The 72089-nt window shown below is 41.7% G+C and overlaps 1 long non-coding RNA gene and 1 other non-coding gene across 2 annotated transcripts; both read left to right on the top strand.

Moving 5' to 3' along the window:
- The first annotated feature begins 11869 nt into the window (after positions 1 to 11869).
- Positions 11870 to 46534, top strand: LOC131819864 (uncharacterized). The gene is made up of 3 exons (XR_009349358.1): positions 11870 to 11957; positions 37523 to 37597; positions 46399 to 46534. It is a non-coding gene; the product is annotated as an uncharacterized LOC131819864 (long non-coding RNA).
- A 12035-nt stretch (positions 46535 to 58569) lies between these two features.
- Positions 58570 to 58676, top strand: LOC131820182 (U6 spliceosomal RNA). Its single transcript, XR_009349501.1, has one exon. It is a non-coding gene; the product is annotated as a U6 spliceosomal RNA (small nuclear RNA).
- The last annotated feature ends 13413 nt before the right edge of the window (positions 58677 to 72089 follow it).

The following is a 72089-nucleotide window of genomic DNA, read 5'->3' as shown; positions in this document are numbered from 1 at the left end:
GCTTACCCTCAGAAATATAAATAGATTACATGTTTAGCCCGGTAACTGGACACTGATATAGAATTATTCACTGGCTGATTCCTAGATCAGAAACCACAAAAAATTTTTCTTTTTTATGGAAGTATGGCTGTTACAATAGTCTCACCTGTACCACATACTGATTGACTTAACTACTCTATACGTTACAGCTCTAGATGTAACATTTTAATAAAACAACAATATCTTTGATGGTATCATGGAAATGTAAGTGCCTTGTGCACTTTTCTTAATGTGTATAATCACCTAAACATCATAGTAAGTAAATCAAGGCCATTGTCAAGCTTCCGTCAAGGAGATTCCTTAAATAGAGGGATTTCCCATTGCTCTCAGGATGACAACCTCTGAGTTACAGGTTCCATTAGTTGGCCACACACATTTGGAGCCTTGTGGACTTTCTGACAGCTGAGCAGCATATCTCTGTTTCAAGTACTGTGATCCCTGTTCTTACTGCAAGAGTGACAGTTGTCACTTTTTCTGTGACCCCTGTCTTTAGGAAAGTGTCTGACTCAGAAAGTCGAGTCAGCACCCCCCAAAGGTATTTTTCAGGAGAACCCCCTCAAAGATGATCACCTGAGATACTGTCAAGAAAAAAAAAAAAACTGAAATTCTAAGCAACATCCATAATAAGTCTTTTTATGTTGATAAGGAAAGATTTTCCCCTAAATACCAGATAGGCTCCATGAAAGTGAGATCTTTACCTATTTTGTTCACCGTGTCACCAGTCCCTAGAAGAGCGCCTAAGACATCACTCAAGATTAGGTTGCTTTGAATGAATCAAATGAATGAATGAACTGTGTAGACTCTGATAGTGAGGTAGTTTATGGTCCTTAGTCAAGAGATGGGATTTGTGTTGGCATTTCAAGAATGGGAGGTGCCGAAGAGAAAATTGAGAAGCTAAATGTGAAAATATGCAATTTACTGACTGGAGTAGTTCTGAATACATTTCAAATATAATTAAACTATGGCTGTGGGTGTATATGCGTTTTCATAATTTTCCCTTGAAAAGGTGAGGCATACAGATGTCATCTCCAGTGAATTATCCTTGTCCGTATACAGACAGAATCACCAAAAAAAAAAAAAAAAAAAAAAAAAAAGAAAGGCAATCTGACAGTCCTCAGCCCATCCACTCCAGGATTGTGACTCTTTCTTCCCCATATTCTTTCTGACATCCTGGACTTTCAGGTTGACCTCTCCCATCTTGGGTCCCACTCTCATTAGCTGTAGAAGTCATGCGATGTTTGTGATGTGAGGGTGGCAATACTCTCTGACCTTTGGTTACAATATGTCTTTGAAAGCCAGTGTTTATCCTGCTTTTACAGCATTTCTCCATTTGAACTGGCCACCTTTTAAGTGGTCATTAGCCACATGTGGCTACTAGCCATGGGACTTGGACAGCAGAGGTGTGGAAATTCCGCACATTCTTCCACTCAAAGGATATTGTGAGTTATGCTACATCTTTTTTTTAAGTGTCTTTTTTAGATATTTAAATTCAATTAGCCATTAGATAGTACATCATTGGTTTCAGAGAATTTAGTAACTCATCAGTTGTGGATAACCCTTGGTGCTCATCACATCACGTGTCCTCCTTAATGCCTATCACCCAGTTACTCCATGTCTCCCACTCCCCTCCCGCCCCAGCAACTCTCAGTTTGTTTCCTATAGTTAAAGGTGCCTCATGGTTTGTCTCCCTTTCTGATAACTCCCATTCAGATTTCCCTTCCTTCCCTCTGATCCTCTGTACTACATCTTAATCTCAACAGTCAAGCAGTGATAGTAATTCAGTCTTGGAGTCATGCATATTCTAAATCTGATGAAGTGGATTCCTATACTGCCTTTGTCTCTGCTAGAGCACTTACATTTGTTATATTATTGCTGCTGTGTTCATGTTTCTCGTTCACTGAATGTCTGATAAAAGAATTAGTAAAATGTGTGACTGCAGAAAATACAATGGTCATGGATGATGAAGATTTTCTCCTTGACCAGACTGGAGTCAAGTTCCTCTGAGTCCTCTTTCTGTCCAGCCTTGACCTCAGGCTCCGCCCACTTAGCCCAGTTTTAGCAAGAAATCTGCTTAGTCAATTTTTCAGCAATCTCCTATCCTACTCTTCATATCTGATCAAATTCCTTATCTCTCACCCCTGGTATCTTACCACTCTTTTTTTTTTTTTTTTAAGATTTATTTATTTTGACAGAGAGAGAGCCTGAGCAGGGGGAATAGCAGAGGGAGAGAGAGAACCAGACTCCCCACTGAGCAGCAAGCCCAATGCCAGGCTTGATTCTGGGATCAGATCATGACCTAAGCCAAAGCCAGAGATTTAACCAACTAAGCCACCCAGGTGCTTCAGTATCTATAATGCTTAATATCTGATCAAATCCCTTATTCCCAGGGCACCTGGTTGGTGCAGCTGGTTGAACGTTTGACTCTTGGTTTCTGCTCTGGTCATGATCTCACGGTCCTGAGATTAAGCCTCACCTCAGGCTCTATGCTCAGTGAAGAGTCTGATTAAAATTCTCTTTCCCTCTCCCTCTACCCCTACCCCTGCTCCCTCTCTCTAAAATATATTAATAAGTCTTTTAAAAAATTCCTTATCCCCTGATCTCAATAGTTTATGACCCTAGCCTTTCTTCAACAATATTACTGTCCAGATGGTTTAGCCAGAATCCCTTCATCCTTACCCTTGATGTTCCATCTTAATTTTACATTCAGTGACCCCCACCATGCTCTTTAGCTGTAAATCTCCATTTGTCTGAGCTGAGCCAGATTTCTCTCCCATACTATAAAATAAAATCCCATCGTAGTAGCATCCCTTGAATAAAATCTTCCTTACTGTCTTTAATGGGTGTCACAAATTTTTTTTTTCTTTAACAGTCAGGAGGGTGCTAATGGAGTACCACGACAAAAGGCCTAACTTCCTATAATGGACATTTCCTTGGTTTACCTGACAAATACTCTTTCTCTCTTCTAAGGAAAATTTCCAGTTCTCAGTATAACTGCCAACTGGCCCAGGGGTGGACAAGTGAGTCAGATGAGACCAAAATGAAAATTCTGTTGAGACACTGGACCTTGAGGATTCAAGCCAAGGACAAAAAAGTGTTGGTACTCCATTATTCTGATGGTCCATTAACTCTTGCTTTTTTGATTCCTGTGTCTATCACTGCCCCTGCCTTTTTGAAGATAATGACCATTCATCTGAGTACACGGTTCACAGAATCCCTTTGCAGTGGCCCATGCGGGCCAAGGTAGTAGAGCATAATAGATCTCTGTAAGTTTTTAAAAAATGTCTTTGTCCCTGTTGCCCATGGCCATTAAAGACAAAAGGTCGGGGGTAGGGGGATACTGGAAAAGGTGAAGTTCTAGTTACTCACTGATTTTTTGATTGGTAGAGAGAAAGCAACACCTACATACAGGGCCAGTGGGTGAGTGGAGGAAACATCTTTGGCTCTAGGAGGAATGGGGGAAGGAGAAATATTAATATTCTTTGTCTTTGGAACTGCCCCTGAAGACTTCCCCACACAGGAAAATGACCTAGCGTGACTCTCCTAAACTTCGGCAAGCCCCTTAAATTTAACTGACATCTAGATCTGATACTCCCTGCTGGATAACTCTGATCATTATTTGATTGTTATTTATTTTATTTTAAAATTATTTTTAAAGAAAATTTTAATCTAAATACAATTAATTAACATATAATACTAGTTTCAGACATACAGGTTAGTGATTCATCAGTCTTTTATAACACCCAGTGCTCACTGTATCACATGCCTTCCTTAATGTCCATCACCCAGTTACCCCATCCACCCATCCCCCTCCCCTCCAAGAACCCTCAGTTTGTTTACTGTGATTAAGAGTCTCTTCTGAGGGGTACCTGGCTGGCTCAGTGGGATAAAGCCTCTGCCTTCAACTCAGGTTATGATCTCAGGGTCCTGGGATCGAGCCCCACATCAGGCTCTCTGCTCCCTGGGGAGTCTGCATCCTCCTCTCTCTCTCTTCCTGCCTCTCTGCCTACTTGTGATCTCTGTTTGTCAAATAAGTAAATAAAAATCTTTTTTTTTTTTTAAAGTCTCTTCTGGTTTGTCTCCCTCTTTGACTTCATCTTGTTTTATTTTTTTCCTTTACTCCCCTATGATTCTGTTTTGTTTCTTAAACTCCACATATGAGTGAGATCATATGATAATTGTCTTTCTCTGACTGACTTATTTCGCTTGGCATAATACCCTCTACTTTCATCCCTGTCGTTGCAAATTATTGCCATTTATTTTAACTCGACAGAGAAGGCCACTAGAAACAGCAGGTGATGGCCCCAGCTCCTGTCCCTCCATGCAGAACATCTGTCAACACCTGTGGACATCTTTTCCTCCCCCCATTCCTATGAACCGTTGCTCAGTTGTTACATGGCATGGACAAATGTTGTTGGCTGGTGGCATGGACACACTGGACAAGCTTGGCCTTCGGTAAAACAAAGACTTGATTCAATTACTCAAACTGAAACAGGAATGCTTGGATGAACAAGCCTGCCAGGAAGTCCCACCGGAGGTACTCAACCTGTGCCCCTTCCCTCTTTGGACCAAGAACCTGAACTTGAGAGATGAATGGCTTATCCAAGGTTATGGCAAGGTTACACAGAGCTGAAAGTAGACACAGGTGTACATGCCTATTGATCAAGGCTGGCTGTGAAATCGAACTGCCTCAAATCTTGATTCTTTTTGCCACTTCTTATTCTCTGACCCTGATTTTCATAGTTTAGGATGTAGGAATAATAAAAATATCAGCTAATGGGGTATCCTGACATTTTGATGTTTTAGTTCTTGTCAGACATTTACCATAATGCTTAGCACATGGATATGTGTGTGCACACACATGCACATGCTTGATACTCAAAAAATTGTTCCCTGACATTAACTTTATCAGTGCACTTTGCATCCACCACCAATTGGTTGTTTTGTCACAAACTGATTAAAGCAGAACTGTCAAGTGAGGAACTTCAAAGCCAAAGCATTAAGTGCTTTGAAAAACCAGCACCTGGGAGGATTTGTCTCAGCATCTGTGATTAGACTTTGGGGACACAGTTCACCCCTTCATGAAGCAGACATTCAGAACTTTCTCCGAAGGGCTAATGCCTAATCTTCCAAAGACCAGCAAGAACAAGCTTATGGTCCGTTAAAATCAGATTTTTAAAAGATTTTTATTTATTTATTTGAGAGAGAGAGAGAGAGTGAGAGAGAGAGCATGAGAGGGGAGAAGGTCAGAGGGAGAAGCGGACTCCCCATGAAGCTGGGAGCCTGATGCAGTCCTTGATCCTGGGACTCCAGAATCAAAATCAGATTGATTGACTCAATATAGTCAGGGAGGACATTCCTCAGGAGTCACAGAATGCTGGTTGCCATGAGGGAAGAGTCTTTTACAAAGTCTGGGCTCTCACAGAAGGAGTCTGAAGCACGTGAATGGAAAGCAGAGGTCAGTTCTGGATTAGAAGCTCTTTCTGAGGGGAAATGAGTAGAAGCAGGGATTAACCAGGACTTGGGCTCTGCCTTATTCAGCTCAAGTTGCTGCAACAAATGATGACAGACTGGGTGGCTGAAACAGCAAAACATGTACTATTCCTTGCAGTTCTAGAGACTGAGAAGTCCAAAAGCAAGATCCTGGGAGATCTGATATCTAGCAAGAGACTGCTTCATTATCTATAGATGCCCATATTTCTGTTGTAGCCTTGCATGGATGACAGCTGGCAGAACAATCTCTCAGGTCTTTTCTCAGAAGTGCTTTTATCTCATTCACAAGTGTTCCAATCTCATGACCTCATCACCTCTCAAAGCCCATACCTCCTGATGGCACTCCTTGAGGGTCAGGGCTTCAACATCTGAATTGGGACAAGACACACACATTCAGTCCATTAGCAAGTGTTGTCATGAGGACAGCGTAGCTTATCAACTGGGTATCCCCAGGAATCCATGGGACTAGCAAAGCAGAATCTGGGGGCGTCACTGGTAGGAAAGCAGGAGTTCCCCAAGAGACAGTCCTCATAGCATTTTACAGAGACAGCATGACCCTTGAGAAACAATAGTTTCCGTGACCCATACACCAGCCTTTATCTATGCCTGTCCTCCCTGCTGGATTCACAGCAAGCCTACTTCTTTCTTTTCCAGTACAAATGGATTTCCACTCTCTGAATCCTGATGAATTTTTGCTCTTTTGTGGTTAGTATGTTGCCCCTCAGGATTCTGAATGTCTGGATTTGCAATCATGGAAACTGCCAAAGGTCTAGGGACCTGCGTGGCAGAACCCGGCCTCTACCACTATTGCCCAAGGTAGGAACTCTGGTCCCTTGAGCGTCCTGTGCTGCTGTCAAAGGTCTGTGTGCATTGGCTTATTGTTTTTTTTTTTTAATGTAATTGCTTATACGTGGGTTTGATCATGCTCAAGTGGCCTTTCTGTGGAAATAGTGGCCAAGCTACACCTAGAAGTCACTGAAGAAAGTTCTAAGAACTCCCGGTTGGTATGAGGCTAGAGAGAGAGAGAGAGAAAGAGAGAAAGGAAATCTGCCTCTCTGCATTTTGCAAGTCCCTGCGCAAAATCTGTTGGCTGTGCACTCCTCACACGGAGATTCCAGGCAGGGAGGCCCTCCTGAGCCTCATCTCCCTGAGTTCCTCCTCCAGGAGCAATCCCTAGTTTGAGACCAGGGTTAGGGAAGGAAGAGCAGCAAAGCAGGGTCCAGAAGGAAGGACTGCCACAGACCATGGAGCACCAGAGGGCCAGGCTGGTACCTTCTCCATGTTGGGGTACAAATGGGCTCAGCTCAGCAGGTACAGGGGTGCCCTTGGCCCCTCTGGTGGGCTTTGCAGTGCCCCAAACTCAGGAAGAAAAAAGGCTGGCTCAGGTGACTTATTTTTGACTGGGGAGGAGCTGACAGCAATGGAAATAAACAAGTAGGGAATGATGTTGGAAAGTTGGAGGGTTTGTCCTTTATATCTCAGCTTTCTCTCCTATCTTCCCTTGCTCTGTAGTGTGTTCTCAAAGAAGATTTTGGCATGATATTCCTGTTCACTGATTTACTCCTGAGCTGTGTCTTTTCTGCTGTTCAGCTCATCTGGTGAATTCTTTTACTGTAAAAAGTATCTTGCCCTTGCAAGGGCAAGGGCAAGACCTGAGAAATCCCAGAGATTTCAGCTTGCCACCGGCTATTTGGAATGCTGGAAAGGATTCAGAGTAGGGGAAATCGTCTTGAACATCTGAGACCACCCCCACATTCAGCGGTCCCCTGGACACAAACCCAGACCTTGATACTGATCCTGAACCATGCTCTCAACTCAGACCCCTGTGATCCTCGCCACAGTGCTTTCAGATCAGTGCAGCCATGCCCATAGGCACAAACTCTTAAGCCTAGATTCTGTCCTGAGAGGTCTGTCCCCGACGGCCTGGCTCCAAAGCCTCAGAGATTGAAGACAGTAGGAACACCATAGGACTCACCCTGCCACCCTGAAAGGAACCATGCCATTTGGAACCCCAGAAAGGATTCAGAGGAACTGAAATCTGCATTCCTACCTCTGGACACCCCCATATTCAGCAGGCCCCTGGATGCAAACCTGGAGCTTGACACTCACCCTGAACAAATCCCTCGACTGCCCCCTCCCCCAGAAAGATGGACAGAGTGCTGGCAGATCGGGCCTGCCATGTGGTGGGCCCTAACCATAACCTTTGGTTTGGTTCTCAGGATTCTGACCCCTAAGGCCTTGCAGTAGGTGCCCTACAATTTGGGGACACCTGGGCAATCCCAGAGGACTCAGCCTGCCGCCCAGAAGGAAACTGTGCCATTTGGAACTCCGGAAAGGATTCAGAGGAGCAGAAATCTGCATGCCCAGCTGAGGACACACCCACACAGAGCTGACTCCTGGACACAAAGCCAGAGCCAGACACCCTCACGTACACTGTCAACTCAGCCACCCAGACAGCTCTCCATGGGGTCTTCAGGTTAGTCCTGCCATGTCCCTGGTCCCTAACACTAACCCTTGGATGGGTTCTGTAATGATCTCCTCATTTCAGGTTATGTGGTGGTTCTGCAGGACATTGTCCTGGTGTGGGATCAAACACACTGAAGCATCCCGTGTGAAGTGGCAAACGTGGTAAAGAAATGACGGCTGGGGAATCTGAGTGTGGAGACAGCACGTATTTGTGCTGCTATAACAAGCTGACTGCACTTTGAAATCACCGCAGAGGAAATGACTCTTCCAAACATCCATGTTAGCACGACGACACGGAAGCAGGGAGAACATCAGACTTTGGGATGGAGGCCAAGCCCTCCCAGATCCAGGTCACCCAACATGGAGAGGACACATGTTAGCAAGAGACTCATGGGAGGATTAAATAATGGACCCCTGTATCTCAGGTGCAGTAGAAGCAGTGGACTTGGAATTTCAGTTTTCCACAACCTTCCACCACAAGCTGGTTAGAACTGTGCAAAAGCAGGAAGGGAAGCGCCAGTAAAGTGGACGGGGGATGCCAGAAGGGGAGGCTGGAAGGGGGCGCCTGGTGCTCAGTGCCCATTACAGACCCCACATTGCAATCCCCCACAGGAGAGACTCACCAATTCCAGGCCCCACAGGGGAAGCCGGAGGTTCATCTCCTGACTTTTTGTAGGAGCTTTGCAGCTCAGCTGGTGAGAATTCTCCATCACTCTGCCTTTCTCCAGGGGACTTTCCTTCAAGCACCCTTCCCAACTTCTTCCTCCTCCATGAAATAATGTTCCTCTCCTTTGTTTCTCGCACTTGCCTGTGATGGGACCGTAGCTTGCTCAGCCCAGACTGCCATTCTCTGCTCTTCCCAAATAAACCCATGCTGCTGGTCAAATAACTGGCAGATGGAGTTTAAGGCAAATCGAACTAATACATTCAAGAACTTGCAAGGAAAAAAATCAATATGCACAAATTAGTGGCACTCCTACGTGCTCAGAAGGAACCATCAGAAAGAGACTACGGAGAACGATCTCATTTACACCTGCATCCAAGGCAGCAAGATACCCGGGAGGCCCCTGAACCAAGAAGGTGACAGACCTGTCCTCTGACAGCCCTGCAACAATGACGACAGACAGGGAGGGGGACACACGGAGATGGGGAGGCACTGTGCTCAGGGAAGAACCCACACTGGGAAAATACCTACTCTCCCCAAAACCGTCTACAGAGTCCTCACTCTGGCTCCTGAATTTCGGGACTCGGCACAAGCCTGGAGTGGGTGTGGACACGGGAAGGACCCCGCAGGGCTGAGGTGGGGGGAGCACAAGCACCGAAGCAGGCGGACGCTCCCTGACTGCAGACCATCTGAGGAGCCCCAGGAACCGAATCCGCGAGCACACAAACACAGACAAGGACCGAGGAGCACCCGAGCCCAGAAAGGGGGGACCCCACAGCCCCGCGCACAGCACAGCAGGAGGCCACGTCTCCTCACACAAAACGACGGAAGCCCCAGTGTCTACACAGGGCGCCCTTCCTCTGTGGGGTCCTGAGACCACGAACCCCTTGACAGTCCACTCAGGCGGCTTCTCCTCACCTCCTCCAGAGTCCTTAGGAGGTCGGACTGCTGCCAGTGTGGGCGCGTCCTCCACAACGGGTCCGGTCAGTGTGGCTGCAGAGCCACACCCTCCTCAGCTTGTCCTGTCAGGGTGGGAGGCGCCCCACATTCTCCAGAAGTCTCCACAGTGGGTCCTGAAGAGGCGGGGCTCCGGGGCTCCGAACCCAGCTGTGGCTGCGCAGCCTGGGCTCAGGGCGGGAGCTGCGGTCTGGCGCCCTCTGCAGGCGGTGGAAGGCAGTGCAGGACTGTGGGAGCTCACCCTTCAGTGGAAGGTCCTGCTCCCTCCCGGGGTCCAGCTGACGCCATTTCATTCCGGAAATTCAAGCTGCATGGAGCCCAATACCCCCCAACTTCCCCCCAAATAGCTAAGGAACAATGAATTGGAAACAATGTGGAATTACAACAGTCCTTGACCCAAAGAGTGGCACTGAACATGGCCCTGATGCAGACCCACACTCTGACCTCAACTTGGTCTCAAGCCTGGACCCTACCCTAATCCAAGACCCTAACCCTAGCCCCCAACCCAAACAATGTTCACAAGAATCAAAAGGTAGAAACTGCAAATATCCATCAATGGCAAGTGCATAAGCAAAGTGTGGTGAAGGGTTTGAATTTGGGTTCAGGTTCAGGTTTTAGTCAGAGTTCTAGATCAGGCTTTGGGTTTAGTGTTAGGGTGAGGATTTAGAGTGAAGGACAAGGGAACAGAGTTATAGTTTAGGGCTTTAAGTTTATGATTTAGGCTTTAAGACTCAGGGCTTAGGGGATAAAGTTCAAGGTCAAATTTGGGGTTTGGCTTCATGCTGAGATTTGGGTTCAGGGTTCATGACTTGGAGGTCTGGTTTAGGGTTTGGGTTCGTGGTTCAGGGCTTGGATCCAGGGCTCAGGTACAGGCTTTGGGTTCCATTTCAGGTTTGGGATTCAGGGTTCTAGTTTGGGCTTTAAGGTCAGCTTAGGTTTCAGCGTTGTTAGGGGTTAAGGTTAGGTTTAGGGATGACACATTTTCTTCAGTTGTCATCATGGACAAAAAAATTCTATATGGAGTTTCTAAGTCAGAAATGTATTTCATCTGGGGGCGCCTGGGTGGCTCCGCGTGTTAAGCCTCTGCCTTGGGCTCAGGTCATGATCTCAGGGTCCTGGGATCCAGCCCTTCATCAGGCTCTCTGCTTGGCGGGGAGCCTGCTTCCCCATCTTTCTCTCTGCCTGCCTCTCTGCCTACTTGTGATCTCTGTCTGTCAAATAAATAGAATTAGTAAAAGCTATTATATGATCTTTTACAAACCATTTCCTATCTTTGCATTCTCATGTGCCAAGACAGACACGGATTATTTAAAACCCTGAAGAGAGTGCTCTTGCATTTCAATTGCCTGTAACCTTCGTGTAATAGATTTATGATTGATGATAGATTTATAGTTAAAATATAACTATTTTACATATTTACTCTCAGTAAACGATTTCAACCTATGCTCATTTAAGTAACTTGGTGCATAATCCCTTTTCTATTAAACCATAATGCAAGGACCAATGCCGCGTTTCCGAGAGAACCCCAAGCTATTTTTCTAGAATGGCCGTATGCCTATATATCACGGTGTCCTGTTTTCACTCCCTTTGTGGAGCACCTACCCTGGAGGTCATGTAATAACCCATGACCAAAAAAAACAAACAAAAAACCCAAACATCCAGGTCGAAGTGCCATCCCTGCATGGAGAAGAGGAGACTGCTCAGACAGATCCCGGGCAGGCATCTCAGCCCAGGCCTGTGCTGGGGAAGCTGGTTCCTGGCTTTGGGCGCAATCTGGAAGCCAGCAAACTGACCCAAGAGTGCAGCTGGCGTTTAGGACTGATGATCTTTTTGCAGCCAGGCCGCGCGAGGACACCTGCTCAGGGAGCCAGGCTAGGAGGCTGCCCAGAGTGGGCGCTGGCAATGCTCGCAGCCCGCCTGGGCTTTGCCCTGCACCCCAGCCAGGGCCCGGGCCTCAGGCGGGAGGGGGGCGGGGGCGGCGCAGAGAGGGGCTTTGCTAATTTCCAAAGCGGGAAGTGAGCTCGCGGAGGACTCAGGAGGGAGGGGGGCGGGGGCGGGGCGGGAGCGGCCCGGAGAAGGGGCTTTGCTAATTCCTGAGGGGGGAAGTGAGCTCGAGGAGGATGCAGAGGAGAGTCCGGGAGGAGGTGGAGGGGCTGGCGGAGGAGGGGCGCGCAGCGCCAGGGTGCTGTGCTGCGGCCCAGTCGGGACTGCAGGACCTACAGTACTCGCCGCCCTTGCGCTCCCGTGCTCCAGCCTAGCCTCCGAGGCCGCGCTGTCCTGTTCCCGCTGCCTGCTGCCCCTCCCCGCCCCATATCTTCTCCGGAGGACCCTCTGCTCACAGGTAAAGTGATACCGCACCGCGCCCTCACCTGGAGCAGAAAACCCGGGCCACGAGCACGAGCGGGGTGGGTGGGTGTCGGGGCCCAGCCTCCCGCGAACCCCAGGGCACCGGGAACACCCCGGACGCCTCCCTGCACCCCGTCCGCCAGGGGTCTGGCCGGGGACAGCGCTGCACGAAGTAACCCCCACCCCCCCGCCAGTGGGCGGGCTAGCCCCCATCGTTTGGCAGGAGCATGTCAGAGCCTCCTGCCATTCCCAGGGCACCCAGAACCCAGAGAGTGAGGCCTTGGGTGCTTTCTGGCGACAGATTCAAGGCAATTCTTCGACTTTGGGACTTCAGAGTTTACATAGTTTTCATTTGTGATTATTATTTTTGTGTGGGGGCCATAGCTTTTCTTTTGACCTATGGTTGTTTTCACTCCCGGTTCTGAAGAAGCCCCTAAATCCTAACCCTGTTGAGGACTCTGAAAGCTCTCAGAGCAGCAGTGCTGGGGGACAGTGTGGACACATGGTTTGGTTCTCCTCTGGCCTGATTCTGTGGCAGCCCCGCCTCTGTCCTCCTCAGACTTCAGAGCAATATCTGAACAAGTGGAGAAGGGACCAGGGGGTCAGGAAGGTGGCCACCAAGGAGTGATTCTCTGGAGGGTGGCTGAGCTAGCAAGTGAGCATGTTAGTCCAGCTCTGCCTGCAGTCGGGATGGAGGGGAACAGGGGCCAGGGAAGGGGAGGAGGAGCAGAGAGCAGGGACAAAGGGACCAAAGAGGAGATTCAGATGAAGGGAAGTAATGGGGAGGAAAGAGAAGAAACTCTAGAAGACAGGCATGTAGAAAGGAAAAGGGATGAAGTGGGCATTGGGAAAGGGCACCACCAGGGAAGGAGAGAGGGGAAGGGAAGAGGGAGGAAGAGAGGAAAGGGGAAAGGGAGAAGGGAGGAGTCAGCATGCCAGGGCTCCCCCTGCATCTGGAGAAGAGGTGGCTGGTCCAGCTTGTCAAACAGGGTGCTCACTCTTTGGTCCCAGTTTCTGCTCCCAGTGCTACTGGGCTTTGCAAGGAAGGCAGGCTGTCCCCTGGGACCTACTGGAGCCCACTGGAGCCCACAGGAGGGTGGGAGAGGTAAGATGCCACCGGGTCCTGTCCTGAGCTGCTCCCAGCCACCAGCCTCACCACATGGTGCAAGAGGGACCCCAGAACAAAGGAAGGACACAGGCCCGCATGTCCTCCGGTGGCCCTGGGCACTTAGCTCATTGCAGTGAACCACACCGCCTCCTCAACCCAGGCTTTCAAAGCCTCCTTCTTCATTCCTGGATTTCATGTCTGTAGGAACATGAGCAAGATCTAACTCATCTCCGACAGACAATTCTGACTCACCCCGTGTCAGATTTTTATGAGTGGCTGTGATAGAGTAAGATAGCAATGCTCCAACAAACGGACTGTTTCCTCCCACTTGACCTCAACAGTCTTATACATTTTCTTAGCGAAAACATCTTGTCTCCTTCCATTAAGCTCATAACGTGGTCTAATAGTATACATGTGCCTTCGTTAGATGCGAAGCGATACAGAGGTCCTTTTTTTTTTTTTTTAATTTTACAAGGTAAAGTCAGTGAACATATCCAACTTGACGAATACGTCTCTAAAATGTCAATCCAGGCAAAGATTTTTCTGCCTACAGTTTGGAGCCTACGTGGTGACGTTTTTAAAATGCTTTCAGTCCCTCAGTGAGGCTCTTAGAAGCTAGCCAGGGCTTACTACGTGCCAGGCACTGTGTCAGGTGTTGGAGCTAAAGGGAAGGAGAGCTTGGAGGCTGGCTGGGGAGGGACATCCATGACACAACCACAGCTAGAAACGGAGGCCAGTGCTAGAAAAGAGAGAGCAGGCTGCATGGAGAGTGTGTACCATGGGGCTTGTGAGCTCAGGAATAACTGGGAGTAACTGGAGTGGGGAGATAGGGGAGAGGAAGAGGGTATTCCCATCAATGGGAATCACCTGTGCTTGGAGGCAGGCGCCATGAGGGGTCTCCACAGGAAGAGGGAGGCAGTGTGGTTGAAGGGCAGAGAGATGGGGCAGAACAGGCATCAGTCAGTTGGAGGGCTATGAAGAAACTGATGCGAGGATTATGGGTGCCTTTGGAGGACTGGGAATTTGTTAGAAGATCAGTGCAGATTTCTATGGAGACAAATGCCAGGAACTGATAGGTCTTTGAAAGGTCACTCTGGCTGCCTTTTGGCAAAGGGGTTGGTAAAAGGCACTTGCAGGTGTGAACACACCAGGTGGGAGGTGAGTGCAGGAAATCAGGTGAGGGAGCATGGGAACTTGGTCCGGGGGTATATAAGGGAGAATAGCCTTTAAGGAGTTCCACAAATTGGCACCAGCTGTGGCTTCATTACAGAGCTGGAAGGTGGAGGTGGGTGTGCCCTGGAGGTTACAGAAATTACATGAGAAAGGGACGTCTTTTTAGATCTTTTTTGCAACTAGAGGAACTCTCACCTTATTGATAGAATTCCAGAGTGGGAACCGATGGACATGAGGACATCTTTGAAATGTCTGAATATGTTCTTCAACATCTTTGCAAGTGACGAGGAGACCTTGACCTTAGGAGGCCTCGGCCCTCTTTGTAGCCAAAAAGATTTCACCTACAGATGTGGGTTCTCCCTTTTAAAGTCAAGGAGACAGCCCTTCCAAAGGACACCTCCTATCATTTTACCTTCTCATCATAACTCACGTGCTGGGATCTCCAAGACCCTCTGTTCCAGGTTGTGAGTATCCACTTTGGCCGGGCTGGTCTTGCCACCACAGGAAATCTAGAGCCTGTAGTGCTATTAATAACATCATCTAAGACTGTATTTGCTGCCCTCATGGCCTCTTCCCACCATGACTCACTGAAGCTTTTTACACATTGTATCCATTAACCTATAGTTCCCAAAACTCATCTTCTCTAGTGCCATTAATTTTTAGGGGGCCAGGCAAACCTTAAACTTGTCCCCCTTAATTGGATCCCTGTGCCCCCACAATCTCTGAATGCCTTTCACCATGATCCTTGAATGAGATCTGAGACCACTGCTGGTACCTAACACTTCTTGGCACCTTGTTTGTTCGGTTCTTGGAAGAGGAGGTGGCTATGGAGGTGAGTGGGGATGGGAGTGGGAGGATTTCTCCCTTCACTTCTCTTTTTGTTTTTTCAAATAATGGGTTTTGAGGGGGAGGGAAAGGTTAACCAGACCATTTATTTTCCATCTCCCATCCATAAAATGTTTACCACTCCCCACTGGAAGAATTTAGATCTTTCGTTTGAATCTCCAGGAAAATCTCCCAAACCCAGACCACCACCATGTGGATTCAGCCATCTTCTGATTCACCTCCAGATTGTCTCCTCCTAACTGCTCAAGCCACAGGTTAAGGGCGAAATGTTCAATGCCCAAGCAATATAGTGGGGATCACGTTTATCTAAGCAATTGCATGCTGCTCTGTATCTGCATACAGGGGGTCTCTCCCAAGCCTTTCCAACCTCAGCAAAACAAGACAAAGCCCCAGCGATCTGTGGTATATATCATTCATTCATTCCTGGGTTCAACACTCATGGCGGATCCCCACCAAGACAGTGGGAGAGCAAGGACTGGAGAAATCCTGGAAGCTGAAGTCTGAGGAGGATTTCAAATTCAAGTCAGAGATGAAAGAAACATCTGGACTAGGTCCTCAGGTACATGCAGTATTCTGAACTGAGGCTAGAACCAGAGACCATTCTAAAGAAAGGCCTCTACAGGTGGGCTCTCACAGGTGGGCTCCGACTCAGTTTCGTGTATATTCTTTCATGAAATAGCTCTTCGGGTCAACATGCAGAAGAAAACCATTTAATAAAACTGACAATGAGGAGAGGAAAGGGAAGCCAGAAGGCTTGTGAATGGGGAGAGAGGAAGAGCCAGGGCAGAAGACCAAGAATCCCTCCCTGCCCTCCTTGCTGCCAGGGAGGTCTGAGGGTCTAGTTTCCACCTGGGATCCCAAGTCCAGAACAAAAGCAGCGGGGCCAAGGCTGGGGAGGGAAGGTGGTCCTCAGCACGCGGGAGTGGGGGTGCCCAACGATGGGGGCTAGTGCGCCCGCTGGTGGGGGGCACCTCGCAAGGCACTGTCCCCAGCCCGACCCCATGCGGACCCGGGTTCGGCCCAGCGTCCGGGGTGGTCCCGGTGCCCTGGGGTTCCTGGGAGGCTGGGCCTAGACAACCCCCCTCCCCGCCCCCAGGTCGCGTCCCCAGCTTTCTGCTCCTGGTGAGGGCGCGGCGCGGTGTAACTTTACCTGTGCGCAGAGGGTGGTTCGGAGAAGCCTTGGGGCGGGAAGGGGCAGCAGGCAGCAGGAGCGGGACTGCAGGGCCTCACGCAGGAGCCCACGGACGGCGAGTCCGGTGGGTCCTGCAGTCCCGACTGGGCCGCAGCACAGCACCGCGGCGCTGCGTGCCTTTCCTCCGCCAGCCGCTCCACCTCCTCCCAGACTCTCCGCCACATCCTCCGAGAGCTTACTTCCCGCTTTGGCAATTAGCAACGTCCCTTCTCCCGCCGCCCTCGACCCGCCCCCGCCCCCATCCCTCCTGAGTCCTCCCCGAGCTCACTACCCGCTTTGGCAATTAGCAAAGCCCCTTCTCTGCGCCGCCCCCGCCCCCCTCCCTCCTGAGGCCGGCCCGGGCTGGGGCGCGGGACCGAAGCCCTGGGGGGCTGCAAGCGTGGCCAGCGCCGGCTCTGGGCAGACTCCTAGCCTGGCTCCCTGAGCGGGTGTCCGCCCATGGCCTGGCTGCGAAAAGGTCATCAGTCCTGTTAACCCTGGCTGCACTCTCCAGTCAGTTTGCTGGCTTCCTGATTGCGCCCAAAGCCAGCAACCAGCTTCCCCAGCACAGGCCTGGGCTGAGATGCCTGCCCAGGATCTGTTGAGCAGTCTACTCATCTCCAGGCAGGGATGGCACTTCGACCTGGATGTTTGGGCTTTTTGATTGTTTTTTGGTCATTGGTTATTACATGACCTCCAGGGTAGGTGCTCCACAAAGGGAGTGAAAACAGGACGCCTGATATATAGGCATACGGCCATTCTAGAAAAATAGCTTGGGGTTCTCTCAAAAACGCGGCATTGGTCCTTGCACTATGGTTTAATAGAAAAGGGATTATGCACCAAGTTACTTACGTGAGCATAGGTTAAAATATTGTTCATCTCCTACAACAAATGGGGGTATGCTCTTTAGTAAACTAATTCAAGTCAATTAGAGACATTGTCTTCAAGGGATAACATCATAGAGACTAGAATCAGAATCATACTTTTGGGATCAGAATCATACTTTTGGGAAAATTGGGCCCAGGTTTTTTGTTTTGTTTTATGATTTTATTTATTTATTTGACAGACAGAGACCACAAGTAGGCAGAGAGGCAGAGAGAGAGGGGGAAGCAGGCTCCCTGCTGAACACAGAGCCTGATGCAGAGCTCGATCCCAGGACCCTGAGATCATGGCCTGAGCCGAAGGCAGAGGCTTAACCCACTGAGCTACCCAGGCGCCCCTGGGCCCAGGTTTTGATGGCTTCTTTCCTCAATCTTATAAAACCTATTTGAACTCTACTGGATGCCAGAACTGCTTAAAAATATTTGGTCCCTTGTAATTTTAACCTTCCAGTATTCAATGCACCTGATCCATGTAATATCCTATAGTATTTTTGTCAAATGAAGACTCTCAAAGTGTGTTTCTTGGGAGACACTTTTCAATTGGTTGCTTACATTTCTGCATTTATTATTTGTTCTAGACCATCCTTTGAAGATGGTTGTATTGAATAGACTTGGAAGACAGAAATAGTATCTTTTTTTTTTTAACTTAACCTGTTGTGTTTGCAAATATTATCTGCCTCTGTTTTGATTCTTTTTGTGGGAACTGAGGCTCAGAACTGATATATAACTCCCACCCCTACACACACACACACACACACACACACACAAACACACACACACACACACACACACACACACAAATACTGTTAATATTCTGGCTACCTCTATTGCTGTGAATAATAAACTATATTATTTCTGAACCATGAGTCTGCGTCTTCTATCAACACCCAAGAAACCACGGCAGACTCATACACCAGCTTTCAAATAAGGGAAAATAATCTCAGATGCTTTATATTTTTTGATAGTGTTACCTACTTCTGAACATATGACTGAACACATATAAAGCTGGAGCCATGACCATTTAGAGCTTCTTCTGTGGAAGAACTATGCATTCACTAGTAAACACATGTAGTTTCATCTTTTTTTTTTTTTTCCTCCTTGACACCATTTCCTCTCTCACAGTGTTGCTCAAATTGGATGGAGTCTAAGGTCTTTTGAGGAAATTTTTGTTTAATGACTCAAAATAAAATAAGAAGAGTCTAATGTGCTAAAAATAATTCTAGATAAAAGGTATAAGATCATGCCAGAAAGGATAGTAATTTTATCTAACAACTGCCTGTTCACCCCTTATTTGTTCATTAACTAATTTCCAAATTCCTGACTAAATCCCTTTTGTAAGCCAGAATGTGAGCTAAAAACTGGGATTTTAAAAAAGTTTTCATTTGAAATCCAGTTAGTTAACATATATGGTTGTATTAGTTTCATGTGTACAATATAACATATAGCACTCAGTGCTCATCATGACAAGTGCTCTAATTAACCCCCATCACTTATTTAATCCATCACTCCTTTCCGATCCCCTCAAGTAACCATCAGTTTGCTCTCCGTAATGAAATGTCTGTTTCTTGCTTTGTTTCTCTTTCTATGTCTTATTATTTTCCCCTTTGCTTGTTTGTTTCCTTTTCTTTTATTCCATATATGAGTAAAGGTATTTGTCTTTCTCTGACTGACTTATTTCACTTTTAGCATTATGCTGTCTAGTTCCATCCATGTTATTGCAAATGGCAAGATTTCAGTCTTTTTTATGGCAGATTAAAATTCCATTGTATATACATACCACTTATTCTTTATTTGTTCATAAATTGATGGATACTTGGGCTCTTTCCATATCTTAGCTTTACAAATAATGCTGCTATAAACATAGGGGTGCTAGCATCCCTTTGAATAAGTTTTCTTATATTCATTGGGTAAATACACACCAACAGGATTGTTGGATCACAAAGGACTTCTATTTTTAAATTTTATGGAAATTCCATACTGTTTTCAAATATGGCTGTATCAGTTTGCATCACCACCAACAGTTCACAATTGTTACTTTTTCTTTTTTTTTTAAGATTTTATTCATTTGACAGAGAGAGATCACAAGTAGAGAGAGAGAGAGGAGGGAGCAGGCTCCATGCCTGGCAGAGAGCCCGATGTGGGACTTGATTCCAGGACCCTGAGATCATGACCTGACCTGAAAGCAGAGGCTTAACCCACTGAGCCACCCAGGCAGCCCCCACAAGTGTTACTTTTTCACATTCTCTCCAACACTTTTTGTTTCTTGTAGTGTTGATTTTAGCCATTCTGACAGGTGTGAGGTGGTATGTCTTTCTAGTATTGCTTTGCAATTTCCTGATGATACATGATGATGGACATCTTTTCATGTATCTACTGAACATTTGAATGTGTTCTTTGGGGAAACACTTGTTCATGTCTTCTATCCAGGTTTTTATTGGATTATTTGTTTTTGGATGTTGACTAAAAACTGGATATTAAGTAACACACAAGACAGGTTTCCTTGAGCTTCAATTTTATTTGCATGAGTATCATTAACAGGGAAAATTGTGCATATGTGTATGTACAAGTGTGTTTACGTATACATCTATCTATCTATCCTCTATCCCCTGTCTTCTAATTGTGGTAAATCCTGTAAGGTGGGGAATGGGATAGTCTGAAGAAATGTGCTGCTGGATATGTTGGGTAAGCAAATTTAATTGCACTCAGATGCATTGGATATAAGTGAATCACTCAAATGAGTTATTTAATATTATATAGAAACAAATTAAAATTTTATGTAGTTGAAAATAATAGGTAGTTAAAATAATTTTTGTTGTTTGTTGTTTTTGTGTCTTTTTTTGTTTATATATACTATGGTGTGAATGTTTGTGTCTCCCAAAATCATATTATGAAATCTAACTCTGGAAGTGATAGTATTAAAACATAGGGGCCTTTGGGAGGTGATTAGGTCATAAGTGGGATGACAGTCCTTTTAAAGGAGACCCCAGAGAGTTCTCTTGATTCATTCATCATGTACGTTTACAGTGAGAAGATAGCCATCTATGAGGAAGTGGGCTCTCCCTGGATCTGCCCCTTCCTTAGTCTTGAACTTCTCAGTTCTAGAACTGTGAGAAATAAATTCCTGTTCTTTATAAGCTATTCAGTCTATATCATGTCCGTTATAGCAGCCTGCATGCAGAAGGACACTATGACCTAAAACGAGAGCAATAAATATAAAGTTTCAGTAAAGTCAGTTGGTACAATGTGTTTTTACTTAGAGAAGACATGCTGCTTCATGTTAAACCTTGATATTGTATATGTTTCTTGAAGGGCCACTTCTTACTCCTTTGTGTGTTCTCCACAAAGTCCAGGATGATGCCTTACATAAAGGTAATATTTTATAAATACTGTTGGAAATATATACTTCTCTAAAATCTTATTTTGCCTACAGATTACTTGGATCCACTTTGCCTTGTGTAGAATATTTGAAATATATTAAGAACAGAATGTCTCTCTAAATAACATTTAGAATCATCATTAGTTTATGACTCCTGACTCATTTGTTTATGCAGTGATACTTACTGCAAGAACACTGAAGTTTGTAATATAATTTTTGAATGAATCACCAAGCTAGTTTATTATAACTTATGAAAAAATAATTTCTCATGTTGGTTTAATTCTGCTTTTATGTTATGGTCATGACATTTTCATTAAAATAAAGTAGAAAATAGAAGTAAATAATAAATGAAAAATAAAAAATAATAAATAAAAAAATAAAAGTAAAACTCTTGTGAAATGTTAAACTTTTCTTACTTATTTTGTTTTGCTTTTCCTCTACCATACTGGCAAAGCTGTATTTTGCAGATCGATACAATTTTCTAGTTGCTAGGTTTGTTACTTTTGCTAAAATTTACAAAATATAAGAAGTTGAATAGTCATGGATTGTTTATTAAACTCCTTATCTACACATATAAAAATAAAACAATGATGGTGACCTGGGTATTTCTAAAATTGTATTCTGTTTTTCCATATTATGTTTTACAATGTAATTAATAAAGATTCTGCATATATTAACACCCATCCCCTTCTATCTCATCTGTATGTCCATTACAGAGCATGTATGATTTCTATTCATTGCTATGTTGTGGTGAAGAGATTGTCTGAAGTAGTCCTATATTTATGCAGGTAGATCTTAAGCTACAGTGCTCTTGTTTATTTGCTTGTTCCTGATCAGTATGTCTGAAAGATGGTAACTATTGCATCAGGTATGACGATTAAAAAATATTATTGGTGCCTGATACACTGTGATGAAATAGGTAAGTCGATTCACAATTTGTTAATTAAATTAGAAAAAAATTCCTTTGCATTTGTCCTTTATTAAGAGTTTTTTTTTTTTTTTTAACAAATTCCTTGGGATGTTTTTTGTGTAATATATATCACATGCCTCAACCTTTAAATTTGAATGTAGAAAAGAGTTATCAGAATGAGCCTAGAAAATATTGTTATGAAATATTTTTGTTCTGTTATATTATGTAAACTTAGGAAATAATGGTAGTTATTTTTATTAGCATTTCCTACTTTCCACATGCCCTTACAGATGAGATATCATGGTTTTCCTATTCTTTTTATCGTGGTTGTTATATTCTTCATGATCAATAACAATCAATGAAAATTCGATTAATTTTCTTTGGGAAAGTGATATTTTAGCAAGAATCCATGACCAAAAATTTTAGCTGTTGTTCTTCCAGGAGATGAGACTATCAATGCTCCCGAAATTTCAAGAAATAGAACTTATTAATTGTGTTGGTTGATGTTTATTGTCTCTGAACTTAGAGGTGCATAATTCACTTTAAAATTTATTTTGGGGGTGCCTGGGTGGCTCAGTGGGTTAAAGCCTCTGCCTTTGGCTCAGGTCATGATCCCAGGGTCCTGGGATCGAGCCCCGCATCGGGCTCTCTGCCTAGCAGGGAGCCTGCTTCCTCTTCCCTCTCTCTCTGCCTGCCTCTCTGCCTACTTGTGATCTCTATAAGTCAAATAAAATAAATAAAATCTTAAAAAAAATGGAGTGGACCTAATGGGGGGTACTTATCTGAAATTGAGGGACATTATAAAAAAAATAAAAAATAAAATTTATTTTGAATTGAAAACAAGATCTTACTGAAGTTTAGGCATCCCACTTTATATCAGGCCTCCAGTACATTCTAATTTATTTATAGAAAATATCATAAACATGAATGTCACTTTTCCTATTGCATTTATACTGAAACTGCAATGACTCAAAGATGTCAGATCTGAAAAGCACTACCTTTCTATAATTTCTGTTTCCTAGGAGGAATGGATATACCATTTTAGCACAATTATCCAACAGTATTCAAAACCACCATGAATTTTTTTTAAAATATTTTATTTATTTATTTGTTAGAGAGAGAGAGAGAGCAGGAGCACAGGCAGATAGAGTGGCAGGCAGAGGCAGAGGGAGAAGCAGGCTCCCCGCCGAGCAAGGAGCCCGATGTGGGACTCGATCCCAGGACGCTGGGATCATGACCTGAGCGGAAGGCAGCTGCTTAACCAACTGAGCCACCCAGGCGTCCCACCACCATGAATTTTAAAACATAGTTATTACACCCTAAAAATCAAGTATGAAAATGTATAAACAACCAAGTCTCTATCTGTAAATGAAATACTCCCACACAGACGGGTTTAAAACTTTCTAACTTAAGGAATTTGATAGCACAGACTCAGGGTAGTAGTTTCAGTGCCTACAGTATACTTTCAGGTAGAGAGTAATGTAGGCTCTGAGTCACTTTCTGCCTAGAGATGACATAATAGTGGTTCTGCCATTGTTTGTTTGTTTTTGAAAATACGTTCCTGGGCGTCATTCAGAAAATGCAGAGTTTGGCAATCTATATAAATTAAGGATGATCTTTTTGAATGTTTGTCTTTCACTACACCAAATTAACATAATTGGACAGAAATTCCACTAAATTAAGCATTGTTAGGAAACGTGTAAATTGGAGCTGCTCCAATTAGTTGCTCTTTGAACTATGTGCTGTTGGTTCAGGATTAGATAAGGAGTTTGAAGGAAAACCTAAATCATTGCTTCCTTTTTTGAGAGAGTCTTAGCATACTTTCTTAAAATTAGCTGAAATAAACAATGTGTTTAGTCGCAAAGTGATTTGCATTTTTGCACAAACTCCCTATCTCCTTGAGAATTATAACAAATATTTCATGAAACATCATTGATCTTTACTTTGTGACACTGCTGTAAAGTACATTCAGAGTTGCCAGTTAAAAGTGTTAGTGTTGAGATGAAATGTCATGCATTTTTCTTCACTTCCATGCAAATGAACAGAGTAATTTATTAAGACACAATGAAGAAAAAAAAATTGACAATGAGTTCCAGATTTTAAAAATCACTTGCCATTCAATCCAAATTGTGAGTTTGATCGGTTACCGAACACTTATTAATGCACCCCCGGTAATTTTACAGAGATTATTTTTTTCTTACCAATTCTTGATAATTCTTGATTATTCTGTCTTGCAATGCAGAGAAAGCTAACTAATTTTAAATAAACTTCCGTTAATTTTGATTGTTATAAACTTAAGATTGATTAATTTCCATATACAGAGTTTAAAATGTTCACAATTTACATTAAATATATATTCTGTGTATACCTTGGAAAAATTATACTGAAAATTGAAATTAAAATGATGTTGTATATAGCTGCAAGAAGCCACCTGTCCCATTTCATCTTACTATATAAGTTGTGTCAGGTAATTTATAAAATCCCTACTGCATAACAAGTCTATTTTTTGTTGGAATGGGTAGTAATGTTTCTTCTTATTTCTAAATAAGAGTTGGTCTATGAGTGCATCTGCAACTGTATTTTTCCCAAGTGGCTTCATGGTCTTGAACTGAGAAAGCTCAGAACATTAAACATCAAAATAATATATTTTGACATAATTAGACATCAAGGAAATGCAATTAAAATGACACTGAGATATCACTACACACTTACCAGAATGGCTAAAATAAAATATAATGACAAGACCAAAAGAAAAAAATATACCATTTGATGATACACAATGGCAAGTTGTACCATCACTTAACCATCGCAGACTAGTGTAGTGTTAAATTTGTTTTTCTAAGCAATGTTTTGGGTCACTTACCACTTTTCAAGGATATAAAATGCTACCATTTTACTTAAAACTGTGAAATTTGGTCAGATTTAAATTTCAATTTATGTTAAAACATTCTGTAAACTGTGTTAAACTTTGACATTTGTTCCCTCTGTTCAGTGAATAACACTATATCATATTCCGAAGAATATGCTAATTTTCATTTTGAAAAATATCCCTTTTTCCTCTTATGGTAATTATTAATATGAATTAATAGTAGAATTTGATATGGTTCCATATGCCCATAAATACTTTATTGTATATTATCAAATTTAATAATGAATATAATGTACTTCTTTGGACAATATTTAAAGACCAGTCTACTCTTAAAACAAAAAAATGGAGACGCACTTCTTTAGTTCACACAAATTTCATTTTATTATATATAACCTCAGATAAATTTCAACAAATCATAATTTATTAAAATTATGTCTACTTAAAAATCTCATAGAAGAGTAAAACCATCAAAAATAAAAATAAACACACACAACACACACACATCACCCATGTATTGGCAAATCACAATTGCTGTAACAATACATTAGGCAATTTCCATCAGTGGCAAAAAGATTTGTATCCCAATGGACTGATTTTCCAGAATCCAAGAAAAAGTCTCCTAGGGTTTATTTAAAGATAAATATTTAAACAAATACTTCTTAAATTTAGGAAATTCAGAACATACGATTAAAGAATATTTGCAGTGCAGACTATATTCAATCCTTCCTTCAAAATGTGCCTTTGAGTACATAATTCTGTTTTCTCTATCTAAATTGAGCTGTCCTCCAAGGAAGTTTTCTAAAATGTGTGTCGCTGTGTGATAAATGTTCTAAGACCTAACATGCTTCATTGTATTTTTACTGTGCTCTCAAATTTAATCAATAATTTGGGTTGATGGGGGCGCCTGGGTGGCTCAGTGGGTTAAGCCGCTGCCTTCGGCTCAGGTCATGATCTCAGGGTCCTGGGATCGAGTCCCGCATCGGGCTCTCTGCTTGGCGGGGAGCCTGCTTCCTTCTCTCTCTCTCTGCCTGCCTCTGTGCCTCTATGCCTACTTGTGATCTCTGTCAAATAAATAAATAAAATCTTTAAAAAAAATAATTTGGGTTGATGTATAATATCTAGTTTCAAATATCTTTTCCATCTATACAAACACCCAGCTGTCTCCTTTATATGCTATTACTATTGAGAATTCTGTTGTCAGTATTATTCTTGTACATTTTAGGTGATCTGTTCTTCTCTTGGGCATCATTTATGCTCTTCTCTGTTTTTGATATTCTTAAAACTCACCATAATGTATATGAGTGGTTTTTTTTTGTGTGTGGTTTTTGTTTTGTTTTGTTTCTGATTTCTCATGTTTGGCATCATTTTAAGTCTGGTGTCTTTTATCTTTCTTTAATTCTCCAAAATTTATCTCAGTACTTATTTAAATATTTTCTTTATTTTTTTTTCTCTTCTGCTGCATTTGGGCAGAAGTCATTAATTTGTTTGTTTGTTTGTTTTTCCCAACTCATTTATTCATTTTACAGCTATATTCATCTTAGTCTCCATTTATTGTATTCTTTATTTCAACAATTTTCACTTAATTTATATTCACAGTATAGTATCTTTTCTTTGTATATGTATATCATTATTTTATCATATACTTTTAAGCTATTTTTAAAAATATTTTATTTATTTATTTGACAGTGAGAGATCACAAGTAGGCAGAGAGGCGAGCAGAGAGAGAGGAAGGGAAGCAGGCTACCTGTTGAGCAGAAAGCCCGATGTGGGGCTTGATCCCAGGACCCTGAGATCATGACCTGAACCGAAGGCAGCAGCTTAACCCACTGAGCCACCCAGGCGCCCCTTTTAAGCTATTTTTTAAAAGTACAGTCATTCTTTTTTTTTTTTTTTTTAAGATTTTCTTTCTTTCTTTATTTGACAGAGAGAGATCACAAGTAGAAGGAGGGCAGGCAGAGAGAGAGAGAGAAAGAGAGGGAAGCAGATTCCCTGCTGAGCAGAGAGCCTGATGCAGGACTTGATCCCAGGACCCTGAGATCATGACCTGAGCTGAAGGCAGTGGCTTAATCCACTGCGCCACCTAGGCGCCCCTAAGCTATTTTTTAAATTCCTGTTCCAATAACACTTGGATTGCCATATAAAGTTAACCACATCATCTTTTTTAGGTAAGTAATTGTACTTTTTATGTGCATAGTTATTTTGGTCCATGAGTTCAGCTCCTCTTCGGATCATCAAATCTCTGTAAAGTCTGGGTATGCTAGGATTTTCTAAGCAACAATAAAATACATTGAAACCTGGTAGCTTAATTATAATAATGTTTTCTTTCTCAATCATTCACAATAGTATTACATTCTGAGTAGCTTCCTTCTATTTTGCAGCTATAGTGCTTGGAAAAACTTGAATTGTGATATCACTGTGATAATGTGAATTAGGTTTTTCAGAGAATCGGGAAGAGAAAAAAAGGAAGATATTCTCCAGGGCCAACTCTAGAAGTGACTATTAAAACATCTGTCCAAATTCAATTGAACAAAACTCAGAAATGCCATCTCCAGTGAAATACAAAGAAGATTATATATAGTTCTGGGCACACACATCTCATTTGACCCAATGATGTACATCAATGAAAGACTGAAGGCCAATCACCACTCCATGGGAGAATTTAAAAATAAATTTACTAATGAGGCCAAGAGTTCAGAATCACAAATACTTAAGAACTAATAATAACTGCCTTCACTTGATGTTATTCTATAAGATAAATCCTATGATCAAGTTTCAATTTTAAATTCTTAAAATTTTAAATTCTTAAATCCTTATGAAGAAGCATCATTTGGAGGGAGCAGTTTTCATAATTTATCATCCATCAGCCTTTATTTTTTAAGATTTTATTTATTTATTGGACACAGAGAGAGAGAAAGAGAGAGAGAGAGAGAGATCACAAGTAAGCAGAGAGGCAGGCAAGCAGGGAGGGAAGCAGGCTTCCTTTTGAGTAGAGCCCGATGTGGGGCTGGATCCCAGGACCCAGAGACCATGACTTGAGATGAAGGCAGAGGCTTAACCCACCACCCACGTGATGAGAGAGCCACTCAGGTGCCCCTCATCCATCAGTCTTAATTGATTGGAGGAAAATGTGTGGAGGAATAATGCCTTAGGGATCTAATCTCTCTAAAGGATTTTCAAGTCCTTACCCCTTTAAGGTTTTTGTACAGTTCTGATAGCCTCTAAACATCCAGCTGATTTCTACAGTGACAGGCCTGTTAAAACCTGTCTTCAAACCAGGAATAGAGCTTGAAACATACCAGTCAAGAGCAACTTTGAGTCTTTTAAGGAATTTATCATCATTTCTTTGTTTTTGGTTAATATCTGAAATAGTTCCATATTACACTTGCATAATTTCTCCAGAGCGGACTTTGAAGGAGGCATTCAGTTCCAGCTAGTTCCATATTTTGGCAAGAACTATAATTCTATATAAAAAAAAAACATATTTTAGGGCGCCTGGGTGGCTCAGTGGGTTAAAATCTCTGCCTTCAGCTCAGGTCATGATTCCAGGTTCCTGGGATTGAGTCCCACAGTGGGCTCTCTTCTCAGCAGGGAGCCTGCTTCCATTCCTCTCTCTCTGGCTGCCTCTCTGCCTTCCTGTGATCTCTGTCAAGTAAATAAATAAAATTTTTAAAAAAACATATTTTATACCAATTATTCATGTTTATTAACTAAGATATCACAATACAAATAATACAAACAGTTGCTCTTTATTAATACCTTCAACCAAGATAAAAAAATATGTCATATTTTCTCTAAGAATTTTATATCATCTGATAGGTCAGATATATATAAAATTACATTTAAAGTTTTAAAAATATCAGCAAATATTTTCATTTAAATGCAAATTTGAAAAAAAATCTACTTTTCCAAACACGACTTTTTATCCTATTTTATTTGAATTTTGTCGACAACTGATAAAATGTTTAGCGAGACTATAAATGTTAGATCGGAAAAAATGATTAATACATGTAGGTTCAAATTATTATGTTCCATTAGAAATGATTTAGTCTTTGATGAACATCTGTTTGGTAATATGTTGTATCCAGATATAGTAAATTAATGATATATATAAAATTATAGGGAAATGACACCTTCCGTTCCATTATGAGTAGAGCTTTTAAAATGCTATTTGTCACAACCTGTCATCTTGTCATTATGTAGCATTATGTAGCATTTAAAAAATGTATACTCTTCACTTCGAAGTCTTTTAGAAATCTAAAATCTGACTTTCTATGGTTTGTGTTTCCATAATCCTTTATTGCCAGTTTGAACAAATCCACATGCTTTGATTCAAAGGCAATAAATTCCTCTTATTTGGAAAAATGATGTTTATTTTTGTTCTCTCACCCTTCGCAGGTGGTTTCATTTTAGCACACTTCAGAGTTATAATTTCATGCTTATTAAAAACATTTATTATGATCTACATAGATGAATGAAACTTTAATTTTATTAAATTATTTGCCAAAAACTCTGTTATTTTTAAAAATGTATTTCCTTTGATGGGTTATTTTAGAGCGTTCAGAGAGGATCTAGGAGTGTGGTATTATGCAATTTTTAAGCAGGTATGAAATGGTTATTTATATGATTGTTTCTTTAAGGCTTATGTATATTGTCCATTATATGCTATAAAATATTTTGAAAGTAAATATAAAGTATGTTTTACATAGTTTATTTTTTGGAAAAAATATTGAAATGACTTATGAAATTCAGTATACTCTCAACATTAATTTATTTTGAAATTTACCAGTTGTCTACTGAACCTATTATATGGCAGATATTACTTCAGACTACACTGGTAAATGAAATACTTGGCTTTGTAGAACTTTTATTTTAATGGGTGAGACAATCAAAAGCTATACACCTTAATAAAAATTGCATAGTGCATTCAAAAATGATGAGTACAATGGGGAAAAAGAAAAATTCGATCAGGGTGAGAAAAATCAAGATTGCTAGGCAGGGGATGGGGAGTTAAAATTTTTAATAGGAAGATCAGGGTAGTTACAATGAAGCTGACAATTGAACAAAGGTATGGAAAGGTGATGAATTTGCCCAGAACTATCAGCAATAAGGTCACTCCAGACAAAGGAATTGGCTATCTTGAAGGCCATAAGGTTGGATCATGCCTGGCATATCTGAGGAATAGCAAGGAGGCCACTGTGAGTGACTGAAGAGTAGCAGGGAAAGAGGTCACAGAGGTTAAATGAGTGGCTAGATCATGTAAAAGCTTAGAAGTCATTGTAAAACTCTGGCTTTTATATTTGGAAACTTACTGTGTGATAGAATTTCTGCTAATAACGGAGAGTTCAAATGTCCATAAAATTTCAAGGATTCTTATTCTAGTAATACAGAATAAAGAAAAAGAGTTCATATTTTCACATGGTGTAACAAATGCTCGGAGATCCAAGTGGAGGAAGCTATGGGAGCACAGAAGAAGGCACTAAAATCACACCAATATATTTGATGACTGTGACTATATATAAATTTGTATTTTCTTGATTTTTTATAGTCATGGAATCACACAGTATATACTATTCATTGTCTGGCTTTTCTTTTCTCAGCATCATTACTTTGAGAATCTCCAATTGTAAATAGTTCATTTTGATGTTGAACAGTAATCTCTTTAATGAAAAGATCATAATTTGTCTTTGCTCTATTGATGGACATTGATGAACATTTCCACTGTTTTCAATTCTTAAAAATAAAGCTGCTATGAAATTCATATACAAGTCCTTGTATGAACATAGGGTTTGTTTCTCTTGGTTGAATGCCTAGAAGTAAAATGGCTATTTGTGTAACTGCAACATATTTTGCATTTAAAAAAATTTTCAAACTATTTTCCAAAGTGGTGGTATCATGATATATGCCAACAACAGTTTAGATTTTTTGTTGCTTCCCAATCGAGCTCAGACGAAGTACAATTAGCCTTCATAATTTTAGCCATTCTAATAGATATGTAAGCATGTCTCATTATGATTTTAATTTGTATTTCTTCAATGTCTAAATGTTGAGAAATTTGTCATGTGCTTATAAGCCATCCATATACTTTTGGTGACATGTCTCTTCAATAATGTTCTTCACATGTAAAATTGGATACTCTGTTTGGTTATTAGTAAGGTTTTTTATTTTTATTCATTTTTTAATAATCAGAGTAGATGTCCATTATCAGATATATAATTTGCAAATCCCTTCTCCATCTTTACGGTTTCTCAATGGAGCTTTGATAGCTGTGTTTTTCAAGAAATATGCTACTTCTTTCCTGGTACACGGCGGTATGACTAGAACATTATCAATGTTGATTTTGCAAAGAAAATCATGGATTAAGATATATGTAGTCTGCAGTTGTTGGGAGTGTTCTGTAATATCAAGCATATCTAGTTAGTTGATAATTTAGTTCAAGTCTTACATATCTTACCAATTTGATGACCATTTGTCTATATAATCTTATATAATCTTAAAATAAGGGTGTTGAAATTTTTTTCCATTTCTCTTCTAAGGTAGAAGTTATGATTTTTGTTCTTAGTTTTTCCCTATATATCCCCAAATCAGTTATTAAGTATTTTTTTTAAAGATTTTATTTGTTTATTTGACAGACAGAGGTCACAAGTAGACAGAGAGGCAGGCAGAGAGAGAGAGAGAGAAGCAGGCTCCCTGCTGAGCAGAGAGCCCGATGTGGGACTCGATCCCAGGACCCCGAGATCATGACCTGAGCCGAAGGCAGCGGCTTAACCCACGGAGCCACCCAGGTGCCCTGTTATTAAGTATTAAAAGTCAAGAATTATTATACTCCCTGATGAATTCATCCTTTTACTCTTCTGTAATTTTGAATTGATCTTTATGTCTGATAATGAAATTTGCTTTAAAATCACTTTTCATTATCTTGATATAACCACCAAAGTTATAGTGTGATTAGTGTTAATATAGCATATATTTTCTTTTACTTTTTAAAGCACTTATATATTTAATCCTGACAAAGAAACAAAACAGCTTTTTAACTCTGGAAGCATCTTTCTAAATTATCTTTTTTTTTTTTTTTAAATAAAGCAGTACCAATTTTTGTTAAGGGACCTAGAGTGAAAGTAGATTTATTTATTTATTTATTTGTTTGTTTGTTTATTTATTTATTTAGTAAAAGATTTTATTTTGTTTATTGACAGCAGGAGAGAGAGAGAGAGAGAGAAGAAGAAGCACACAAGCAGGGGGAATCACGTGCAAAGGGAGAGGAAGAAGCAAGCTCCTTGGGGTGCAAGTAGTCCCATGCAGGGCTGGATCCCTGTACACTGGAATCATGACCTCAGCCAAAGGCAAACATCTGCTTAAACAACTGAGTCTTCCAGGCACCCCTAGAAAATTTAAAAAAAAAAGACCTTTTAAAAACATTTTTTTCTTTCTTGTATTTTTTTAAATATTTTATTTATTTGACAGACAGAGAGACAGGAAGAGGAACTATAAGCAGGGCAGAGGGAAAAGGAGAAGCAGGTTTCCCACTGAGCATAGGGCCTGATGTGGGGCTCCATCCCAGGACCCTGGGATCATGACCTGAAAAGAAGGGACACTTATGGAGGAAGCCACCCAGACACCTCTTTTCTTTGTTTTTAATATATGGCAACTGATGCTTCCCAGCCACGAGAAGCATATTACCCATTGATTAAATCTTTGATAACAACCTATTTAAAAAGGTGTGTAAATATATACTTACTCAGATTTATACACTTTGTGTTTTCTTCATAGTTTGGGGCTGGACCCAATGGTCACAACACTGCTTCCAGTCTTTGCCTTCCCATCTTTTGATACCAGGTATTTGGTCAGAAAAGCAAATTAGTATCAAAATTAATAAGCCCTTGGCACCATATCTCTGGAGCAGGGGTTGCTCTTAGCCAAGGCCCAGAGCAGTTGACCTCCCCTCGCTAGTGCTATAGCCCCAAGGACTAGGTCCCTGCCACCAGAACTCAGTCTTACATGTTATGCTAAGCAGACAAAACCAAAACAGGAAAGCTCCGACAGCTTTCACTGGCATGCCTCATCTCCAACTCCCTCGACGTCCAGGCAGTACCAGATGACAGGGAGGGGTCTTGGTCCAACATATGGGAGGGAAGGAAGTAGCCACGAGCAAGTACCTGCCTCTCTGTGCCTTTCTTTCATGAGCAGGTTGTAAGGAGGAGGAAGAGAAAGGGGAAGAGAGGTGAACTTCAACGGGTGGAGGCCTCAGGTAGGCAGCCGGCTCCTGCCAGTAGGAAAGGGACAAAGGAGAAGGCAGTGAGTCTTTCAGGGAGGGTGGGGGGTAAGGGTTACAGCTTATGACAGAATCTGGACAGGAGTAATAGGGATACTAGTCATTTGAGTCCACCATTGGCAATTGGGCTGGGTGTCAGGGCAGATAGGCCTCCCTGGGCAACGGCACATGAGAGAAGGTGGAATTCTTCTCTGAGGAGCAGGTGGAGCTTTGGGTGTTGGGAAAGCATAGACAGTATTGTTCCAGGGCCAAGGACAGGTCCGGGTACTCCTGGTTGGAGGTCAAGGCCACAGTATGATCCAGGTCTTCTACCAGCAGCTCGAAGGTACCACATGCCAGCCACCCCTCATTATTGTGTATAACTCTCTGGTGCACTTATTGGCTTATCCATCAAATGACTCCTTCAGCAGCTTGAAAACCACCTCCACAGGCACTCCAGGATATGGGAGGCTTCCAGAGTGAAAATTTTGCCCAGGATCACCCCAAAAGACCAGAAGTCACTCTGGTGGATGTAGATCTGGTCAAACATGGCCTTAGGGACCATCCACTTCACAGGCAGTCCACTGTCGGTTGTCTTTTTATAGTAACTGATGTGGTGATATTTCTGGCAAGGCTGAAGTCTGAGATCTTCATCATGTTGTCCTTTGTCACCAGCACTTCCCTGGTGGCCAGGTCTTGGTGTATGCACTTCTTGGAGGCAAGGTACTCCATGCCTCAGGCTACCTGGTAGGCACAGGATACCAGGTCCTTGGAGGAGAGTTGCTCTGCTGCATTGTGGCTGATATTGTAACAGTACTCCAGGTCAGGAGGCCTCTGGGCCTGCAGGTACTCCTGTATGTTGTCTTTGGAGGCATATTCCATGAGAGTGTACGAAGGACCGTCCTGTGTGCAGGACCCAGCAGGTTGATGGTGTCCTTGTGCTGTCCAATCATCTTCATCATCTCCATTTCTGAGATTAGGTTTGACAGGTCTTTCTCTGTTGCATCTGACTTCAACATCTTCACAGACACTTTAGTCAAATGGTTGGATTTGTCTTTGTCCAGCCCAATGGCCTCCTCCAACACCACCTGCCCAAAGTAGGCCTGTCTTAGGGGTCTGCCTAAACTGCCTACAACCAGTCTGCCTAAAGGCAGTTATGAACTCTAGATTATCCTCAAAAACATTAAACCACAAGCTAAAAATTCTCTTCACTAGGTCTTTGTCGCAGGTCTAATTTTCTTATCTTTCATCATTTATCTTTTTCCTAATTCTTATTTTCAGTATAGCTTATTTTGCTTCCAGGTGTTTCCCCTGGTTTCTGTATGCTGTTTCAGAGGGAGGAATTATCCTGTCATAAAATTATTTCTTGAGCATTCATTACATCTCTCAGTTAAAATGGGTTCTTTTATGGTACTGATTCATTTGAGTTTTCTCAAAATGGGAAGAATTTTCAAAATGGTGTTTTCCTCAAGGTTCAGAGTATATCTTAGCCTCATCTTACTCTTTTTGAAATTGACTTTTCAAATTCTTGTCCCTCTTTTTATCTTTTTAAATTAAAATGTTTAATTTTTACTATTTTTTCATTTGAGTATAGTTGATATTCAGTGTTACATTGGTTTCAGGTTTTCAATATCTCCATACATTATTCTATGATCACTACAAATATAGCCACCATCTGTCACCATATAACACTATTATAATATCATTCACTATATTCTCTACACTGTCCCATATTTTTTTTTAAATCTCTGATTTTTATGTTTTCTGTTATTCCAATTTTCGACCATCATTTTACTTGGTTACTTTAATAAAATATGCCTGATTACACACTCTTTGCTGAACACCAGAGCATATGATTTATAGTAGTCTTCTTCTTCTTCTTCTTTTTTAATTAACATATAATGTATTATTTGCCACAGGGGTACACGTCTGTGAATCGCCAGGTTTACACACTTCACAGCACTCACCACAGCACATCCCCTCCCCAATGTTCATAACCCCACCACCCTCTCCCTACCCTCCCCACCACCCCGGCAACTCTCAGTTTGTTTTGTGAGATGAAGAGTCTCTTATGGTTTGTCTCCCTCCCGATCCCATCTTGTTTCATTTACTCTTTTCCTGTCCCCCAAACCCCCCACATTGCACCTCCATTTCCTCATATCAGGGAGATCATATGATAGTGTCTTTCTCTGGTTGACTTATTTTGCTAAGCATAATACCCTCTAGTTCCATCCATGTCAACGCAAATGGCAAGATTTCATTTCTTTTGATGGCTGCATAGTATTCCATCGCATATATATATATATAAATTCATTTGTTGATGGACATCTAGGTTCTTTCCATAGTTTGGCTATTGTGGATATTACTGCCTTAAACATTTGGTGCACGTGCCCCTTTGGATCATATAGCAGTCTTCTTTACCTCTATCAGAACCCCAGGAAGCTTTATTTATTTATTTACTCACATAAACAGATGATCCAACACAACGTTTTTTGATGTTCAAATGTATTATAATGTCTTACCGCTTAACACTTTGCTTACTGCTCTCTTTCACTGTCTGACTAAATCCTCATCATCACTATGCCATTTAATGAGGAAGAACATTTGAACTCAGAGTTCTCTCCATATCAGGAAATGAAGACTCCACCCTTCTGTTTGTGCAGGTAAAATAAATGTTGATATTGTCTGTCCTGCACATACCCCATCCCGTTCACCAGAATATTCACCATCCAAATATATACAAAATGAAAACCATACCTCACCACTTCTATTAACACCCAGCATGCTAAAAACACCATCATATGTTCCTGAATTATTGACTTGATTGATAACCCCACTTCCACACATACTGCACTCCTTTCTCCCTGCAAATTTATTTTGGTACAGCAATTTAACCTAAAAATCAAGTCAGATGATTTTATTCTGCTGTTGAAAGTCTTTTGGTATGTTCCCCTTTCATATTAAATAAAAACTGAAGGCGTTTCAATGTACTAGAAGGTCATACATCAATACATTCTTCCTCTCTCTACCAGTATGAACTCCACATTGGCCTCCTTGCTTTTCCTCAAAAGCAACAGACAAGCTGTTCACACAAAGTCTATATACTTACTTGCTCTGCCTAGAGCAATCTTTTCCTTTAATATTTGTATAAAACTCTCCTTCACTTCTTGGGTCTTTGTGCAAATAATATCTCCTAAATGAGATATAACCACCCAACACAAAATAAAATTAACTTTCATCCCAGCATTCTGCAATGGCTTTTCCCTTTCTTGTATTTCTTTGTAACACTTATCACCATCAACCATCAATCATTATTCTATTACTGGTTTATTTTCTTATTTGAGACAGAGAGAGAGAGAATTGGGAGGGTGCGCAGAGGAAGAAGAAAACACCCCACTGCCTAGAAAGCGTGCTGGGGAGTTACATCCCAGGACCCTGAGATCATGACCCAAGCCAAAGGCAGTCACTCAATGGACTGAGCCACCGAGGTGCCCCTCTATTATTGGTTTATTTCACTATTATATTTCAAAAGAATGTAAGCTCTTTGTGGTCAGGTATTTTATATGTTTTATTAATTGAAGTATTCTCAGAAAGGTAGCTGGCAGATTGTAAGGGCTCACTAAACTGTATTTTGTTGTTATTATTGGGCTCCTTTATGGGCTTTACCTCTTACGCTAGACGTCTATCCTTCAGATGTAAGCAATAAGAATAGAGCCCTGCTGCCTGTTCAAATGTGTAAAAAGCCTGTATTAAGTGGATATTTTAAAAGCTAAATGAATGGCTTAATAGTTGTATATAGGGGGAAAGGGAACATATGTTCCACAGTTTAGAAGTGGAGTTCTTTTATAGAGTTCTTGTACAAGCCTACACTATTGAACGATAATGGGCAGTTGTACATTCCAATTATACAAACACTTTGGTAATTTATATCCTTTTTTTGTAATTCATGACTGGATCATTTAATTCCTTAGGAGCATTATAGCATTTCAACTTTTCATGTTCAATAAACTTATTGGGGTTGCGACCTTTTTTATTCAAATGGAGAAATAGTCATGATTTAATCTAAATAAAGTGTTGTTTTCTTGTGTTGTTTTCTAGGAATGAGTCGCACATGCTAGTTTAAAAGTTTTGTTAAATTCCCAAGTCTGTCACTGATAAAAGCCTTTTGTAGATTAGTAACTTGATCAAAACGGAAAAGTTATGTAACACCAATTGTTATACTATCTTTGTTTCCATCTTGCATTGTAATAACACCCATCTTAACTCTATTTAAGACAAATCATTGCCAGATGGATTTCTGGCATTGATTGCATGATATGAAATCTAGTATAACTAAAAGTTTTTGGTTTTAGTAGCATATAAATCAATTTAGAAAAATATATGTATTTGAATATAAGATAAAGTTTTAAATTATTTGGCAATAGTAAACTAAACTTTTTTTTTGTAAATTTGTATTTTCTAAAATTTCATTGATCTCTTTTGCAATAAGAAACAAGTTACAAAAAATTAAGGTTTATTTACCCCAATTCAAAATTATTAGGAATATAATCATAGAGGTTGAAGTATTTAAAATATTGAGACCAAAATATTTTATTAGGTAAATTCATGAATGCTGAGCATTCACTGTTAAAATATACTAATACTATTGATAGACTGGTAGAAGCCTAAAATCAAATATTTATTAAATATTTATATCCATATATTTTCATGGCTTGGTAATTCATTTCTCTGGCATTAAATAATATTCCATTGTTTGCCTATACTACACTTTATTTTTCCTTTCACCTATGGAAGGATATCTTGGTTGCTTCCAAGCTTTTGTCAGTTATGAATAAAACTACTATAGACATCTTTGTGGGTATAGATTTCATCTTCTTTGGATGAATACCAAGAACTGCTACTGCTGAATCATCTGGCAAGAATATGTTTAGTTTTTTAAGAAACTGCCAAGTTGTTTTCCATTCTTTATTCTCAATAGACATGGAAGAACATTCCTGTTGCTCCACATCCTCACCAACATTTCGTGTTCTGTTGTCAGTGCTCTGGATTCTGGGTATGTACTGGTGTCTCTTTTTTGTTTTAATTTGCATTTTCCTGATGACATATGATGTGAAGCATCTTTTTATATGCTTATTTGCCATCTGTAATATTTTCTTTTGTGAGGTATCTGCTAAGGTCTTTGGCTCATTTTTAATCAGGTTTTTCCCCCATTGTTGAGTTTTAAGGGGTCTTTGTGTATTTTTGATTAACAGTCCTTTGCCAGATGTGTATTTTGCAAATTTTTTCTCATAGTCTGTGCTTTGCCTTTTCATTCTCTTGGCATTGTGTTTCACAGAGTAGACATTTTTAAATTCAGGGCTTGTGCTTTTGTAGCTAAAGTTATTGCCAAAACCAAGGTCATTTAAATTTTCTTCTATATTACCTTCTACATGTTTCATGTTTAGGTTTATAATCCAATCTGAGTTAATTTTTGTGAAGAGTGTATGATATCTGCCTGGATTTATTTTATATTTTTAATTTATTTTATTTTATATTTTTACATTTAGCTTCACCATTACTCCAGAACCATTTGTTTACAAGATTGTATTTTGCTCTCTTGTATTGCTTTTGCTTTTATATTAAATATAAAATATAATTGATAATATATATTCTGTTGCTTTAATCTAGTCTTTCTGTGGTATTACAATATCTTGCTTACAATTATCGTTATGGTAAACTTTTTTTAAAGATTTTATTTATTTATTTGATAGAGATAGAGATCACAAATAGGCAAGAGACAGACAGAGAGAGAGATGAGGAGAAGCAGGCTCCCTGCTGAGCATAGAGCCCAATGCGGGACTCGATCCCAAGCCCCTGGGATCATGACCTGAGCCGAAGGCAGAGGCTTAACCCACTGAGTCACCCAGGCACCCCATCGTTATGGTAAACTTTTAAGTCAGTCCTCAGTCTTTGTTCTCCTTCAACACTATGTTGACTACTGTGAGTCTTTGCCTCTCCATATAAACTTTAAAATAAGTTTGTTAATATTAAAAAAAAAGAACTTGCTGGAATGCATTAATTGTATAGATAAACTTGGAAACCAGTGACCTCTTTAGCTTAGCAGGAGATAGACCATGGACATCAGTTGTCACAGTGGTGCCTCTGGCAGAACCTATTGCAAATCCCTAGGCAAAATTAGACCTCAAGGATCTGAGAGAATGTCTAAGAAGTACTTGATACAACCCTTGGGTATGGTTTATTGAAGTGTCCACCTGTCTGAAAGCTGGGGAATCTAGATAAGGGAGGGAAAATTAGTTATGATAAAACATATCAACAAACATCAATAAATTTTGTAAAACTAATTGTCATGGCTCATATACACTATGACCAACAGAGGGACCATCAGAAGGAAAGCATCAGTTATGTTTATTGTGAAAATTTTTTTTCAAAATAAAGCAATGTGAGGGGAAGACACAATGAGAAAATTACCATTTTTTAAATGGTTAAACTTCTTACAAAATGGAATAGGTTTTATATTCTAAGTAGTATATTGAAAAGTAAACCATTGGGGCGCCTGGGTGGCTCAGTGGGTTGGGCTGCTGCCTTTGGCTCGGGTCATGATCTCAGGGACCTGGGATTGAGTCACGCATCGGGCTCTCTGCTCTGCAGGGAGCCTGCTTCCCTCTCTCTCTCTCTCTCTGCCTGCCTCTCTGCCTACTTGTGATCTCTGTCTGTCAAATAAATAAATAAAATCTTTAAAAAAGAAAAGAAAAGTAAAACATTAAAAAATAAAATTTTAATTAAAAAATTATGTAATTTTAAAAAAAGGTTTAAAATAGCAGAACCATTTTTCTTATAACTGGAAAATACATTGTATATATATCTATCAAAAATAACTTGTCATGGGGGCGCCTGGGTGGCTCAGTGGGTTAAAGCCTCTGCCTTCGGCTCAGGTCATGATCCCAGGATCCTTGGTTCGAGTCCCACATCGGGCTCTCAGCTCAGCAGGGAGCCTGATTCCTCCTCTCTCTCTCTGCCTGACTCTGCCTACTTGTGATCTCTGTCAAATAAATAAATAAAATCTTTTATTAAAAAAATTTTTTAAAAATAACTTGTCATGTCTGGAATCAGGAGCATATGGAAAAAATAATATCTGAGGACAATACTTCTGCCATGTTTTGTGCCTTGTTAATATTTTTAACAGTCAGGCAACTTTAAGCTTTATTGAAATACCTGCTACGATACCAGCAGTGACTTTTGGAGCCCTATGACTATAAAAATTAATTGCAAATATTCAAAATGTTTACTATGGTGTCACTATTTAGGGCCACCACCAAGTATGTTTCAGAAGTAAGCGTAACTGTTACTCTTCCGTAAGGCAAAAGGGCATATATTCAGGAGTTCCATCTGCTGTACCAGGAGGTGAATCAAGTAATGATTTTTGTCTATAAAATAATTCCCTTTTCAATCTAACATTCCTCATTCCACATTATAATAATAAAAACTAGAAGGAGACTAAAACAAACAAACAACTACAACTACAACAACCAGCTTTTCCTTCAGTGGAAAAGTAAATATAACCTTATGAGTAGCCTGAAATTTATTTTTAAATATTTTTAAGATAAACGTTTTTGTTAGAAAACCATATATTTTATATGACTAAGAAATAACAGGCAAAGTTTTATTAACTTCTAAAAAGTCTAGTTACTTTTATTTATCTATTAACTCATCTCTTTATGAAGTAGAACATGATCACACCTATTGTATCTACCCAAGTTTGTATGCTTTGGTTATTTTATGTTTGCTATTTCCTTGCTTAATTTTTACAATATTTGATACATAATAGTATCTTTAAGTCCATCTATGGTTTCACAGAATTTGTTTGAACTTCATAAAAATGTACCATACTTTTTGCACTGTCCTTGTTTTACTTCTCTATTAGCTTTCCAAGATTTATTCACTTTAGAGTGTGTAGCTATCATTTATTTTTATTCCTCCATAATGCTATGTTTACAAATTTGTATTTATCTGTACATTTAAAAATATCTTAATTATATACCATTTCTCATCTCACGTAACACTCATGTTACTTCTACACTTATCAGATATTATGTAACTGAAAACCACAACTCAGCAACAATAGAACACCATTTTTCAAAATTAAATGGCTTACCAGAATTCTTTAATTCTATCCTTTATTTGTATTAGATGACCCTTTATTCTGGTATTTGGCATTGTTCATATGGAGGAAAGCTTGTAAGTTGATATTCCATAAATAGAAGGATTTATTATGATTGATTAATTATTTTCATTTAGAATGCATAGAATATGGTTGATTTAATATTTCTTTCTTACCCTCTGCCTGGAACATAGTGCTATCTATGTAATAGCCACTTAAATATTAAGTTAATTACCTAGACTTTAAACTGCATATTAATAGGAATAACATACAGAACTCTTCTCAGACTGGGACACCTGGGTGGCTCAGTCAGTTAAACGCCTGAGCCTTTAGCTCAGGTCATGATCTTAGGGTCCTGGCACTCAGTTCTGCAACAGATTCCCTGCTTAGCCGGGAGTTTGCTTCTCCCTCACCCTGCTGCTACCCCTGCTTGTGCTCTCTCTCACTCACTCTCTTACAAATAAATAAAATTAAAAAAATAAATTCTTCTCAGATAGCTAATATAGAATATCGTCTTTGTATTCATCAAAGGGCAAGTGCCATATGATAATGAAATTCAGACTACTTCAAATTTATTTTTTAACCAGTAAGAAAGTACTAGAAACAAGCCAAAAATGTCTTCAATGAATTAAAGAAATAGATTGATTTTCAATATCTTAATGTTTCTAAAATAAATTGCAAGATTTTTATACTAGATATCAGTGTAAATATTCATTATACAAGGATATTCTAAAAATAAACCCGAGAAAACTACTTGACATATATGATGACAAAAACGAGTTTGACAAAAGTCAGTTTGGGTAAAACTTACAATACCTACCACCTGAAACTCTTGTTCTATAATTTAATTATTTTAATTTACAAAAATACAAAAATAATATATCAGAGTAAGTCTATTGATAGCTTTGAAGGTATGCTCTGGTTGTGCACTGTTTACTATTTAAAGCGGAATCAAATATGTGATGCTTATGGTGTGACTATATTAAAATTCAACAAGTTCAGAAGCATACGAGGAATAGAATAAAGACAAAAGATGACCCTTACTTATCCTAAAGATAGACAATGGTATATATGTGCTAGTTGGGGAGAGAATCCAGTCAGTAGATGGAGGATGTGGTAGTGGAAAAAAAAAGAAACAACGTTTTGGTTGAAAGTTTAGCACTATATTTAACAAAGTGAAATTGTGTGTTAATAGCCTTGAATAAAATCCAAAAAATATTTTCAATTCATTGAAGATTATTTAGGAAAAACTTGAAAAATACAACTTGATAAGGATTCCAATAAAAGATTCATAAGCAATACAAGTTTCAGAATTTTTAGTATATTTTCCCTAAAAAGCCATTTGATTTAAATTAAAAAGAATTCTGTTTACCTGCCACTTAAATAAGAGGAAATTATTTGGTTTTGTAATAAGTCAATAAAATAAATTAACATATTTTTAGAAAACAGATATGCACACTAATTTAAAAAGAATAGTGCTTCATCTGTTCAGCAAACATTTGTAAAATTCCTTGCCATCAGCTAGCTCTGGAGTTCTGCTAGGTGAGTAAGGCCATGTATGTTACTGCTCAGAGTACTGACACAAAGCAATTGTCCCCTTCACGTCCATTTTTTGCCGTTGATATGTCATGCTATGTTGTTTAGAGATCCATAGATGGCCCTACATGAAGGCCTTTTTTTGTGTGTATATGGGTGACTGTGATTTACCTTACAAATAAGATGGCTCCTGATTTACAGTGATTCAACTTATGATATATTTGGCAATGATGTGAAAGTGAAAGTGATTCAGTAGAAACTGTACTTTGAATTTTGAATTTGGGTCTTTATAAATTTGGGCCAGTGACATGTGGTGGTGCCATCTTGTGATGCTGGGCAGCGGCAGTGAGCCACAGCTCCCAGTCAGCTAGAAGATTACAGGGGTGAACACCTGATATTCTTACAACCATTCTATATATAACCATTCTTCTTTTTTTTAGTGTAATATTTAATAAATTGCATGTGATATTTGATACTTTGTTATAAAATAGGCTTTGCTTAAGATGATTTTTCCCAAATGCAGGCAAATGTAAGTGTTCTGAGTATGTTTAAATAAGCTTAAGGTAAGCTATGATATTTGATAGTTTAGGGGTATTAAATGCATTTTCAATTTTTTATGTGTTTCTCTGTACATAGCCCCCTTGTAAGCTGAGGAACATCTCTATATGTATATGTCGCCTTGGTATGGATTACATATTATTGGCATGAAACATCTAGAGCAGTACGCGTGCCATATAATTGTCTACAACATCCAACAAGTTTCTTGAAAACTTGTGCCAAAGGGGTTATGTCTTTAACGATTCTTATTTCAGAAGGGTTCTCTCAAACTTAAGATTTTTCAGAAGTTAAGTGAAAATCTGACCAAACTAAACATTTTTCCATTTTCCCTAGTGAGCAAAGATAGCTAAAATCTATCTGCCATTTTCAACACTGTACTCAACGACTGTAATTCTAATTTAAGAACAGATTATTTATATCAAAACCACATGTTGGCCTAATCTTATACAATATTCATAAATCTCACTCAGAGCCTTGGACACTTTTATTTGTTGAGTCTATATGGTACTACGGACATTCATCTTTTTTGACCTCTTAGCTTCATGTATGTCTATACTTTTGAAAATACATGCATCATAGTTCCATTGTAAAATGTCTGGGTTATAAAATGTGCTATGCTATCAAAATGGTAATAAGAACATACAAATGACCTAATGTAATGAACTGGACCAGATTGCCAGATATCACATTTCATACCAGAAAGATTCAGTGGTAAGTTTTAAAATGGCCAGCTATACTTCAACTGAATTATAACTCATTTAACTTCTTTCTTTGTGTACAGTATTATACATTAGTCAGTATTATAGTAAATAAGTACTTTGGACAGATGTAAATATGCTGTAATAAACAATGTTTTTCTTCTTTCTTTTAGTCCTTTTTACTTGTAAGACTAGCCACAAATACCATGCCTCCCCCAAAATAATTTGCAATCCAAATTTATCTCCAAATGAATTTATTGCACAGAAAAAAAATACATATATATATATACACACACAGTAGACATGTTCAAAAATAGTTACACAATAGCAGGGCCCTATATGTAAGCTGTATAGTTGTTTTGTTTTGTTTTGTTTTTTTCTTTAAAAAAAAAAGAGGTTATGTGAAATATTGGAATTTTATTTCCAGGCCTAGTATTCAAGACAGTTAACTACAGTTACAGTGTCAACAGCCTCTTGTTGGCAGTATGATTTTATTGGCTCCATGGAATAACAGCAAGAATTTACTATTGCTTCTTTCTTTTCTGACACACACCGAAAAAAAAATTGGCACATTTGCTCAAGACCAACCAGAATCATTTTAACCTATCAAAATTGATGGGAGGCCTTCACTGCCAAAGTCACTGCTGGGTTTTCACAATTCATTGCAGACAATCTGCTACTCCCATTAGGATAAAGGAGAAAAGAGTCATAATCAGGGAAGAAAGCCGGATTAATACTTGTAATTATCATTGAATTATTTAGCCTGCTATAGGATTATTATTATTAGTGTCATTTGATAATTTTCTCTCATTTTATTAAACACAACTGTGAGTAATTACCCTACCTAATATTTCTCTGTATTGGATGACTAGCTAGCAAACACTCATGAAAATATCTATTAGCCACACATATAAAATGCTGCATTATGATGCTGTTGAATCAGAACATACCACTACCTGATCCTGTAGCTCTTTGAGGATTTGCAAATCAATTAATTCTATGTTTATTGGATTCTTCCCATACAATTAGAAAATTTTTTTTTTTTTTAAAGATTTTATTTATTTATTTGACAGAGGGAGATCACAAGTAGGCAGAGAGGCAGGCAGAGAGAGAGAGGAGGAAGCAGGCTCCCCGCTGAGCAGAGAGCCCGATGCGGGACTCGATCCCAGGACCCTGAGATCATGACCTGAGCCGAAGGCAGCGGCTTAACCCACTGAGCCACCCAGGCGCCCCACAATTAGAAAATTTATAATAGAGTCCATGAACATTATTAGTTTTACCATTTTAAACCAGCAATCACACTTTGATTTTTACAACAAAAGCAGAAATATAAACACACACATTTCGATCAGTTTTCTGTTAGTCTGTCTGGACTTCAAAATCCTATTCCTCAAGATAATGCACACCAAAGTTCTGGATTAAACAAGAAATTAGATGGCACCTGAACGCTTGGTTTAATATTCTCAAAAGGACTATGCAACTTATTTCTTACATAATGACATTGTTTTACAAAGATCCATGCTTTTATAATGTTAGTATTTTTAATAATCAATAAAGTCAATTAATCATGATTAAAAATCAAACATAAAAATTTCTACTTTTTGCTTTTGCCCCCTCCATTTAGAACTTACTTATAGCCTGATAATTCAAAGGTCCCTATGTTTATGAAAATCTGGACAGAAATAGCTCTAAGATCCCATTCAGAACTTGATATTAATCTAAGACTTTTGGCTCCATTTATCCTGAGAGCAAAGAGTAGGACAAAGGATTTGAGTACTGTTAGTTTATCTGGGAGATTACCCAAGGTAGAAAAGAATGGGAAAGTGATACAGTGAAGAAGCAACTTTGTCAAAGAGGTACATTGTTGATATAATTGTTGTGGATAGAAAATGAAGGCTTGCTTTTACTGAAAGGTCCTAAGAAACTTCTTTAAGTTGTCCTCATGAAGACCTGAAAACTGACAATTTTACCTATGGTTCTTATTTCCACTTCACTGAGAGCTGTCCTCAGAGGACATTAACTCTCCTACACTTTTGGGTTGTGTTGGAGACATTCTAAAATGAGAGAGAGAACATGAGATGCTATCAGTGTTAAGTAGCTGCAATTTCCCATGGAACTATCCACCACAGGTTTGGCTATAATCAGGTGTTGGGCCTTGATATCAGAGGGATTTGAGGCAGTATCATTTTAGGTTAATCATTATATCTGAAATTTCCAAAAACTTCAACTGATGAAACTTTGATTATAAATCTATAAATATAACAATAAATCATTCAAATTATTTTCATAGAAATACACAAACAAAGCATCAATTGAGTAATATTTACATGTTACAAAATACTGAACTGAAAGAATTTGGTCATAGAACAACGTGTAAGAAGTAGAACTTAGGTTTAGGTTAGAACTCAGGATGCATTTGAGACTCAGTTAAGAAATTGAATGGAGGGACGCCTGGGTGGCTCAGTGGGTTAAGCCACTGTCTTCGACTCAGGTCATGATCCCAGGGTCCTGGGACCGAGCCCCAAATCAGGCTCTCTGCTCAGCAGGGAGCCTGCTTCCTCCTCTCTCTCTGCCTGCCTCTCTGCCTGCTTGTCATCTCTCTCTGTCAAATAAATAAATAAATAAAATCTTTAAAAAAAGAAATTGAATGGATGTCTGACTATCTTATAGGTTTGCTAAAAATCAGTGACTTTGTGTTCACGTGTGGCTATGCAGGAATTTTTAACTTTCTCTAAGAAGTTATTAGATTTGATTATATAAGGGCAGTAAAGGATGGGGTAAAGCAAAGTACAAACCCCATAAAGACAAAGACACTGAGTATGAGAAAAGAGTAATAGATAAGAAGAATCAATGCATTTGAGGAAAATGGGAATTGAAATACACAATGATTGTTGATTTTTTTAGATGGAGAAAACAAAACTAGCTTGCAAGAAGGAAATAACAGAAGACATGTTGTGATGTGATACAGAATCCTGGAAAAGGCAGTAACGTGGATTAAAGGAGTAGGGAGAGCATATCAGGTAATTTGGATAGGAAGGAGTTAGGAGATAATTGCTTGATAAATTTTATATGGCCCACTTAAATGCACAGATTTCTCTTCTTTAATTTATATGGAGAACAGGGTGTCCTTTCTCTTCCCTTTCAGAGCACCAGAGGTGTACTCTTTCAGACTGAAAACCTGAAAAGCTCAGGACTCAGTTGCTTAAGCACAGCTGAGAGGACATATTTCAATTAAGATTTACATTTTGCTGTATGTAGTAGACTGTCAAAAGTGGTTTAACCATATTTTTTCATTTAACAAGAAGACTACAGAGAGTGTTTTCTGGTGTTGGTTCAGAGTCCTAAGAAAGTCAAGTGAAGTATCTTAGAGGTTTTCATGGCTTTTTATTCACAGTTGCAAAAATTGCTGTTGGAGTTCTCACTATTAAGCCCACATTTCTGGCAGAAAGATAGAGGTAAAAGAGAATGATATCTTGTACGACTGATACTTTGTCATATGGTTACAATGTAACTAGAAAAGAGACAATAAAATATTTGATGTTGTTTTAAATTTCCTTGTTGTCAATCCCTCAGTGCTTTCTGATATTAAAGGAAAAAGTAAATGGATATTGACCTGGCAACTATCAACACCTGTCAGTTTCTCTTGGATAACCAATATCTCTATAATCTCTTCTTCCCAGTAAAAAAAATAAAATATATTCATAACCCACACTGTGCCATCTCAAGTTACTGCACCAAGATAAAATTACAACGATTTTCAGTTGTTCCAAATGGACAGAATACCCTTCCTTATGATATCATGTCTTATAAGATAGATAATTGGCTTGCTACCAATCTACCCAGATGTGACTGTGGAAGAGACAGGAAAAAAATAATAATATTTATTCATTCCTTGGGTTGACCCTGTTTACACGGATGCATAACTATTAGAAAAGGTCGGTTTGGGACATTGGAATGAATTTACTTAATGGGTCTGTATGTAATTGGGTTGGAGGAAATTTTTAATTTCTACAAAAATTATTAGAGTTCTATCTTATTCTCTTTTGTTAATTTTCACATGTTAACAAAGCCAACATTTTTGTCTAGCAGACAAGATCTTAAATCCTAACAAAACTCAATTTTTTCCTTTTTTTTTTTTTAAGTTTGAGAGCCTCATGTTCTCTCATGCTGCTTTAAATACAACTGAAAAAAAAAAGGAGCTAAATGGGGCAGTAAGACCAGACTTTTTATTTTATTTATCTTATTTTTAATTAAAAAATTAAAGATTGTATTTATTTATTTGAGAGAGAGAGAGAGCATGAGTGGGGCAGGGGGATGTAGCGGCAGAGAGAGACTGAGAAGTATATTCCGTAATGAGCAGGAAGCCCGATATGGGGCTCGATCCCAGGATCCTGACTGAGATCATGATCAGAGACAAAGGCAGATACATGTGCAAAATCCTTTTTTTTCTGGGAAACAATACTTTACAAGAGATATTTGAAAAAGTACTGGGGGATCAACTTTAATCGGAGATACAAAAATTTAATTGACTTTTGTAAAGCTACAGGGATCCAAATGATGGGAATCCCAGCCCGTTTAGGTTGTGGACCACAGAGTATTCTTCTCTGTAATATTTTATTTTCTTCCATGTCTACTAACTCCAGTCCAAGTTCACTGATCTCTTTTTAGATAGTGCAAAACATGGCAAAGAATACCAAACAAGTGCCCAATATTCTACATTTATTACATCATTTCTAACTTATAGAAGTGTGTTATCAAGGCTGGTTCTGTGAACGAACCTAGCTATGCTAAAGTGTGTTTTGTTCTCCAAGAAATTAAATGCATCATTATCACACAATTATAAAATACTAGTGTCAGGAATTTTTATTCAAAAAGTAATAAGAGAAGCAGATATTAAAACTAGTTCACATGGTTATTTGGGATATAAGCAGAGTTGTGCAGCAGTAGTGCTCTGGGCCCATAATTTGGGATATAGAATTTATGTTTTCTAATGAAAAATCACTAACTTGCATTATTGTTAACAAGAATCTTGTGCATTACCATCAGTTTTCTACATTATAACCTCTTGCTCTACAGTTTGTAAATAACTTTGTCAATAGCAAGCTAATAAACGGGGTGATTCCAATGGATTGAGATAATCTCCAGAGTTTCTGCTACATAATGCCCAGGACTCCATTGAAAGGACACCTAAGAATTTATTTTGCCTAAAAATTTGATCATTTTTTTCACTGTCCTTACCTATTTTCCAAACCTAGTCCTTTTGCTTCACCTTTCAGTCTACGGACAACCCTGTATCTGATTGACTTGTTAATTCTGGGAATGTTTTGCAGATTAATTTGCTTGCCAGAGGTGGTCCCTCTAACTGATGTCTAAGAACCCTAATTAGTTAAGAAAACTTTTTTTAACATTTTCATTGCTACTTATTATTATTATTATTATTATTATTATTGCTAATATCTCTATTATAAATAATTCACAAGGGCATCTTTCTGACAAAAGACAAAGAGCTGGCTACTAGTAGAAAAAGTACATTTGACTCTGTCAGTGAAAGTGGTAAAGGGATTTGAGAAAATAAGGCAAAGCACTGGCATTATGTGTTAAAACTTTAAATATTATAGAAACATTTACTTAATTTCTAATACTGTTGTTGCTTACAATTAATTAAGATGTTTTCCATGAACCACGCATTACAGCAAATATATTGTTTATACAGATTAAATTTTCATCAAAAGGGACGCCTGGGTGGCTCAGTTGGTTAAGCAGCTGCCTTTGGCTCAGGTCATGATCCCAGCATCCTGGGATTGAGTCCCGCATCGGGCTCCTTGCTCGGCCGGGAGCCTGCTTCTCCCTCTGCTTCTGCCTGCCATTCTGCCTGTGCTTGCTCTCTCGCCCACTCTCTCTGATAAAGAAATAAAATCTTAAAATAAGTAAATAAATTTTCATCTAAAAATTGTAAGTGTATTTTATTGTAGGATCCTGATAAGCATTTTGCAGATGAGAAAAGTGAAATTTAGAAAAGTATGTCTCTTCAAATCCCTCATACAATATCTGGCCTAGATAGAAGGATATACTATCACAATTGAGGAAGATAATTGAGATTACTTAAAATGATAAACTTTACTGTATAGGGTTTTTTAAAAGTTTGCCACAGATTCAGATTCTTTTAAAATATATATCTATTTTGTGTAAAGAGAATGCACTGAGGAGTAAAAAGAAAGTGATATATCAGTGCTACCAACTAATGGCTATAATATCATTACCTTATTTATGAACAGTGAAACAGTGTGCAATATTTAAATAAATTTAAATAAATTCCTATTTATTTTATATATTTATAAATTTAAATAAATTCCTATTTATTTATTATTAAAGAAATCCCTCTAACAAACTGTATGTTTTGAAGGTTGCTAGCAGGAAAGTGTTGTACTACATGGAAGTAATCAGAAAATGTGATCTAAAAGTTTGCTTTCAAGGGCGCCTGGGTGGCTCAGTGGGTTAAAATTCTGCTTTCAAGAAGCTATAACAGTAAGTACTGAGCATTAGCTATTATATGCTATGGATGAATAACTGAAATCTACATTTGAAAGTAATGGTACACTATATGTTAACTAATTGAATTTTTAAAAGTTAATAAAAAAAACCACTATTTTATAAAACAATATACCCAACAGGCTCTTTTGCTTTAAAATACTCACTTTGTAATGAGAGTCATTACTTTTGTCTAGCCAATTCTTACACCACTGTTTATCCCTTCCCTGCTTTATCCCTTCCCAGTATCAATAAAGGCTCACTTGGGTTACCTAGAAGCCATGAGAAAGCTTGTAATAGATCTGGCTGGTTTTCACCAGCAATTTGACCACCATGTGCACAGGGAAGTCTATTGATAAAGACTTTATTGCAATAAGTTGCAAATACATGGATGATTTTGAATTCTCTTTCTTGAGGTCTTGTTTCATGATAATAAATTTAGGGTGGCTTATTGGAATGGATGTTATTAACATATCTTCATAGTTCTAAGTACATGGAATTGTAAAATAGATTAATGAATGTGGCATTACTGACAACTGTCCTCATTTTGAAATCAAATTACAGTGTACTCAGATGAGGAAGCAAAGCAGATATGGGATTTTGAGTGAAATAATTTAAAAAAGTCTTAGGGGTATGATCACACTATTGGGTCATTCAGTAGAAAAATGTCAACTGATTGAGATTCTGTGTTCCCTGATTTCAGAGAGAAGTTAAGATAAATAAGTAACACGAGGAGACTAGGAAGCCAAACATAAGTGATAATTTTGTGCCAGGGTGTGTATACATCTGTTTATCTTCTTGTTTTACCACTAAGGTTGCTCCTAGAAGAGAGTTTAAATATGTGTTGGAGCTAATCTCTGTGGATTACACAAGAAACCACATCCTACAGCTCTCCCTGAAACACCCCTAATGATTTCAATGTAATTTGGTTTTTGCATTTTTAGAAATAACAAAATACTTTGCAAACTCATCTACTTTATTACCACCACAAGTGAGTCAGCTGACTCCACATTTTAACACAGTGACAGTCACAGAGGAATGGAGGAATGAGTAGAGTTATCAATATATGTGCTTTTAAGAAGTATGACAGGATAGCAGCTATTTCCAGGAACCAAAACATGGGTCAGCAGCTGTGCAGGAAAAGTGATGGAATAAATTACTCATTTCAGAGGAGTTCTATAACATATTAGTTCTATAATGTATCTTCAGCACCCAATTATGCGCTTTGATCTAAAGATAAGGATTTACAGTTAAGGTCCCATTTATGATTTGACTGGTAGGGTCTGAATCATTTTTACTATTGTTTTGATTATTACTTGAAACCTATAGTAGTACTTGGGATATGTGTTGTGTATTCTGTGAACATGTGCTATTTTTAGATTAGATAACTTCTGTCTCGAACCCCTGTTAATTTGTTTGTTTTGTTTATTTGATAGTGGTTTCAGTAAATGGATATATCTGAAAAATTGCAAAGCCACTATTAAAATAAGTTATTATGATATATAGCATGGAATTGCACATTCCTCTTTTGAATCCGACAGAGCTTCACCATATCCTTAACAACTTGGGAAAAACATGCTATTATTTTTCTTTATAAAATTTCTCCTGTTAGGCTGTGATGGTTGTCATCAGCAGTAACTCCTCTTAAGGCTTTGTCAAAAGAGTTGAAAAAATTGGAAAGGTGTGAATGAAGCTGTTTGCTGAATATAAAGAAAAGAGCATTGAAATACAATTCACACTCTTACTTCTCCTACTATGCTTTCAGATGTTTGACATTTGAAAATTTTGCTTCTAGAAGAGATGCCCTATATAATTCTTACTTTAAGGAGCAAGTTGCTTTTATAATTTTTTTATTATTCTACCATTCAAGTATTTCCATTTAAATTAAATTCAATACCATTTAAAAAAAATCAAAAGTGCAGCCAGTATTCAATTCCTGGGCTAAATAATTTTAGAAAGCTTTATGTTATTGAACCTACAGGGTTTTTCTGTTGTTTTAACTCTTTCTGTGATTTTTCCCATTAGTCACGTAATTGACTGCAATATAACAGACATGGAGGATAAAGAAGAACTGAATAGAACAATCCTTGGCCTCATGAAGTTGAGAATCTAGCAAGGGAGTCAAACAATTCAATCATTCAGAGACAATTTACTGAGTGCCTGGTTTAAGATGAGAACAACAAAACCCCAGCACAGAGAAATCATTTTAGTGGGAGAGATAGATAATAGGTAAGCCAACTTTAAAAAAAAAAAATCGTACTGGTTTTTCTTTAATAGTGATGCATATTTGAACTAAATAAGCACATTTTAAAAAGAGCAGTGATTGAGAAGAGGCTTTTTAACTGAGTGGTCCGAAAGGGCCTCCCTGAAAAAGTCTGTTTTGAACAGATTTCTGAATAATATCAGCTAGGAAGCTGTGTAAAAATCTTAGGGATGGGTGATTTTTCCAGTCAAAAAACTGTAAAGGCTCCAAAGTCACAATAGAGCTATAAGTTTCTCTAATAAAGTAACTTCTGACAAAGAATGAGAAGAAATAACTAACCCAAGTTTGAAAGAAAAGGGACAGACTTTTTATGGAATTCATATTTAATTAAAGCTCTAAAGGACAAAAATACAATAGAGCAAAATTCTGGTCACGCTGATATACCTAATGAAAGTTCATAAACAAGGTGTGGGTAGCAAAGAGTGTGTGGGAATGTTGGTAAGAACAGTGGGGAAGAGTCATCCCTGAACATGTTCTTAAATGAAGCAATTCTTGTGTTGTTTTAAAGGGTAAATTGGAGTTTGCCTAAGTGATTAGAGAAGGATGCCTCAGCTTATGGAAGTTCAAAGCCATAAAGATGTGATAAACTACTGCAGACATTTTCATGTATATTTGTTGTTGCTTCTAGTAATGGTGATCTAAAAACTCCTACTTAAGACAACTAATAATCCAGACAAAATAGCTTTTAAAGTTAAAAATATCAGAATGATTATAAAAATCAAGGGTGGGATTACTGTGCCAAAATACGAAATACAATGAGAGCCTAGAGATATATGCCCTGAAGCCATTTTAGCTATGAGAGCATTTGAAACTGCTAAAACACACTGAGCTGTGTTGTTAATAGACTCTTGATACTAGAGAAACAAAATTCAAAATCCAGCAGCAATCAAATTTGAGGACTTTGGTACAACCCAAATTTAAGTTGAGATCCCCAAAGCACAAGGAGAAGCAGAAATAAGACTATAGCCTACCTTGCCTTCTGTGTAAACTGAGAAAGTCAATCACTGAATTTGGAGTATGATTGTCTTGTAGAGTCTCCAATATAAGATAAAATCCTGCCAAGGAGGACCATACCATTATTATAGCTCTTAATTATCCCTACTCAATAAGAGTTTCAAATATAATGTCTTGAACATAGCAAAATGTAACAAGCCACACAAAGAAAAACCATTAACAAGATTTGATAGACAAAATGGGATTAAGTATGATGTTAAAATGATCAATAAAGATTGTAAAATGGCTTGATTACTCTGCTCAAAGAAATGAGAGGGGAAGCAAATTGAACAAAAACTGAAACTAAAAATATTGAGAAAGGTTTTATAAATGAACCAAATGGATGCTCTAGAACTTTAAAGATATGACAGCTAATTTAAGATACCACAGGGGTGCCTGGGTGGCTCACTTAATTAAACCTCCAATTCTTTTTCCTTTTTTTTTTAACACCTTAATTGTATTTTATTTCTTTCATTTTGGCTCAGGTCATGATGTCAGGGTTGTGAAATAGAGCCCAGAGTTGGGCTCTGTGCTGAGCGTGGAGCCTGCTTAAGATTCTTTCCCCTTCTTTTTCTATCCCTCCCTGTGCTCTCACTTGCTCGCTCTCTCTTGCTTGCAAATAAATAGATAGATACATAGATAATAGACAAAGCAAAATAAAAGCAGATTATGAAAATAAATATAAAGATTTTGAAATGAAAACAAGTTCAAAATAAAATAGAGAAGACCTACACAGCTAAAAGTTCATTCAGAAAATCTATTAAAGAAGTCAGTATGACACAAATCAAAAGATTTGAGCATGTACTTTACAGAAAGGGTAATCCAAATGGCCACTCATATATAAAAACTGTTTATCTTTATTATGAATCTGGAATTAAATTGAATTAAATTAAAAATAAATTAAATCCTAAAATGACATACTATTACACACTTACCATATTGGGCAACAGTAAAATTGTCTTGCAAGAATGTGAAAGAATGAAAGTGCCCATAATAAAAACATTTGAGGTAAGTTGGACAATATTTAGAAAACTTAAAAAACTTAAATAAAGATTTGGTCCATTCCTAGAAATACAACATGGAACTAAATGAATATTTTCACCAGGATATGCACACAGATGATTATAGCTATTTCATTCATAACGGCAGATCAGTAGTGGTCTATTTGCACAATGTTACATTAAATAAGAGAGAATATTAACAAACTGGGAGGAGGGGCTAGGTTGTTATCATAAACAGATCTTCTATGGTGCTGATTATGTTCTATTTCTCAAAATCTTTAAGTTAAAAAAGTTTTCAAATTTATATCTAGATAGATAGATAGATAGATAGGTAGGTAGATGATAGATAGACAAATATACCAGAAGCTGCAATGCTAGGCTAAGACCAGGCTTTAAAGGGCTTTTCTATGCTCTACTAAATACTTTAAACCATTCATTATATCATAGCTCAGTGTTCAAATCTCCATTTGTTTCCTCAGTTTCCTCATATTTATCTTAAGGTGACCTGATCCAGACTTTTGATCACCTTTGTCTAAATATTTCTATTTTAACAAAGTCCTTTTTAACACTGAGAGTCTAAAACATAGAAAAATACTCTGATTGTTATCTCACTAGAGTGGAAAATATATAGTTACCCATTAACTAATGATATCCATGTCTACATTAGATCCATGACATTTTTAATTCTTGGGAGCTTTTGGTTAAATGAATTTTTTAAGCTTCCTTTAAATGAAGCTTTAAGCCATCACCACATGAATAAAATTAAAGAACTAAATGAAAACAAGCCAAGTATTTACAGAGTAATAGAATGTGCAGTGGAAAGAATACAATTCTGAAATCATAAAGCCTAAATTAGTGTGATGCATCTTTACTAGCCATGTAATCATAAACCAGTTATCTAAATGTGTTAGCCTCAGTTTTTTCACCCATGAAATGGTGATGATAATACTTATTATGCAGAGTTGTTGTGTGGATGTGATGAAGCATGGAGCATGAGAGTCTCATATTCCATGCTAAAATGATAGCTATTTTTATACTTATAATAATTCTAATAATAGTAATTAAATTGTTCAAAATGGTAATATTCATTTATATTGAGGCATTGTATTGACTATTCACAGATACATTTACCAAAATAAATTTCATTTTACTTTACCCCCTCTGAGGATATATATTCCCTAATTCAATATGAATCTCATTATGAATAATAATTATCATAATAAATATGCTGATTTTTCTTCTATTTATTTTTAGTGAAGTATCCTTTACTGAATAAGCAAGTCTGTCTAATTCAAAATTTGCATGCTGCTTTCTTATGAAACTAGATTATAGAGTTGTATGAAATAAATTCATGCAGTTAAGACATTTATGTTTGGAAAAATGGGTGGTCAGTTTAGTATTTCAAAAGAAGATTTTAAATTTAAACCTTAAAACTGAGCTCCTTCAGCCTTATTTATAGGCCATCCTTCATGCTTCATAAGTACTCCTTCATTGTAAACTAAGTAATAGTTTTTGTCACAGTGTCTATAACGAAAATGGATTTTATATTCTATTATTTCAGAGTTCGTTGCAGTTTCTACTTCCTTACTTCCTTTTTTGAAAAATAGATTAATTCTACAAAAAGTTTTTTCCAGCTTTATTGAAAAAAAACGACATATTATAATTTGTAAATGTAAGAAATGATTTCTTATAACATTGCAAACTTTTAACATTGTGTAAATTTTGTACAATTTGATAAATTGGTATACATCTTTATTGCAATATAATCTATATAAAAATGTTAATACATCTACTATCTTGTATAGTTGCCACTGTTTTTTATGCATGTATCGTAAGGAATTTTAAGATCTATTCTCTTAGCAACTTTTATGTATATAGTATAGTAGAGATAAACTTCAGAGGTCTTGTGGGTTTTGTTCCAGACTGCCTCAATAAAGTGATTATCTCAAAAAACTAAGTCAAATTATTATTTTTTTTTGGTTTCCCAGTGCAAATAAAAAATTATGTTTCCCAGTGCATATAAAAAATAATCACTATACTGTACTGTTCAAAAGCATTATGCTTTTTAAGAAAAACCATGTATATACCTTAAGTAAACTAGTTCTGAGTTTTCAGTGGGTCATAATTACTGATCACAGATCACCATAACAAATACAATAATAATGAAAAAACTTGAAATATTGCAAGAATTACCAACATGTGACAGAGAGACACAAAATGAACAAATGTTGTTAGAAAAATGGTGGCAGCAGACCTCTTTTATACAAGATTGCTATAAACTTTCAACTTGTAAGAATGTGATATATGCAAAGTTTAATAAAGGGAAGCACAATAAAAATGTATGTATATATTATTAACTATGATCATCATGCTGTACATTAGATCCCCAGAACTTTTTCATATTATAGTTGCAAGTTTGTACCCTTTGACCACCTTATTCCACCCAGGTTCACCTCTTGTCAACTCAACTCTAAGTTTCCATTAGTTTGCCTTTTCCTCAGATTCTGTATGTAAGGGATATCATAATACATAAATTTAAAAAATATATACAATCTTTGAAATATTTCACTTAGTATAACGCCTTCAAGATCCATCCATGCTGTTGTAAATGGCAGTATTTCTTAATTTTTCATGGTTAAGTAGTATTCCATAGTATATTTTTACCATACTTATTTTATTCTTTCATCCATTAATGGATACTGAAGTTATTTCCATCTCTTGCTTAGAGTTAATAATTTTATAATAAACATAAGAGTGCAGATATGTCTTTGAACAGTGATTTCGTTGCCTTTAGATATATACCTAGAAGTGGGATTACTGAATCATATGGTAATTTTACTTTTAATAATATGAATAATCTCCATACTGTTTTCCATACAAATTTATATCCCTATCACAGTGCATAAGTTCCCCATTTTCCCCAATATTTACCAAAATTTGTTAGTTTCAATTTTTGGGTAGTATGTATTATAAGAGGTAGTAATATCTTGCTGTGTTTTTCAGAGGTAAACAACAACAACAACAACATAATGACTTTGCCCTGAGTTTTTTACGTTGAGCACTTTTTAATGCTCCTGTTGGTCATTTATATAACTTTTTTGAAAAAAAAAAGTCTATTGAGATCCTTTTGCTATTTTTTAAATTATATATATTTTTTCTATTTGTATCTGTTGGTTATTAACCTCTTTTCAGATATAAGATTTGTAAGTATTTTCTTACATTATGTGGATTGTGTTTTCATTCTCTCTCTCTTTTTTTTGGCAATGCAGAAACTTTAGTTTGATGTAGTACCATTTATTTATTTTTGCTTTTTTTGCTTGTGTTTTTGGTCTGGTATCCAGAAAACTATTGGCAAGACCAATGTCAAGGAGAATTTGTCCTATGTTTTCCTTTAGGAAATGTAATGTAGTTTCATGCATAACCTTTAAGTCTTTAATTTATTTCAAGTTAAGACTTATGAGTGATATAAGGTTCCAGTTTCATACTGTTTATGTGACTATTCAGTTTTAAATATCATTTATTGAACAGACTATCTTTACCCATTACATATGTTGGCCCCTGTCAAATATTAGGTGACTGTATGAAAGGATTTATTTCTGGACTCTCAATTCTGTTCTACTTGTTTATGGGTCTGTTTTTATGCCAGTATACTTTATTGTTTTGAGCATGAGGGCTTTGTAGTATAGTTTCAAATCAAGAAGTGTAATTTCTCTTCTTCATTCTTTCTCAGAACTGCTTTTATTATTTGTCGTCTTTTATGGTCTCATATAAATTTTAGGATTCTTTACTTACTTCTGTAAAAAAATAATATTGGATTTTTTTTAAGATTTTTAATTTATTTATTTGACAGAGAGAGATGACAAGCAGGCAGAGAGGCAGGCAGAGAGAGAAGAGGAAGCAGGCTTCCTGCTGAGCAGAGAGCCTGATGCAGGGCTCGATCCCAGGACCCTGGGATCATGACCTGAGCCGAAGGCAGCGGCTTAACCCACTGAGCCACACAGGCGCCCCTAACATTGGATTTTTGATAGGAATTGGATTTACAGATGGTTTTCGGTAGTATGGACATTTTAACAATGTTAATTCTTGCCATTCATAAATATGAGCTATCTTTCCGTTTGTGTCTCCTTCAATTTCTTTATCAATGTCATAGTTTATGGAGTACAGATCTTTCATCTTCTTAGTTAAATCTATTCCTAAGTATTTTATTATTTTTGATGCTATTGTGAATTAGATTGTTTTCTTTATTTTTTCAGATAGTTCATCATTAGAGTGTTAAAATGCTCCTGTCTTGTGCTTACTTTGGCAGCACATATACTAAAATTGGAATGATGCAGAGAAGATTAGCGTGATCACTAAACAAGGATGACATGAAAAACTGGGAAGCATTCCATATTAAAAAGAAATGAAACAAAACAAAATTCTTGTCTGTTATATATTGATCTTGTATTTGGCAGCTTTACTAAATTTGTTTATTCAAAATTTTTTGTGAAGTTTTTAGGATTTTTTAACATGTAAGTTCATGTTATCCAAAAAAATAAAATTTTACTTCTTCCTTTTTTTTTTTGGAGTCTTTTATTTCCTTATGTTCCTTGTTTCTCTGGCTAGGACATCCAGTAGTATGTCAAATGAGAGTAGTGAAAGTGGATACACTTGTCTTTTTTCTGATCGTTAAGGGGAAAACTTTCAAACTTTTTTGATTGAATATGAGATTAGCTCTGGGCTTGCAATATGTGTTTTCTCTTTAATGGATTTTTAAAATTATTTTTTAATTTTTTTTATAAACATATAATGTGTTTTTATCCCTAGGGGTACAGGTCTGTGAATCACCAGGTTCACACATTTCATAGCACTCACCATCACTCACCATAGCACTTGCCCTCCCCAATGTCCATACCCCCACCATCCTCTCCCAACACACCTCCCCCCAGCTACCCTCAGTCTGTCTTGTGAGATTCAGTCTTTTATGGTTTGTCTCCCTCCCAATCCCATCTTCTTTTATTTTTCTTTTCGTACGCCCCAAACCGCCTATGTTGCATCTCTACTTCATCATATCAGGGAGATCATAGGATAGTTGTCTTTCTCAGATTGATTTATTTCGCCATGCATAATACCCTCTAGTTCCATCCACAACATCACAAATAGCAGGATTTCATTTCTTTTGATGGCTGCATAGTATTTCATTGTACATATATACTACATCTTATTTATTGATTCATCTGTTGAAGGACATTTAGGTTCTTTCCATAGTTTAACTATTGTGGACATTGCTGCTATAAACATTTGGGTGCATGTGCCCCTTCAGAATGCCACGTTTGTATATGTAGGGTATATACTCAGTACTACAATCACTAGGTCCTAGAGTAGTTCTATTTTCAGCTTTTTGAGGCACCTCCACGCTGTTTTCCAGAGTGGTTGCACCAGCTTGCATTCCCGCGTACAGTGTAGGAGGGTTGCCCTTTCTCCACATCCTCGCCAGCATCTGTCATTGACTGACTTGTTCATTTTAGCCATTCTGAAAGGTGTGAGGTGGTATCTCATTCTGGTTTTGATTTGTATTTCCCTGATGCCAAGTAATGTGGAGCATTTTTTCATGTGTCTGTTGGCCATTTGGATGTATTCTTTGCAGAAATGTCTGTTCATGTCCTCTGCCCATTTCTTCATTGGATTATTTGTTCTTAGGGTGTTGAGTTTGATAAGCTCTTTATAAATTTTGGATACTGGCCCTTTATCTGGTATGTCATTTGCAAATATCTTCTCCCAGATAACTTCTGACAGTCATCTTTTGGCTTTGTTAACTGTTTCCTTTGCTGGGCAAAAGCTTTTTGATCTGAGGAAATCGCTATAGTTCATTCTTTCCCTTGCTTCCCTTGCCTTTGGCGATGTTCCTAGGAAGAAGTTGCTGCTGCTGAGGACAAAGAGGTTGCTATCTGCTCTCTCCTAAAGGATTTTGATGGATTCTTTCTCACATTATACTTCTTCACCCATTTCCAGTCTATTTTCATGTATGGTGTAAGGAAATGATCCAATGTCATTTTTCTGCATGTGGCTGTTCAATTTTCCCGACCCTAAAGCCAGCGGCTCCTTCTCTTCCCCGGGGGCGGCGTGCTGCGCCTTCCCCACACTTGCTCCTGGGGAGGGCGGTGACACAAGTGTGCAACCACGCTTCTCTCTCAAGCAGAGGGGATGCTAGGGCAAAGAGTATTTCGCTCCATGCGGGTATCTTCCAAACTGCTGTGGAGAGTAGCTCAGGCAAGCAGCAGCAGCATCCCCAAACCCAACTCTGATTTCCCAACGAATGCTGTGCTTTCCCAGGGGAGATGCCCAGGCAAAGAGGCTTTCGCTGTATGCGGGATTCTCCCACCGAGGGACTGGGCTCAAGCAAGCAGCAGCAGCCGCAAAACACTTCTCAGCGAATGCTTTGATTTCTCAGAGGCTTTGGCTTGGAGCGAAGAGCACTTCGCCGCTGCTTCCTCAGAAAGGCTCCAGTCGCGTCAGGGAAGAAGAGCTGCAGGAGAGCTGGTGCCTCTTGGTCCTTGCTTACCCGGGCTCCATGTTCGCGTCCTGGGTTCACACTGCCAGCCCGATCTAAGGAGACACAGCCACCACCGTGCAGTAGCGTGCGTAGCCTAGGACGGCACTCTATGCACTACCATCTCTCGGTGTAGGCATCGCTTGGCCTTTTACTCAGGCGCTCAGCAGGACTCGCGGACTAGGCCAGTGCTTTCCCCTCCTGAAAGGACGGTGACAGGATCCCTGCACACTGCCCTGTGCACTGAATAGGGAGTTTTGCGGGACTCCCCCTCTCCTTCCCATTAAACCCCGTGCCTCCTCCAAGCTTCCACATCCTGGTGGAATACGGCATCTGATGGCCAGTTCTTTCTGGGAGTTGTTTCTAGAGTTCAGGGTAGGCGCGTGGTGGCTAGCCCATGTCTCCATCACGGACAGGTGGCCAAGGAGCTGCTCTCTCCTTGAGCCCAAAGGCTTTCTGCATTGACTCCACCTCAGAGTGGAGCCCTTTCCCCTGCCCTAATTTTCCCGTCGTGTCTCCTTAGCAGCCAGGCTTCCGTCGCTCTGCAGTGACAGACGTGTCCCTTAAGGCTCTTTCCACAGGCGCCACCGCGCTTCTCTCTCAGGCAGAGGGGATGCCCAGGCCAAGAGGATTTCGCTCCATGTGGGTTTATCACACCGTGCTGTGGATACTAGCTCCCGCAAGCAGCAGGCAGCATCCCACAGACCTGACTCTGATCCCAAAGAATGCTGTGCTTTCCCAGAGGGGATGCCCTGGCAAAGAGGCTATCGCTCTATGCGGGTTTCTCCCATCGTGCTGGGAATACTAGGCTAAGGCAAGCAACAATAGCAGCCCACAAAACCGACTCTGTTTTCCCAGCGACTCCTATGCTCTCGCAGAGGTTTTCAGCTTGGCGCAAACAGCAATTCGTTGCTGCTTCCTCAGCAAGGCTTTGGTCATTGGCTCTGTCTCGGCAGGGAAGAAGAGCCGCGAGAGAGCTGGTGCCTCTTGGGCCTTGCTTTCCCGGGCTTCAAGTTCGCGCCCGGGGTTCACCTTGCTAAGCCGAACTAAGCAGACACAGTCACAACCCTGCAGCAGCGTGCGCGGCCTAGCATGGCACTCTATGCCTATTACCTTCTCCTGGCCTAGGTAAGGCTTTGTCTTTTGCTCAGGCGCTCAGGCAGACTCGGCGTCTAAGTCAGTGACTTCACTACGGGAGGGAGGAGGCGACAGGATCTGTGCACAGGGCCCATGCACTGCGATCGGGAAATGTGGGGGAATGTCTCCACTCCTTCCCCGGCACACCCCCTGCCACCCACATAGCTGCCACATCTTGGTGGAAGACAGCATCTGACTGCCCGTTTCTCCATGGGGTTTTTTCTGCGAGTTCCAGGTATGGCACCTGGGGGCAAGCCCGTCGGCCCTTGGGACAGGTGGCCAAGGAGATGCTGTCTCCTTGGGACCAGAGGCACAGGACAGGCCTGCCTTCTGCCCAGACTCCTTCCTCAGAGTGGAGCACGCGCCTCTGCCCTAGTCGTGCCCTCATGTCTCCTTAGCAGACAGGCTTCCATCTCTCCGCACAGAGAGCAGGTGACACTTGTCTTGCCACTGGCCTGCTGTTCGTGCACAGCAGGCCATTCGGCTTCCCGAGCGTTTCCCGACCCCAAGACCAAGGGCTCCTTCTATTCCCTGGGGGTGGCGTGCTGTTCGTTCCCCACACTTGCTCCTGAGGAGCGCTGTGACAGACGAGTGCTACCACTCTTCTCTCTCAGGCAGAAGGGATGCTAGGGCAAAGAGTATTTCGCTCCATGCGGGTATCTTCCACCGTGCTGCGGAGACTAGCTCAGGCAAGCAGCAGCAGCATCCCCAAACCCAACTCTGATTTCCCAAGGAAAGCTGTGCTTTCCCAGGGGAGATGCCGAGTCAAAGAGGCTTTCGCTGTATGCGCGTTTCTCCCACGGCGAGACTGGGCTCAGGCAAGCAGCAGCAGCCCGCAAAACACTTCTCAGCAAATGCTGTGCTTTCGCAGAGGCTTTGGCTTGGCGCGAACAGCACTTCGCCGCTGCTTCCTCAGCAAGGCTTCAGTCGCGTCAGGGAAGAAGAGCTGCGGGAGAGCTGGTGCCTCTTGGGCCTTGCTTTCCCGGGCTCCATGTTCGCGTCCTGGGTTCACCCTGCCAGGCCGAACTAAGCAGACACAGCCACCACCGTGCAGTAGCGTGCGTAGCCTAGATTGGCACTCTATGCACACTACCATCTCTCGGTGTAGTCATCGCTTGGCCTTTTACTCAGGCGCTCAGGAGGACTCGCGGACTAGGCCAGCGCTTTCCCCACTGGAAAGGAAGGTGACAGGATCCCTGCACACTGCCCTGTGCACTGAACAGGGAGCTTTGCGGGACTGTCCCCTCTCCTTCCCCTTAAACCCCGTGCCTCCTCCAAGCTTCCACATCCTGGTGAACGACGGCATCTGATGGCCAGTTCTTTCTGGGAGTTGTTTCTCGAGTTCAGGGTAGGTTCCTGGTGGCAAGCCCATGTCTCCACCACGGACAGGTGGCCAAGGAGCTGCTGTCTCCTTGAGCCCAAAGGCTTTCTGCTCAGACTCATTCCTCAGAGTGGAGCCCTTTCCCCTGCCCTAATCTTCCCCTCGTGTCTCCTTAGCAGCCAGGCTTCCGTCGCTCTGCAGTGACAGACGTGTCCCTTAAGGCTCTTTCCACAGGCGCCACCGCGCTTCTCTCTCAGGCAGAGGGGATGCCCAGGCCAAGAGGATTTCGCTCCATGCGGGTTTATCAAGACGTGCTGTGGAGACTAGCTCCGGCAAGCAGCAGGCGGCCTCCCACAGACCCGACTCTGATTTCCTAAAGAATGCTGTGCTTTCCCAGAGGGGATGACCCGGTAAAGAGGCTTTCGCTCTATGCGGGTTTCTCCCATCGTGCTGGGAATACTAGGCTAAGGCAAGCAACAAAAGCAGACCACAGAACCGACTCTGTTTTCCCAGCGACACCTATGCTCTCGCAGAGGTTTTCAGCTTGGCGCAAACCGCACTTCGCTGCTGCTTCCCCAGCAAGGCTTTGGTCATTGGCTCTGGAGCGGCACGGAAGAAGAGCCGCGGGAGGGCTGGTGCCTCTTAGGCCTTGCTTTCCCGGGCTCCAAGTCCGCGACCGGGTTCACCTTGCTAAGCCGAACTAAGAAGACACAGTCACAACCCTGCAGCAGCGTGCGTGGCCTAGCATGGCACTCTATGCCTATTACCATCTCCTGGCCTAGGTAAGGCTTTGTCTTTTGCTCAGGCGCTCAGGCAGATTCGGGGTCTAGGCCGGTGCCTTCACTACAGGAGAGAGGAGGCGCAGGATCTGTGCACACGGCCCGTGCACTGGGATGGGGAACTGTGGGGGACTGTCTCCACTCCTTCCCCGGCACACCCCTGCCACCCACAACGCTGCCACATCTTGGTGGAAGACGTCATCTGACTGCCCGTTTCTCCATGGGGTTGTTTCTGCGAGTTCCAGGTGTGGCACATGGGGGAAACCATTCTGCCCTTGGGACAGGTGTCCAAGGTGATGCTCTCTCCTTGGGACCAGAGGCACAGGACCGGCGGGCCTTCTGCCCAAACTCCTTCCTCAGAGTGGAGCACGCACGCCTGCCCTAGTCGTCCCCTCATGTCTCCTTAGCAGACAGGCTTCCATCTCTCCGCACAGGGAGCCGGTGACACTTGTCTTGCCACTGGCCTGCTGTTCGTGTACAGCAGACTATCCTGCTTCCCGAGGTTTCCCGACCCCAAGGCCAAGGGCTCCTTCTCTTCCCCGGGGGCGGCGTGCTGCGCCTTCCCCACATTTGCTCCTGGGGAGCTTTGTGACAGACTAGTGCTACCACTCTTCTCTCCCAGGCAGAAGGGATGCTAGGACAAAGAGCATTTCGCTCCATGCGGGTATCTTCCACCGTGCTGCGGAGACTAGCTCAGGCAAGCAGCAGCAGCATCCCCAAACCCAACTCTGATTTCCCAAGGAAAGCTGTGCTTTCCCAGGGGAGATGCCCAGGCAAAGAGGCTTTCGCTGTATGCGGGTTTCTCCCACCGCGAGACTGGGCTCAGGCAAGCAGCAGCAGCCGCCAGAACACTTCTCAGCGAATGCTGTGCTTTCGCAGAGGCTTTGGCTTGGAGCGAACAGCACTTCGCCGCTGCTTCCTCGCACGGCTTCAGTCACGTCAGGGAAGAAGAGCTGCGGGAGAGCTGGTGCCTCTTGGGCCTCACTTTCACGGGCTCCATGTTCGCGTCCTGAGTTCACCCTGCCGGTACGAACTAAGCAGACAAGCCACAACCGTGCAGTAGCGTGCGTAGCCTAGGATGGCACTCTATGCACACTACCATCGCCCGTGTAGGCATCGCGTGGCCTTTTATTCTGGCGCTCAGTAGGACTCGCAGACTAGGCCAGTGCTTTTCCCACAGGAAAGGAATGTGACAGGATCCCTGCACACTGCTCTTTGCACTGAATAGGGAGCTTTGAGTTACTATCCCCACTCTTTCACGTTAAACCCTTGCCGCCAGCAAGCTTCGACATCCTGTTAGGAGACGTCATCTGATGGCCAGTTCTTTCTGGGAGTTGTTTCTCGAGTTCAGGGTAGGGCGTGGTGGCAAGCCCATGTCCCCACCACGGACAGGTGGACAAGGAGCTGCTGCTGTCTCCTTGAGCCCAAAGGCTTTTTGCCCAGACTCCTTCCTCAGAATGGATCCCTTTCCCCTGCCCTAATTTTCCCGTCGTGTCTCCTTAGCAGCCAGGCTTCCGTCGCTCTGCAGTGACAGACGTGTCCCTTAAGGCTCTTCCACAGGCGCCACCGCGCTTCTCTCTCAGGCAGAGGGGATGCCCAGGCCAAGAGGATTTCGCTCCATGTGGGTTTATCACACCGTGCTGTGGATACTAGCTCCCGCAAGCAGCAGGCAGCATCCCACAGACCTGACTCTGATCCCAAAGAATGCTGTGCTTTCCCAGAGGGGATGCCCTGGCAAAGAGGCTATCGCTCTATGCGGGTTTCTCCCATCGTGCTGGGAATACTAGGCTAAGGCAAGCAACAATAGCAGCCCACAAAACCGACTCTGTTTTCCCAGCGACTCCTATGCTCTCGCAGAGGTTTTCAGCTTGGCGCAAACAGCACTTCGTTGCTGCTTCCTGAGCAAGGCTTTGGTCATTGGCTCTGTCTCGGCAGGGAAGAAGAGCCGCGAGAGAGCTGGTGCCTCTTGGGCCTTGCTTTCCCGGGCTTCAAGTTCGCGCCCGGTGTTCACCTTGCTAAGCCGAACTAAGCAGACACAGTCACAACCCTGCAGCAGCGTGCGCGGCCTAGCATGGCACTCTATGCCTATTACCTTCTCCTGGCCTAGGTAAGGCTTTGTCTTTTGCTCAGGCGCTCAGGCAGACTCGGCGTCTAAGCCAGTGACTTCAATACAGGAGGGAGGAGGCGACAGGATCTGTGCACAGGGCCCATGCACTGCGATCGGGAAATGTGGGGGAATGTCTCCACTCCTTCCCCGGCACACCCCCTGCCACCCACATAGCTGCCACATCTTGGTGGAAGACAGCATCTGACTGCCCGTTTCTCCATGGGTTTTTTTCTGCGAGTTCCGGGTATGGCACCTGGGGGCAAGCCCGTCGGCCCTTGGGACAGGTGGCCAAGGAGATGCTGTCTCCTTGGGACCAGAGGCACAGGACAGGCCTGCCTTCTGCCCAGACTCCTTCCTCAGAGTGGAGCACGCGCCTCTGCCCTAGTCGTCCCCTCATGTCTCCTTAGCAGACAGTCTTCCATCTCTCCGCACAGAGAGCAAGTGACACTTGTCTTGCCACTGGCCTGCTGTTCGTGCACAGCAGGCCATTCGGCTTCCCGAGCGTTTCCCGACCCCAAGACCAAGGGCTCCTTCTATTCCCTGGGGGTGGCGTGCTGTTCGTTCCCCACACTTGCTCCTGAGGAGCGCTGTGACAGACGAGTGCTACCACTCTTCTCTCTCAGGCAGAAGGGATGCTAGGGCAAAGAGTATTTCGCTCCATGCGGGTATCTTCCACCGTGCTGCGGAGATTAGCTCAGGCAAGCAGCAGCAGCATCCCCAAACCCAACTCTGATTTCCCAAGGAAAGCTGTGCTTTCCCAGGGGAGATGCCGAGTCAAAGAGGCTTTCGCTGTATGCGCGTTTCTCCCACGGCGAGACTGGGCTCAGGCAAGCAGCAGCAGCCCGCAAAACACTTCTCAGCAAATGCTGTGCTTTCGCAGAGGCTTTGGCTTGGCGCGAACAGCACTTCGCCGCTGCTTCCTCAGCAAGGCTTCAGTCGCGTCAGGGAAGAAGAGCTGCGGGAGAGCTGGTGCCTCTTGGGCCTTGCTTTCCCGGGCTCCATGTTCGCGTCCTGGGTTCACCCTGCCAGGCCGAACTAAGCAGACACAGCCACCACCGTGCAGTAGCGTGCGTAGCCTAGATTGGCACTCTATGCACACTACCATCTCTCGGTGTAGGCATCGCTTGGCCTTTTACTCAGGCGCTCAGGAGGACTCGCGGACTAGGCCAGCGCTTTCCCCACTGGAAAGGAAGGTGACAGGATCCCTGCACACTGCCCTGTGCACTGAACAGGGAGCTTTGCGGGACTGTCCCCTCTCCTTCCCCTTAAACCCCGTGCCTCCTCCAAGCTTCCACATCCTGGTGAACGACGGCATCTGATGGCCAGTTCTTTCTGGGAGTTGTTTCTCGAGTTCAGGGTAGGTTCCTGGTGGCAAGCCCATGTCTCCACCACGGACAGGTGGCCAAGGAGCTGCTGTCTCCTTGAGCCCAAAGGCTTTCTGCTCAGACTCATTCCTCAGAGTTGAGCCCTTTCCCCTGCCCTAATCTTCCCCTCGTGTCTCCTAAGCAGCCAGGCTTCCGACACTCTGCAGTGACAGACGTGTCCCTTAAGACTCTTTCCACAGGCGCCACCGCGCTTCTCTCTCAGGCAGAGGGGATGCCCAGGCCAAGAGGATTTCGCTCCATGCGGGTTTATCACACCGTGCTGTGGATACTAGCTCCGGCAAGCAGCAGGCGGCCTCCCACAGACCCGACTCTGATTTCCTAAAGAATGCTGTGCTTTCTCAGAGGGGATGACCCGGTAAAGAGGCTTTCGCTCTATGCGGGTTTCTCCCATCGTGCTGGGAATACTAGGCTAAGGCAAGCAACAAAAGCAGACCACAGAACCGACTCTGTTTTCCCAGCGACACCTATGCTCTCGCAGAGGTTTTCAGCTTGGCGCAAAACGCACTTCGCTGCTGCTTCCCCAGCAAGGCTTTGGTCACTGGCTCTGGAGCGGCACGGAAGAAGAGCCGCGGGAGCGCTGGTGCCTCTTAGGCCTTGCTTTCCCGGGCTCCAAGTCCGCGACCGGGTTCACCTTGCTAAGCCGAACTAAGAAGACACAGTCACAACCCTGCAGCAGCGTGCGTGGCCTAGCATGGCACTCTATGCCTATTACCTTCTCCTGACATAGGTAAGGCTTTGTCTTTTGCTCAGGCGCTCAGGCAGATTCGGGGTCTAGGCCGGTGCCTTCACTACAGGAGAGAGGAGGCGCAGGATCTGTGCACACGGCCCGTGCACTGGGATGGGGAACTGTGGGGGACTGTCTCCACTCCTTCCCCGGCACACCCCTGCCACCCACAACGCTGCCACATCTTGGTGGAAGACGTCATCTGACTGCCCGTTTCTCCATGGGGTTGTTTCTGCGAGTTCCAGGTATGGCACATGGGGGAAACCAGTCTGCCCTTGGGACAGGTGTCCAAGGTGATGCTCTCTCCTTGGGACCAGAGGCACAGGACCGGCGGGCCTTCTGCCCAAACTCCTTCCTCAGAGTGGAGCACGCACGCCTGCCCTAGTCGTCCCCTCATGTCTCCTTAGCAGACAGGCTTCCATCTCTCCGCACAGGGAGCCGGTGACACTTGTCTTGCCACTGGCCTGCTGTTCGTGTACAGCAGTCTATCCTGCTTCCCGAGGTTTCCCGACCCCAAGGCCAAGGGCTCCTTCTCTTCCCCGGGGGCGGCGTGCTGCGCCTTCCCCACATTTGCTCCTGGGGAGCTTTGTGACAGACTAGTGCTACCACTCTTCTCTCCCAGGCAGAAGGGATGCTAGGACAAAGAGCATTTCGCTCCATGCGGGTATCTTCCACCGTGCTGCGGAGACTAGCTCAGGCAAGCAGCAGCAGCATCCCCAAACCCAACTCTGATTTCCCAAGGAAAGCTGTGCTTTCCCAGGGGAGATGCCCAGTCAAAGAGGCTTTCGCTGTATGCGCGTTTCTCCCACGGCGAGACTGGGCTCAGGCAAGCAGCAGCAGCCCGCAAAACACTTCTCAGCGAATGCTGTGCTTTCGCAGAGGCTTTGGCTTGGCGCGAACAGCACTTCGCCGCTGCTTCCTCAGCAAGGCTTCAGTCGCGTCAGGGAAGAAGAGCTGCGGGAGAGCTGGTGCCTCTTGGGCCTTGCTTTCCCGGGCTCCATGTTCGCGTCCTGGGTTCACCCTGCCAGGCCGAACTAAACAGACACAGCCACCACCGTGCAGTAGCGTGCGTAGCCTAGATTGGCACTCTATGCACACTACCATCTCTCGGTGTAGGCATCGCTTGGCCTTTTACTCAGGCGCTCAGGAGGACTCGCGGACTAGGCCAGCGCTTTCCCCACTGGAAAGGAAGGTGACAGGATCCCTGCACACTGCCCTGTGCACTGAACAGGGAGCTTTGCGGGACTGTCCCCTCTCCTTCCCCTTAAACCCCGTGCCTCCTCCAAGCTTCCACATCCTGGTGAAAGACGGCATCTGATGGCCAGTTCTTTCTGGGAGTTGTTTCTCGAGTTCAGGGTAGGTTCCTGGTGGCAAGCCCATGTCTCCACCACGGACAGTTGGCCAAGGAGCTGCTGTCTCCTTGAGCCCAAAGGCTTTCTGCTCAGACTCATTCCTCAGAGTGGAGCCCTTTCCCCTGCCCTAATCTTCCCCTCGTGTCTCCTTAGCAGCCAGGCTTCCGTCGCTCTGCAGTGACAGACGTGTCCCTTAAGGCTCTTTCCACAGGCGCCACCGCGCTTCTCTCTCAGGCAGAGGGGATGCCCAGGCCAAGAGGATTTCGCTCCATGCGGGTTTATCACACCGTGCTGTGGAGACTAGCTCCGGCAAGGAGCAGGCGGCCTCCCACAGACCCGACTCTGATTTCCCAAAGAATGCTGTGCTTTCCCAGAGGGGATGACCCGGTAAAGAGGCTTTCGCTCTATGCGGGTTTCTCCCATCGTGCTGGGAATACTAGGCTAAGGGAAGCAACAAAAGCAGACCACAGAACCGACTCTGTTTTCCCAGCGACACCTATGCTCTCGCAGAGGTTTTCAGCTTGGCGCAAACCGCACTTCGCTGCTGCTTCCTCAGCAAGGCTTTGGTCATTGGCTCTGTAGCGGCACGGAAGAAGAGCCGCGGGAGGGCTGGTGCCTCTTAGGCCTTGCTTTCCCGGGCTCCAAGTCCGCGACCGGGTTCACCTTGCTAAGCCGAACTAAGAAGACACAGTCACAACCCTGCAGCAGCGTGCGTGGCCTAGCATGGCACTCTATGCCTATTACCATCTCCTGGCCTAGGTAAGGCTTTGTCTTTTGCTCAGGCGCTCAGGCAGATTCGGGGTCTAGGCCGGTGCCTTCACTACAGGAGAGAGGAGGCGCAGGATCTGTGCACACGGCCCGTGCACTGGGATGGGGAACTGTGGGGGACTGTCTCCACTCCTTCCCCGGCACACCCCTGCCACCCACAACGCTGCCACATCTTGGTGGAAGACGTCATGTGACTGCCCGTTTCTCCATGGGGTTGTTTCTGCGAGTTCCAGGTATGGCACATGGGGGAAACCAGTTTGCCCTTGGGACAGGTGTCCAAGGTGATGCTCTCTCCTTGGGACCAGAGGCACAGGACCGGCCGGCCTTCTGCCCAAACTCCTTCCTCAGAGTGGAGCACGCACGCCTGCCCTAGTCGTCCCCTCATGTCTCCTTAGCAGACAGGCTTCCATCTCTCCGCACAGGGAGCCGGTGACACTTGTCTTGCCACTGGCCTGCTGTTCGTGTACAGCAGTCTATCCTGCTTCCCGAGGTTTCCCGACCCCAAGGCCAAGGGCTCCTTCTCTTCCCCGGGGGCGGCGTGCTGCGCCTTCCCCACATTTGCTCCTGGGGAGCTTTGTGAGAGACTAGTGCTACCACTCTTCTCTCCCAGGCAGAAGGGATGCTAGGACAAAGAGTATTTCGCTCCATGCGGGTATCTTCCACCGTGCTGCGGAGACTAGCTCAGGCAAGCAGCAGCAGCATCCCCAAACCCAACTCTGATTTCCCAAGGAAAGCTGTGCTTTCCCAGGGGAGATGCCCAGTCAAAGAGGCTTTCGCTGTATGCGGGTTTCTCCCACCGCGAGACTGGGCTCAGGCAAGCAGCAGCAGCCGCCAGAACACTTCTCAGCGAATGCTGTGCTTTCGCAGAGGCTTTGGCTTGGAGCGAACAGCACTTCGCCGCTGCTTCCTCGCACGGCTTCAGTCGCGTCAGGGAAGAAGAGCTGCGGGAGAGCTGGTGCCTCTTGGGCCTCACTTTCACGGGCTCCATGTTCGCGTCCTGAGTTCACCCTGCCGGTACGAACTAAGCAGACAAGCCACAACCGTGCAGTAGCGTGCGTAGCCTAGGATGGCACTCTATGCACACTACCATCGCCCGTGTAGGCATCGCTTGGCCTTTTATTCTGGCGCTCAGTAGGACTCGCAGACTAGGCCAGTGCTTTTCCCACAGGAAAGGAATGTGACAGGATCCCTGCACACTGCTCTTTGCACTGAATAGGGAGCTTTGGGTTACTATCCCCACTCTTTCACGTTAAACCCCGTGCCGCCAGCAAGCTTCGACATCCTGGTAGGAGACGGCATCTGATGGCCAGTTCTTTCTGGGAGTTGTTTCTCGAGTTCAGGGTAGGGCGTGGTGGCAAGCCCATGTCCCCACCACGGACAGGTGGACAAGGAGCTGCTGCTGTCTCCTTGAGCCCAAAGGCTTTTTGCCCAGACTCCTTCCTCAGAGTGGATCCCTTTCCCCTGCCCTAATTTTCCCGTCGTGTCTCCTTAGCAGCCAGGCTTCCGTCGCTCTGCAGTGACAGACGTGTCCCTTAAGGCTCTTTCCACAGGCGCCACCGCGCTTCTCTCTCAGGCAGAGGGGATGCCCAGGCCAAGAGGATTTCGCTCCATGTGGGTTTATCACACCGTGCTGTGGATACTAGCTCCCGCAAGCAGCAGGCAGCATCCCACAGACCTGACTCTGATCCCAAAGAATGCTGTGCTTTCC

This window comes from Mustela lutreola, chromosome 17 (assembly GCF_030435805.1).
Source record: "Mustela lutreola isolate mMusLut2 chromosome 17, mMusLut2.pri, whole genome shotgun sequence".
Taxonomy (NCBI): Eukaryota; Metazoa; Chordata; class Mammalia; order Carnivora; family Mustelidae; genus Mustela; species Mustela lutreola.
This window is presented reverse-complemented; position numbering and strand designations above follow the sequence as displayed.